The sequence below is a fragment of the Fulmarus glacialis genome, unplaced genomic scaffold (genome assembly GCF_000690835.1).
Source record: "Fulmarus glacialis isolate BGI_N327 unplaced genomic scaffold, ASM69083v1 scaffold42802, whole genome shotgun sequence".
NCBI lineage: Eukaryota > Metazoa > Chordata > Aves > Procellariiformes > Procellariidae > Fulmarus > Fulmarus glacialis.
Window position 1 is genome coordinate 1 of NW_009196713.1, and position 62746 is coordinate 62746.

Consider the following 62746-nt stretch of genomic DNA (forward strand, 5'->3'; position numbering starts at 1 on the left):
ATATATATAAAATTTTAAAAAATTGTTTTGTTTCATTTCTGCCTCAGAAGAGCCAAGGGAAGTTTAACTGGGGTCTGCAATAGGTTGGGCAGAAGGAGTGCTTTCTGCTCTGGGAGAATGCACATTGCATGCAACATAAGCTAGATTTAAAATAAAAAAACACTGAATCTGCTGTGCTGTTACTTGAAAAGAAGGAAGTGTTTGTGCAAATGGTGGGTGGGAGCAAACCTGGATGTGGAATGCAAACCCCAGTGCTGCCTGGCGCAGCCCTGGCCGATGGGACCGTGCTGGTCCTGTGCTATCGCAACAGCAGCTTGAGCTGGAGTGAGAGCGTGGAGCGAGTCCAGCACTTGCCTGCATGACAGGAAGGGTAGGGAGCAATACGGGGCTCTCGTTTTATGGGGAGCCTGGTGAATGGCTAGTGTGCTTTTCTGTGCAGCTTTACTGCGCATTGCTAAGCAGTGTGTATGGAAGCAGAAGGTACAGCGTTACCCTAAGAGGTGGACAGGTGCTCCCCTCCTGCTCGTATTTACTGCTGCCTGCTTCTTTCTTTGATGATGGTGACTAATACTTCATCAATGCCTGGGTTATACTGGCTCTATTTAGGACTTTCTGCCTGTTGAGTGACAGCAGGATGTGTGAGCAAGCTGAGACGCCCAGACCTTTTCTGGCAGGATTGTTAGGGCAAGAAAATACTCTGGAAACCACAATGTGAATCATTTGTCTATCCAAGTGGATGACACTATGCCCCAGCCACGCCGCTTTGCAGTCAGACCTGTGCAGTGGGGTCAGTATGTCCAGACCAGCTCCCTGGAGTCCTGAAAACCTACAGGACAGGCTTAATGTTAAAAACATGAAAACCCAAGCGTGCATGCCCTGCTGTGCACTCATCGACATGTTTGTGGAAAGGGACCCGTGAGTGCATGGTGCCTGGCTAGCAGAGAAGGGCTCAGACAGGGCTGGCACACCTCCTTTCTGGGGCACCCTCTCTTTCCTGGCGGTTTCTGCTCCCTGCCATGTTTCACAGGGCAACGATGTCCCTCCTCGGCACTTGTGCTATACCTTGCACCACTGGTGTGCTTAATCACTTGGGCTTGTGTGGACAAAGAGGGGCTTGGGGAGGAGATGGGAATTGTCAAGGTCATATGGCTAAAGCCAGCCAAGAAACCAAGAAGCAGCCCTGTCTTCTCAGCAAGCGTTGTTCCCCAGCCCAGCCCATCCCTGCTGCGCTGGCCTAGGAGGCCACAGATTCAAACAAAATGGCCTTTTTATTACAGTCTGCTCTGGGGAATCACCAAAGGCTTTGCAGAGTGAGCTGTGCCATGAAATGCTTCTCCAGAAAGTTTCATGGTGAAGCTTCATGAACAGCAGCAGGGCTGGGTCTTCCTCCTCTTTTCTGGCCAAGCTTTCTCCCTTCCACCTCCTCCAGCCCGTGCCTGTTGTCGTAACGCAAGCACACGTGCATTTGTGTGTGGGAAACATTTTGACGGCCGAGTGTCCATCCCTACTCTCCGCATGCCTCTGCAATACTGTCAAACCGCTGCTGAATTGCAGCCGCCTCTGGGGTGGGACGTGGCAGCTGCTGACATTGCACAGCAATGCTATTCCGCCTTTTAAGACAGGGAGCAAAGGTTACCGTTTCTAATTGAAATATGAGGGTATGCTGGGGGAAGTAGGAAATGACTGCCGGGTGGGAGGGTGCCAGCGCTTTGTGCAGGGAACTAGAAAGGAATGAGAATGGTTAATGGTGCAAACTCTACGTGCATTGCCAAAAATGAACTCATGACTGTAAATATTACACTGCGCGCAGCAAGATTAGCACAGGAAAATACCAGTTGTTAGGGTTCCTGTTACCATCTGAATTATGCAAACAATTTGCTTGAGTTTATAGATGAGCTGGGGCAGAATAACGTCGGGTTTTTCCTAGCCAAAGTGTTTCAGTGTGCTAGTATTTTAGCACATTTCCCAGCCTCAATCTGCTACATAAGTGGATCCATGCTGTGATCTTTTGGGACAGCATGCTGTCAAGTGTGGCCTTTTCCAGGCCACGTTAGAAACTCGGAGATGTCAGGATGCTGGTGAGATGCTGACCTTGCGCATGTGCTAACGCGGGGGCCCCGAGATGAGTGCAAAAGCCCAGGGAGTCACCGAGCCCGGTGCTGGGGCTGGAGGCTGTGCGTGCCCTGCCACGTGCGTGTGGTCAAGGAGCTCTCGGGACCTCTGCAAGTGGGAAGCAGAGATGTTCCCAGTTCCTGGCTGTAGCAGGGCCACTCAGGCTGAAGATGCCAGTTGCTGTTTGGAGGCCAGACGCCACCACGATGGGCTCTGTGAAGGAATGGTAAACATTGGCTCTTCCCAGTGGCTGTCAGGGAGGTTAACTGACTTTCCCACGGCCATGCAGTGAGTCAGTGTCAAGGCGGGATTAGCAGCGGGGTGTCCCTGGCCCCCGGCCCTGAGCCTGCGCCGCCGGTGGCTGCATAACCCGGAGCACGCGCGGCTGTGGAGCTGCCGCAGCCTGCGCAGCCCCGTGGGAGCAAGCCCTGAAACAGCGCTCCCTTTGCTCCCTGTCGTGACTTGGGTCGAAATAGGTCGGTTGGAGCTGCGGAGCTGGGGTCTTCCAGGGACCTTCATGAACACCTGAGTAAAATGGAGAGAGTCACCAGCCAGTGCTGGGGAATGAGCCCAGCCAGAGTGTTAGATGCTAGGGAAGCCCTGTCGTTATGAAACCTGGCTTTCCAAGTGCTGATGTTCAGGGACTTGCTCACTTTGGACTGTTAATGCTTTGAGCTTCCTTAGGGTAAAAGCTGGGGAAAGACCAGGTATGGTAGTTTTGCTGGCAGTAAAACTTCAGCATGACCCTCATGTTGAAAGCAAGTCTAACCCACCTGTGAACGTATCTTCTGGTACTTCTGTGGGCTCTCAGCTGGGTTCCTAGCGGTACAACCCACGTCCTTTCTGGGCCAGGAGACAGCTCCTTGCTGGTTCCTGGGACCGCAGCCCCCTCGTGGGGCTGTGATCCACCTCTTCCCTTCAGCAATGGCGGTGCAGAATTAACGTCGGGTCTGTAATTTAGCTCAGGACTGTTATGAGACACAATCTAGCTCTAAAGCCAAGGCCAAATAGTACTAGCATGGGGTCAAGTTCCTGAGGCACACTCTGCCTTTGGGACTAATTTGGGTGCTGAGTAGCCGGGCAGGTATTTACATGTTGCCTACAGAGACCTAGAGGTCTCTGGATCCTATTCTTCTCCCTCGGATCACCTAAAATGGTAAGAATTTTCAAGGGGGATTAAGGTTGTGATCTCTGGGGAGGGGAGTGGACATCTGGTAGGAGTCCGTCCATATTAATAGCCTCCGTTTAAATGTATGTTATCAAACGGGGCAGCTCCTAATCAGCCAAGAGACTGTGAACTCTGTTACCTAAGGGGCTGCTGGTGACTTTGGACTGCTAATCATGGCTTTCCACAGGCACACAGGTAAAGTGGATGTGCTGCGGGAGAAGCCCTGTGTGTGCAATGCCTGGTGAATGGGAAGGAAGGTTTTGCTAACAGGCTCCTGCACCAGCAAAATAACTCTCTTGAATGCAATCTTAAGCCTCGGCAATCTGCAGCTATAACTAATGATGGCAAACGGGCTTATAACCAGTGTGGGGGACTGGCGCTGGGAGCGCGGTGGTGGCGGCGACCTCATCTATTTTGTAAAATGCATTGGATGGTAAGTGCTTTTGTATCCGCTGCTGTGGGAAGGCTGGGGCTCAGCTGTTATTTGAGGAAGACTAAGTGAAAATGGGGGATGACGCTCCTCCTTGCAGCAATCTTGCTATGGCAGTATCGCTGTGAGCAGGGGAAACCCATAGCAGAGGGGGGCGTGCAGAAGCCCAGCGTGTAAACCCAGGTGGTTTGCTCTGCTCTGGTGGGAGGTTTGTGGTTATTCCCTCTTCTCTGTGTTTGTCTTGTAGATCAAATGGGCTGACCCTCACCAGTAATAGGAAAATGTTAACTTTTCCTTCCCATTAACACTGACAGGAATCTTAAGAGTGTGTTTTGCACGTCCCCCATGCATGATGTGTTGTGTCTTCCCATCGGTGACTAATCTCTTCTAGTCCTCCAATTACAGACAATTTAAAGCTCTTCGGGATTTTTAAAAGCTTATCCGATTCTTAGAAGCTAACCATTTTTGTGTGTGTCCAGCATGTATTTACAGCCCTAAATCACAATGTACAGTGGCAGGGCCATTGCATCTCTTGATGAGACATAGCCTCAACAAGAGGGGTGGACATGCCTGGGGAGGGTGTCAAGTTTGGGGCACAGCTCCCGCGGGCATCAAACCGAGCTGCCGTGCACCAGGAGCCAGGGGACAGTGGTGCTCATGAGACTTGATTGGGAACATACAGCCTCTTCAAAACCGGGGAGGAGAGTCGCAGCATGCTGTTCAACTCAGTCTCCCAGGACAAGGCATGAGCATGAGGCTTCTTGCATGGCATGTAACTACTTAGGATTTGCTTGTGTGACACAGATATACATTATGCAAGGTGCCTTTCTGAGTAAAATCTGACTTTTGTGGTATCATTTTTAAACATCTCAGAGGTCTTTAAAAAGAGCGATCCATGCAATTAAAATACAGGACGACATTTATTTTTTAATTTCAGCCCACAAGACTGACCGATGTTGTAGCATCCTTTCATTATACTCCCAGCTGTATCTTTGTTTTCTTTCTCATCTTCCTTGGGGGGGATGTTCTCTGGGGCAAGGACGCATGGATTTGATGTTGTGCCGTAACATAAAATGCTGAAGTGTCTTCCGAGCAAATGCTGCAGTTAGTGCTGCCACCAACAAGTTACAGTGCAGTATCCGTACCCCACATGGAGCCCCGCTCCCCGGGACAGCTGCAGTGGGGTACTGTAGTGCCTGCGCCGGGGAGGTGAATCCTCCGCAGCAGGAGAAAGCCTCATGTTTGGCTTTTGGGGGCACCTGGGCATGAGAAAGGCATCCAGGTACTGAGGTGGGGGCAGATCCATGCATAGCTGAATTGAGGAGTCCCAAAAGTCAAAGCTTAAGGCAGCCACAGAGTGAGTTAGCTACGGAACAGGAATTTTTTGCTTTAGTTGATTTGGTTTTTTTGAAAGCTTTGAACTTCACTGCTTAAACTCTGCCTAAGTGCTCAGACTTACTCTAGGCAGTGGTGCTTTGCACATTGGGAGTCTTATTAGTCTTAGCTGAGCTCTGTATTAAGTGCAAAAGCAAGCCCTGGGGGAAGTGTTTGCAGGGCTGGAGCAGTGTGTTTTTTAATAGCATGTCCCTACTTCCCTGGGGAACTGTGAAGATTTAATAATGATTGGGATGTACTCAGACATGGTGGCAATAGGACCGTAGGGAATGTTTTTGGCAACTGCCTGAGGAACTTGGAGCTGTTCTTGTTCTAAATAAAGAAGCTTCCATTTTATCAACAGACTAATTTTTGAATTATAGAGTATGAGACTCGCACGTGCCCCAGCCTGGCAATGGGAGAGCACAGCTCTCCACTCGTTACTGCCAGCTCTCCCAGCAAAAATGACCTGCAAGTGACTTCTTTCTTTCCTTGTTGTCCAGGGCAGCGTGCCAGTGACCTTGAGGTGCAGTCCTGAGCGTCGCTTTGCATTTCGGATTAACAGCACCCTTCTTTTAAGGGTATTCCCTGGTATTTATAGCAAACCACGCGATATTGCATAGAGAAATGCTGAGAATAGTAACTCAGGTGATAGAGCAGGGGATGCCAGGTTCTGAGCTGAAATAGGCAGGTGTAGCCAATGCCTTGGCAGTACAGGGGCTGTGCGTACTCGGTCGGCTGAGAAAAATGAAACTGATGGAGAGTCAAAAAGCAATTGCTCTTTTCCTTCCATATTGCCATAGTGTATGCAGCTGTGTGTAGGGCAGAGGGTTAACACCTTCAGCCCTGTCTTCTTTCCGAAGTGGCACAATGGTCTGTAAGGTTTAAGTACAGTTTTCCTGGTTGTTTTTAGAGACCACACTTCAAGTTCTTCCTTGGTGGTTTATCACATTTAAACATATTCCCCAGCGACATTAACACATATCCTGTGCTAAGTGCTTTGCTTATCAGCTCTGCTTCAGCTCCCTTTGCAGAGTGCTTCGGTTTCATTTGTTGTGCAAACCACTGGAATGCTGCGTTGTGGTCGCCTGAACTGGGAGGACCCAGCCCAGGGGCCATGGGAGGCAGGAACCAACAGGAGAGGCATGGAGTTGTGTTAATGCAATAGCTTTTGTGGGGTGGCACTTCTTAGGTCTGTACCCTCCTTTCCATCCCACAGCTTGCCATGCAGCAAGGTGCAGACATAGCCCTGATTGTGACCGCTAGCTGGGACAGCCCTGTGACTGCTCCACAGCATGGTGTCAGCATGACTTGAGGTGTGCGGAACCTGGCAGAGCCCAAACACTTGAGATCTTTATTTGAAAGATGGAAGACATGGTTGTCCAAGGGCTGAGGGGCTGCTTTTGAAAAGCAGCAGATGCTCTTTGGGGACAAGTAGCTAACTGGCACCTCTGTGGTCAGGTAAATGTTAGGGTTGAATTCCAGTGGGTCTTCGTGCCAAATACCCTGATACTCGAGAAGGCCACTGGTCTGGCCAGCCGCCCTTAAGCTGTAGCCAAATCCATCAGGGAGCTACATTTAGACAGCACCCTGCCAGGGTTGGTGGGAGAGGGACACCTTGCTTAAAGGGGGGTTAGTTTCTGGAAGTATTGCTGGATTTTTCTTGAGCTCTTAATTTATTGAGGGTTCTCTAGGCTATTTAAGGAGGGCATGCACTGCACTTACCCCTCTCCCCGGCAGCCTGCGCTCTCTCTTCTCACCTGCTTCTCTCCAGCAGAACATCTTCTGCGCATGGACGTCAGCCTGGGCTGGAGAATGGTTCCAGTCTGTCCGTACTTCTCCTCTGTCTTTTAAATCCCCCTCTGTGGCCCCAGAGTCAAGCTGGGGTTTGGATCAGTGCACATCCTCGGGGTACATGATTCTCCCGAGATCAAACGGGAGACACTTGACCAGGCTGTCAGCTCAAAGACACTGCAGTCTGTTGTAAACGTACAGCCAAAGAAACTGTGTTCAAATAACATCCAAGCTAAAACACCTGTGTGTACTGCTGTTGTTTTAAGCACACCACTGTGAAATGAAGCACAAAGGTGCAGCACTTAACAGTTTTAGTGGTTAGTTTGATGAGTGCTTACCCTGAGCACCCAGTTTTGCATCGCTGTAGCATGGTTATGCCACTGCTGTGAATCCCTACTGTGTGCTCAACAGCTGCTGCACAGCTTGCACAGGGAAGCTATGCAGCATGCACTAAAATAAAGGCCCCAAGGAAGAGCGAGGGCTATTCATGGTTCCAGTGTGACCTTAGTTTCATGACTTGCCTATTTTCCAGACAGCAAAGACAGGCCACGGTTAATACATCTGATAGCTCTGGAAAGTTAAGCTGTGGGGACATGGTGCAGCTGGAGGGTGAACAGGTTATTAAGGAGATAAACATCTCCAAAACTGTGATCTGCTGCCAACCAGGCTCTAGAAGATGTATTTTTTCTTTTTCAGAGAGAAGCAAGTATCTGTTCTGTCTACCTTCTGTGAGAGGGGACAGGACAGCTTAGGGCAGCAGTAGTAGGACACGAAATGCTTTTTCCCCAGGGCAACAGAGCTCTTAAGTCTCCATGGACATTTGCTCTGGGAAAATGATCTGGTGGTCCCAGCACAGCCACTACCGGCTACTTTCAGGGCTCTTGTGCACCAGCCCCTGGGTGGGCTGCTCCCGTGGAAGGGTTGTAGGAGGTGCTCTGGCTGACGTGGGCTCTCAGCATGGCATGGGTGAGCAGAGACCACGAGCAGCCAGCACATTTGCTGGGACAATGCGGTCAGTGCATCTTCATTGCAGGCAAGGGGATAGAGGTGCCTTTCCCGGGTCTAGATGAGGGATGATACTGGTGAGGGCAGAGAGCTCCTGGAAAAGCTGGAAGCAAATTCATGCCCTGGCCTATGTATGACAGGGTTTTTTTGGTCCATGAGATAGCACAAGGTAGGCAGAAGCTGGCACATCTGCGTGTACAGCCCAGCTCCTGGGGTTGCGAGGCCCAGTGTTAATTGTCCGCGGAGCTCCAAAGCTGCTGTGATAAATGTGTGTCTCATGTTAGTGCATGATGCATTACATGGGAACACAGGATTATATTACTCCTTGAGCCATATGTTCACGATTACGTGTTCTGGTTGAAAGCAACTCTAAACCTGAGATCAGGAACATTTTGATACCATTTGCCCTGGACTCTGTGTAATTGCATTTCTTCTAAATTAAACTCGCTTGATAAAGCTCTGCAGAGCTGGCCATGCCTCACATAGTTTCCACATTTCCCAGGTGTTTATTTGTTTCATTTACTTGAACCGGTACAAACACAACCCTTGGTGTAGTTGTCTGCAGGACATGGCCATCTCCTGACCTTGGCAAGGCAGCGTTTCCAGACCTCGGTCCCCATAGAGTGTAATTCCTGTCAGCTCGGCCTCCAGCCTGCTTCTGTAATTTTTAGGGGAAGGGGAAGGGTGTGAACCTGGTCCCCACCTCTGCTGCAGCCTCCCTGTGCGATGCTCCTCTCCAGGACTATCTGTCCTGCTTTCTGGAAGAGAAATGCTCCAACTTGTTCTGGCCTGATGTTATTGAAAGGGTGACAAAGAGGAAACAGTGAGATGACTCTTGGATTTTAAAATCTGCAAAGTAACAGTGTGAGTCCCATCTCCTGCTCCAGCATCTTCCACTGCCCGTCCAGCAGCTTCCTGAGCCCAGAGATGAGGCAGAAGAAGAGCTCTGAAATAACGGCAAAACGTTCATTTGCGGGCAGGCACCTCCCTGGGCTTTGCACCTGGCTGTGTCAGGGCTGCTCGTGGTGTGCTGCCAACAGCACGTTACTCTCAAAGAAAAAAAAAATTGGTTTGGCAAAGGAGATGGTGCGGTGCCTGGGCTTGCCGAGCAGGGCTGTGCCCTGGTCAGGACCTACCGGGTTTGATGTGTGCTCGTCTGGCGAGGTGCACTTGCACTTGTGCCTCTGCTGCACAGCTCTGCTCCTCACGAAGGCGGCAGCAATGATCCCTCGGCCCCGGGGGGCTCCTGTGCCAGTGTGGGGATTTCTGATGCTGACAGGTTGGGCCATGCAGTTGATGGTAAATCTAGAATTACTGGAGTGGGCAAGCATCCAAGAAAAAGCTGGGTAAACAGGTCCTCATGCCGTAACAACACAGCAGTCCTGACTGCGCAGCATCCTGCAGCCGAGGGTGAGCCCAGTGTGGTTCCACTGACCCTCCCTTGCCGTGAGGGCACAGCCAGGAATGAGATACCCTCTCTACACCCCAAAAACCCCAAGCCCTGTTTCAGTTTATAAAGGTTCTGTGCAGGGGCTTGGAGCAGCATGGCTGGAACGAGCGGCCGTTGTGCCGCTGAGCTCCATCAGGAGCAGGCAGCAAAGCAGCCCCTAAACTCCAGGGCTTGGTGGGGTGGTCTGAGGTGAGGCTATGTGATGGAGGTGCTAGCGGCCTCCCCCGCCTCGCAGCTGGAAGCAGCAGCCTGACCGCGTCATTCTCCCTTTCTTGCTCTGTGCTGGCGCTGCAGCTCCATCAGGAAAAGAATAATTAAATTTCCTCTTGGCAGCCCCGGTTGCCAGACGGCTGCCGCCGCTCCCAATGCTGATGGTGCAGAAAGTTCAAGGCTGCGTCCTGGGTTGTTGGCTGTGCAGGGGAAACGGGGCTCTGCCGTGCTGGGGGCTGCGGGGGCATGAGCGGCAGGGGCAGAGATGGAGCTGCGCTGCTGGGACTGCACGGGCTTGCATAACCCTGCCGGAGCCTTTGCAGCCCCCTCACAGGAGCGTTGCTGGCTTCCTCTGAGGAAGGGCGGAAGGAGCCATCAGAAGTGGTCTGAGAGGCCGAGACCGGGCACGTAGGCCGGGGTGGGTGTCTGGGGAGAAAGCGTGAGCGTGCAGCTCCGGCCAAAGTGGAAAATCCTCTGGTCAAGAGCCCCCACACCCGCTGATGTGCTGGCTCCCTGGCCATGGTGGAACATCATGCCTTGGCAGAGCCCTGCTGCCATGAACGGAAGAAGCATCTTTACATGCAGGGTGATCTTTTCTTGTTTTTTCCTTATGACTTTGTATGTGAAAGCCTGGTGAAAAGAGGCAGCTGGAAGCTGCACAACTATCTGGCACAAAAGGCCTCAGAGGGCTGCAGCTGGCTGCGGGCTTAGGCTGGAAACATGGAAACTATTCTGCTCTGCTAGTGGTTGGCGGTGATTTCTGCGCACAAATTATGCGGCGCCTCAGCCAGGACCTGCAGTGGGCCTGGCCGAAATGAACTAAGTGGCTCTCAGTGAGTGATTAGGTATCATTATCCTTGCTTGACGTGAAATATGTAAATAAAACAGTCTAGTATCCTTCCTCTTAAGAAGGTGAAGGAGAAAGGCTGGTGTGGGACTCTGCTCTCCTCGCCCGCAGCTGTGCTCCCAGGGCGAGCAAACTGCAGCGCTGCGCTCACGGCGGGTTGGAGCCCGGGAGGCAGAGAGCTGTGTTTTCGTGTCTGGCCAGAGCCCATCCTGCCTCTCTGTAGACAGAAATCTAGCATTTGTATCTTGGATGGGTGTTAAGGGAACTGAAAATATTTGTGTTACTAATGCATTGCTTATGCTAACTTAGGGGCAAGCACAGCGCTTCCAGGAGGCAGGGCGGCCCCTGCCCTTGCTGAGCTCCACGGCGCAGCCAGGAGTTGGTCCACACGGCCTTACTCTGTAGCCCGTGTTTTTCTGAGATTTCGTGGTATTTCTCTCTCTGTGTCCTAATGGCAATTCACGACCTGGGAGGGGACATCCAAGCTGCCTTCTTTAGCAGGTGTACAAGTTTGTGATTGCTGCGACCGAACCCAGGTTGTCTTCTGCACCAGCCTCCCTGAGCGTGATGGTTCATTAGCCTAACCTAGACCCTAAAGGCGAAGCTGGAGGCACCTGGAAAATGCCACTGCAGTTGGTAGAGAGCTGTCGTGTTTTATAAACCACTGAGCTGTCCGAGAGCAAAATTGCCCGAACAGTGCTGGCACAGAAGCTGCTTTCTCTACCAACAAGCCCTCGAGGAGTGCGACACCACCACATGCTCATTGCTGAGTCATCTTCCTGATACTTATTTGCACAGACTGAAGAAGCTGGAGCAGCTATCAGGGCTTCAGTGCTCTAACTTCACCCTCTTTCCTCTTGCAGGGCCTGGCAGTTACACTGTGGGCACCATGTCGGAGCGCTTTGACTGCCACTACTGCCGTGACCCTCTGCAAGGGAAGAAGTACGTGCAGAAGGAGGGCCGCCACTGCTGCGTCAAGTGCTTTGAGAAGTTCTGTGCCAACACCTGCACTGAGTGCAAGAAACCCATTGGAGCGGACTCCAAGGTGAGTGCTGAGCAGTTAAATGGATGATAAGAAGACAAGCAGATGCTGATAACCCTCCCATTTGTTTTCCTGCCTCTGGTCTGTTTGTGAGCTTCTGTGTGAAAACGAGTTCTCTTGTAAGTCCTCTGGCTGAAGGGCCATGTGCTCCTTGGGCAAAGAGCCAGAGGCCCTGGGGTACTGCAGTAGGGATGCTCATGATGGGCTGCTTTTGCACAGGAGCCAATTTCAGGATCTAGATTCAGCCACATGAACTGCTGCAAATGCTTAATTGTCCTGAAGAGAGTACCGCAAGTAATCCAGCCTGCACAGGGCTTGCAGAAAACTCATCTTCTGGGCAAAGCACTCAGGAACCTAGGGTCTGATTTTTGTCAGTTTATCAAATGTTTATTGTTTCATGTTTATGGCAATAATAACATACACCTGAACTAGAGTGAACTTGACAAGCAGAGAAGCCCACACTTACGGAAATTCAAATCTCGAAGTTGTTGATTTGAAGCATCTTCTGCTACCCTGAAAGTCCAAAGTGAATGTGATTGTGTCAGTGAGTTTGATTAAATGTCCTTCCCTCAACTGCTTGCAGATGAGCTGCACCTCCAACCACTGAGTGCAGACATGCTTAGGAATTAAGGAATCTATCCTTTACTGCCAAGGCTGATGAGACAGTAGCTTGGTTTTAGGGCTGCCCAGCAAGAGAGAAGGGCTTATTGCTCACTCCATTTCTGTTCGTTCCAGGAGTTGCATTTCAAGAACCGTTACTGGCATGACAACTGCTTCCGCTGCTTCAAGTGCTATACGTCCTTGGTCAATGAGCCCTTCATGCTAAGGGAGAACAACAAGGTTTGGTGTAGCAACTGCACTGCCACTGAGGATGCACCCAGGTGTAAGGGCTGCTTCAAGCCTATTGTTGCAGGTACTGGTGCCAGTGATAGTTGTAGATAGTACAACTGCCAAGTTCTGCTCTAAGGCAAAAACCACAGCGGTTTATCAAGCTGTGGAGGCTGCAGTTAGGGGCATAGGCATCACAGTGGAAGGCTGGAGCACCACAAAACGGTGCAGGTTTTGACTGTTGTTCTTACCTGTTCATTTTATTCAAGTGTTGAAAGGCTGCTTTGCAGTTAACCCTCATGCGGATAGTTCACCCTAGTAGTTAGTGTTAAACCATTTCTACCAAAAGCTTTGCTCTGTAAATCACGGTCCTCTTCTCAGAAAGGCTCAGGCACCTGTCCGACAAATATTTTAAGAAAATCTAGAAGGCCCTGGCTAAAGTCAGATACAGAAATTAACAGCTCATCCCTTGTCCATGTTACAATTGAATCCTGGGCATAGGTATGGACAGGTCTTGCCTAAAGGTATATTGCATTGCACAGGGTGGGGAATTTGTCACAAACCTGAAATCCCACATAACAAGTTATTTCTGTCTGTTGTAGGAGACCAAAATGTTGAGTACAAGAAGATGGTCTGGCATAAGGACTGTTTCACTTGCAGCCAGTGCAAGCAAGTGATTGGATCGGGAAGCTTTTTCCCCAAGGGTGATGACTTCTACTGTGTCTCCTGCCATGAGCATAAGTTTGCCAAGACCTGTGCTAAATGCAAGAATGTAAGTCCTTCCACTTTGCAAAGGCAGCTGCCAGAACTAGCCCTCACATGTCTTTTGGAAGCTAGGAGAGTAAACCAGTAGACAGATCACACTGAAGTTGTACCAATGCTTATGTTCTTTTCTTGAGATACTGGTGCAAGCAGCTGGTGGTTTAATAATGTGAGAGGTAATAGTTCTTGCACATTACAGTATCTGAGCAGGGGGTGTAGGGTTATCTGATGGCAACTCTGCTGAAACCAAGCAGGCACCAGCCTTGCACTTTGCTTTGGGGATGCTTTAAGCTCTCTAGTAGGTATTGTGTATTCAAGCAGTAAAACAATGTTTTATAAAACAGCTGTCATGCAACTTTTGCAACTGATTAGTGTAGGACAGCAGGTAAAATAAACTATTAGGAAAGCTGCAGGCATGCAGGATTTCAGGCTAGCGGAACTCAAGTGCTGCACCATTTTAATGAAAACTACACTGCATGCCTGCATCACCTCTCTTCCTCGCTACTGATCCTGAAACATCTCTGCTCTTTGCCTCCTAGCCCATCACTTCTGGAGGCCTCACTTACCAGGAACAGCCTTGGCATTCAGAGTGTTTCATTTGCTCCAACTGCAAGAAGCAACTGGGTGGGAAGCGCTTCACAGCTGTAGAGGATCAGTTTTACTGTGTTGAATGCTACAAGGAGTGTGTTGCCAAGAAGTGTGCTGGCTGCAAGAATCCTATTACAGGTATGTTGGATTAAATGCAGCTTGAGGGCAGTGGGTGCTTAAGGTCAGAACAGCGATCCCCAAAGACATGCAGCTCAGAGGCTGCTAACACCAGAAGCAGGTCTAGTATCCCAAGCCCAATCCCAGCAATATACATGTGGTCTAACTATAAGTGACATGCTTTTGCTGGATGGAGTCCGAGTTAGTAACACGGAGCTCTTTACCCTTTGCACGCCTCAAATTTACCTCCTTCAAAACTTCCCAACTAGAACTGTTCTTCACCTGTATCTTAGTCTGGGAACCTTAAGTCTAAAAACAGTCGTGTTTTATTGCCCCAAAGTGACAATTGCTTTGCTTCTGATGTATTTCACACGTCACAGTTACTGGATCACAAAGCTCAGCCCTGAAATGTGGGCACTATCCTGCCAGTCCCATGAGATGTGCATGCCATTCTGCATTTTAACGCATGGATCTAGGCCCATAACAACCAGGTAGGGTGTTTAGCCCAACCTGTCCTTGCTCTACATCTTGATCTTTCCTTCAGCTTGACTGTTTCCCAGAGAAAGGATCCAAGGGAAAAAGCTTATTGCACAGGCAAGCCACACAAGCCTACGCTAAGCTGCCTGTTCTCCAAAACCAGTAATACTGAGCAGCAAACAATGTGGTTCAGTTGCAATTTTGGCTAGTATTTTAGGCATACTAATATGGTCTGCCAGACTACAGAAGCACAGGAGGCAGTAAGAAGGGGATCTGCTGTTTGGTGGGCTAACCCAGCCAAAGGAAAAGCTACTATCGCCGTCCTATAATTGTTTTCTCTCCTAGCAGGATTTGGAAGAGGAACCAGTGTGGTTAACTACGAAGATGAATCCTGGCACGATTATTGTTTCAAATGCACAAAGTGTGCCCGTGGTCTGGCCAACAAGCGCTTTGTTTGCCATAATGGAAAAATTTACTGTGCTGAGTGTCCCAAACGACTGTAAGGAGCAGACAGCAACTGCTGTAAAATGGATTTTAGAGCCCTGCTTTCCAAAACAGTCCTGGTAAAGGAGCAGGTTTTTGCATGTTAAGAATTTTAACTCTTTCCATTTTAGTATAAAAACTAAAGTAGCCTCAGTGTACTGGGTTTGACTTTTGAAGCTCCTGCAGTACAAAAGCATGTGGTGTTGCAAAAATCTAACTTTGCTTCCAAGTAACTCTTAGTGTAAAGGCCTGAAATGCTGTTAGATTTAGCATTAGAGATCCATATATGACATAATCTGCGTGTGGCTTAAACTAAAACAAAACTAGTTTTAAACTTGTCTGGTATACATTTAAGCTTGGCACCTAAATGAAGTAGGTTTGACAATGCATGCACCTCTGAAACAGAGATGCAAAGATTGCACTCGGGATCAGAGAGATCCATTATTATGCTTTTACAAGTACAGGTACATTACATACATCACACCATTAATAGCAGCTCAATAATAAATACCCTATCTTACCCTTCCACACAAAATTGCAGCCAGCGTATGGAATGGCTTCATCTTACATATAACAATGTTTTGGCAGTATGATTTAGCTTTAGTTAAGTTTCCATAAACTTGTTTTAGTCTTGATTTCCGCATGGTTTGCCCAAAAGTTTTGCTCATCAGCTTTTTTTACATCATCATTTAAATGAGCCTGTCTATATAGAATTATTAATCCATTAACAAGAAGTAAATCTTTCAACTACAACAAAATGCACATGCATTTAGAAGTGCCTTAAAAATAGCTCAGACAACACTAGCTCTCCTATCATGTCAGTGTATGTTTTATGATTTAATAAAAATGAAACTAGTGCCTGCTTGGAGTCCTACATTCTGGAAAATTGTTTTTTCATTTTGCCATCTTACATGATTGACACCTCTTATGGCTGAGCTACTGAAATCAAGTCTGATACATTGATAGCGGCAAAGTAAAGAGTCAGCTGTTCTACCATAGCACCCTTAAGTATCTGAGGACCAAAGCAACAATTTCCATAAACTAATTCATTTTTTTAATGTATAACTGACACTGGACCATCTGCCAAGAACAGCCTGTGTGAAAAAGCCCTTTGGAGAACATATGTGTAGCCACTGTCCATACACAGATCTACTACTACCCTTCAGCAACCTGAATGCTGGTTTAAGTTTTTTTTCACAGCAGTGGTTGATACCATGCAGAAGTATTTACCAACTGGATGCTGCTCTAGTCATTCCCTTTTGTTCACAAGCACTCACCAGAAACAAAGAACCCTTGCAAGAAAAACAAAAGGCAGCATCTTGCTGTATTCTTGACGGTCACTGCTCCACTGTGCCATGGAGCACTGTTAGACTTGCTGTTAGAACATAAAGATGCTCGTGCTACAAGTAAAAAGCAAAGGCTTACAGTGAAAAGCAAGTTAAAGAATTCAACAGTTATGAACATGTCATCGGCATGTGCAAACACAGCAAGATCTGAAAGTGTTAGTTCAAATACCTTCCCAACCACGCAAATGCAATTGCCGAAGAGGCTCCTAGTTTTGGGAACCTGCAGTGGGGAGCAGTTAGAGCAGTACCAGAGCACATCTCAAACCAGGTCAGCATGGCAAGGGGCTGGAGACTCCTAGTAAGGTAATGTTAGCATTACAGAAATAAAGCATTGTTCAACTGCAAAGTTTATTTAACAGTGTGCACATATTTACATAAAGCTGTAACAGACCATTCAACAAATAATATCAGCACAGAAAAAATATCGGTATCTTTTTTGTTAGAATGATTGTCTCTGCCAGAAGGAAACAGCTATCATACAAAAATACATTTTTCTTTTTACCTAAGGCACTGCTCTAAAGTCTAAAACAGTTCTACCGTATTCTGAATAGCAAACGGTGAGAGCTAGAAGGCTGAGCGTTTCCTATTGTAACTGCGATGTTGAGGAAAGAACTCGTTTAGTTCCAACAAAACCATTTGCATTTAACCACTGAAAACACAGCTGCCATTTAGATGATTCCTTGGAATTGAAGTATCAGCCAATGGTTTATAGCAGGACTTGAGACAGCTATCCTTTACAGTAATCACTTATCCAGTATATGTTACAGGAGACATAAGAACAAGACTGCATTATTACTTTTAGTAGCAATTTTCAGAAGATGCTTAGTTAATCTCTTCATGCTGTAAAAAGCAGGCAAGTTTAGGTTAAATAGATTACTTAATGCAGGCTTTAGGGGAAGGGAAATATATAATGCAGCTTGCAGCCACGGTTATAAAGCTAGAACAGGAACACTTAGAATAATTAACATGAACAAAACATGACTTCAATGATCTAATACTGTTATGTACACAATAAAATAATACTTCCATGAGTGTAGATAAACTTAAATAAGTAATTCAAAAGGAAAACGTTTTTAAAAGCATGACATGTTAAACCGCACGACAGGCATATCTAGGTACTCAACGTTTTTGTAATATATTAGTGCATATGCTGTAAAACGTTTTGATGTTTTCCAACAGATTAAAACATATTAGCGATGGTACAATACCACATTTTGAAACTGCCAATATTTTCACGTTAGAAAATAAGAAATTTTTCTTCTCCATTCAAAATTGAAGATACTCAATTTTGCGTTTTTAAATAGTGTGTGAACCAACAAGTAACAGCGTTTTTCTAGAACATTACAAAGGGAGTTCAGCTTTAACACACACTGAATGAGTCTTTTATTTCATCAAGTGCCATTCTAGGAATATCAGAATCTGGCCAGTAGCTAACTGGGGACCCTCCAGTGGCACATTGCTGTACATGATACCGATATGAAAACAAAAGAAAAAAAAAAAAAGACTCAAACAGGTTCTGTAAAGTCTGTAAAAGGGAAACAAGTGATACTTAAACAAGGCAATCTTATCTAGCAATTAGCTAAACGAATGGAAAAGGAGCATCAGCACAATAGTTTCCCTGAAATGTTTCAAGGTGCAAATCTAGAAGTTTGTCATCCCTCTCCTGGTGTTTTTTGGTTTTTTTTGCAAACTTGAAGATGGATAAAGGTAAACAAGCAGCTTTTCAAAACAAGGCCTTCGGGTACTTGATAAAACACTGGATAACTGAAGTGCAATCAGATTATTTCCAGGTCTCTAGTGTTCACAGTTCTGTCCAAAGAGCAAAGAGAAGAAAACATTTAACCATCATAACTGTGTGTATGCCACATAAGTCTATCATCACTGTCAGAGCCTACATCCAGGGAGTGAGCACAGAACCACTTGGTTACTTACAGTCCAAAATCAGCGCAGTAGATTTTCTTTTTTTACATGTGAATATTGGTTTTCAAAGTTACGTACATAATTCTTAAACCATATTATGTCTAAACATTTTCAAGTTCAAAATTAAAAGGCAACCCTTTCTTCACTAAAAAGTTAATGATTTTGATCAAAACAAAATGTGATCAGCAGTATCACATTAAATCCATCTCTTCCCATGGCCCAGTTAGTCATGGCCTCAAGGAAAGTCTCAATAAGACTATGTCCATGGGACTAAAATTCACAAGACGCAGTGTGACAGAGGAGACTCAGGAAACAGTTCAGTCTAGAAAAGTGCTACACTTTAATCAAAAAAAGTGCTACACATCACTTAAAGAAAATGTGGATAGCAAGTCTTGTTTTTTCTACTACCATTCATTTCAACTGTTCACACAGTCATTTATCTCACGGAAAGAGATCTGCTGTGAGTGTGTCCATTTGGGGTTTAGCTCCAACACCAGAGAAGTTCAGTCTCACATAAACTAGCTTACTGAAGCCTCTCTGATACGCTATGCCGTACTGCATCAGGGTTTGGCTTCTCAAGTACATGTGGCTTCAGATGCAGCCCTGCTTCTTTCAGAAAATTCAGAATATTGTGTGTGCAGCTTTATTACTCCTCCCAAATGTGACACAACCACCTGTGGAATTTAACATTGGTTTTACCCCCCTCAGTGAAGTGAAAGACTATTCTACAGTAAGTAGAGAGGACAGCTAATACCTTGCTAGAGCCTGAGGAGACCTTTTAAGACCACGCAGGTCAGCATCAAAAAGTTACAGAACACGCCTAGGAGTGGAAAGGTCTTGTCTGTAGAGTTACATCAGACACCTTTAAAACTGTTAGTATCTTCAAAAGTAACATACGCCATTTAAGATATCTTAGAAGAAGCTTAAAGGAGCTTAAAATACAACATGGGCTTGAGTGCTGGTAGGAGCTCACAGGAGCTCAGCTGTGTCTTTGGAAAAGCCTTAATGTCGTGCCTTAGCTGCTGTCTAGAGCAAGTCCCTAAAAAGGCATCAGTTGATGACTCCTTTTGACAGAATGCAAGCTACAAGCACTAAAGAAAGAGCTTTCCCTCCGGTCTACACATTGGAAAAAGTGCCTTGAAAATAAGAAGCTGTAGTTAAGGCAAGGAGAGTAAAATGCAAGGAAGTCAACTGCCTAGCCAGAGGAAGAGACAGATAGGGAAATCAGCTTGGATTACCTGATGAAGCATCTATACGTTTGGTCAATGAATTCACTGCACCATCTTCCTCAAAAGCCAATTTGGGACTAGAAGGTGTTGTAGCAGCATCATTCAAGTTTTGATTACAGTTACCAGCAGAGATGCTGTCCGAGCTAAGTTTGGTTGACTTGGAATGTACTCCAATGTCAATAAACTCCTCAAAAGTCCACGAACCAGATTTTCCATTAAGATTCTGAGTAAGTCCAATTGTATGATCAGCTTCATTAACACCCAACTTCACTGAGTCATCAATAACCATTTCTTTTGCAGGATGGCTACAAAAAAGAGAATGGATACTTGTATTACAATTTCTGCATGTTTAACCTTCAGATTGATTACAGGCCAGCCAATTAGCAGTCTGCATACTTTGCAAAGCAGTGAATATCCTGAAGGGCTCTCCCAGACAAGCTCCTCCAGCTGCCACGCAGGATCTCCCCTCCAAGAGCCAATGGGGAAGAAGGACTCACCAACATATAGCCACTTTTTACTATACTAATAGCTCTCAGGTAAGGTCTGGCTCCAGATACAAGAAAGGAACAAGTTTAAAGCCCTGCACCATTAAACTCCTATTTTAATAGTGTGCATTTTTCCTTTTTTCTCCAGTTAAAACTTCTTAAACACAAAACTGAGCCTCAGAAGAGTAGCAATATTTAAAACAGATTTGAAATCTAAACCCAAGTCAGAGTGATCAATTTTCATTCATTCTTAAGAAAATCATGAAAGTGTCTTTATATTCCATCACTGGAGGAATGAGATTAATTTATCATCACTTTAAAAAAAGAGTTCACAATGTCATTTCTAAATGATTAGCATTTAGATGAGCAAATGGAACAAGCATCCGAGACAGATTTTCCAGTAGTAGATGGAAATGCTTTATGTTCAAAAAGATAAAATTTGAAATACTAAAAAAAATTCCCATTAGGGGAGGCTTTTGTGATGTATCTGGTGTTTCAGTGCAACTGAAACTGTTCTAGAGCTTTCTGTAGGTTAGTCTTCCTTTTCAGTGTTGTTCCCCTCCCTCCTGTTTAATGTTTTGTTACTGAAAAGAACTGCTAGCCATTTCAAGGGAAAAGATTTCAAGCCAATGCTGTTCTTTATAAGTAACACTGCCGCATTGTTGGCTATGTGTCTCACTTCTTAGCAAAGCCAGTACTGTTAACATGGTGCCATCTAAACAAACAATTATCCTGAACTAACTGCCTCTGCGTGAAGCAGTAAACTGACAGCATGCACACACCACATGCCTGCAGCAAGCCAGAGAAATACCACAAAGCCAGCGGGGTGCAAAATTTGAGGCAATGCTACATACAGGACTAAATTTAATTTAAACATAGAGAAAGATTTCTAGTGGGACGGATAACTGCTCTGACAGTAAAGCAGCCACTTACACAGACTCACCTGCAATCCTTTAATTCAGTTACAAGTAGAGACCCCTCATCACTTTTCAGATCTCCTCCATTCATAAACACTTCACTGGTCTTCAACTCTGACACATCTTGTTCCTCAGATTCTGTAGAGATCAAACTATGCACAGTCTCTAAACAACCCTCTGCCTCCCCCTTGACTTCCTGGGCTAAGTCAATGCCATTTAGGTTTCCTGAAAGTGGGAGGAAAAAAGAAAGGAAAAAAAGAAAGAAGAAAAAAACCACAAGTGCTTCAGTAACAGAATTGCTATTCTAAATGAATAAAATACAAGTGCCAAAATGACCTTTCCTAGACAAAATTCGATAGCTTCAATAGCTTCATTTCTCTATAGACAAGCTGCCTGTAACAACATGAAATTTGTTTTCCATCTTTGAAAATACACTTGTAAAATGAAAGCATGCTGCCTGCATTTCACTCTCAAATCATTTTTGCATTTAGTCATTTTGACTGTCCTCTTATGGTACAGAACAGGCAATGATCTGCTCTCTGTTCAAGCAGAGAGCCTCCCTGGCCTTCCTGGGACTTGTGTCTCAGACCATCACAATGCTATTATGCGAGTGACCTTTTTAACAATGCTTAAACATCACTGAGACACTGACTGCCACTGAGACCTGACTCATCAAGTTTCCTTACCTGGTTGATCAGTCTTCTCAAGACCCAACTCTTCCTCCTCTTCAATATCCTCTCCCTCCATAGCCTCAGAGGCAGACTTCCCTTCATTCTGCAACTGAATTGCCGGAGTGTTATTTGGAATAACGTGCTACCCTCCAGCATTTCACAAATGGTTCAATCACAGCTCCCATGCAGGACTATTCTGAGCCCAGCAGTAAGGCCACGCTAGTCCAAAGGCTAATAGACAATCAGATCACCCAGCAGCACACGCTCTGCTGAGCCAGGGCCTGTAAAGGAACATGTGGGACCCACTTCCATCTCCTACCTATGAACTAGTCCTGAGTTCCTTTTCCCCTCATTTCTCCAAGGTGTGTGCTAAATATTTATTGATTTTCAGCTATATGAAGACTGGGGTCTTTGAATGTTCAGAGAAGAACAACTACTCCTCAATGTAATATGCATAATTTACCACAAACCTTAGGTCACTACATTAACAAAAATACATCCAGATTACTGTAGCAATCCAAGGGGCAGCCAAGATTTGCTTTAAGCAAACAGATGAAGCCAGGAATTTAAGTTTTCTGGGGAAAAACAGCCCCAGCAGAATGCATACAGTTTTAAAAAGAAAATTCACTACTAATCAGTGTTTTTTTTAACCAATCTGCCAAGTGATAATGCCAGATCACATTGTTTCTATATGCCTTGAACAAAAAAGCATCAAAGACTTTTCATCAGAACAAGCAAAAGAGAAGAATGTGTGGAATAGAAAGCTGCTGAAAATTATTCTGGTGCACCAGAACTTTGCACTTCACATGGAAGCCAGTTTGTGTAAGGATAACAGAGGAAGATAGGACACAAGGAAAAACCCTCTCTGGGAAGGGCCTATTCGTCATTATACAGATCCAAACAAAAAAGTACCTTGGATTCATTTTGATCTGATTTTCGTGTTCTTTTCATTATTTCTTCGATTCTCTGTTAAAACAGGGAAAATATTTGCAATGACATACAGAGCTTTATATTTCAGCATTCGGGTTTAAATTTTCATCAATCATAATTTATTTTCATATTTCATAAATCTACTACTTTATTCACCATTTTTAAAGCTCACAAGCTAGAGTTGGCTTTTGTAAAAAACCACACTACTTCCATTTAAATGCATCTGAGACCATTTGCCTGTTCAGTTTAACACCTCAACCACTATTTTAGGCTGAGAAACCTCTCTGCTTTCAAAACAGTATACCTTTTTTCTTTCAAGCCTTTCCTGCATATTTTGCTGCATAATTCTCTCTCTTTCCAGCCGCTGCCTTTCAGCCTCTTCTTGAGCTTTTGCTTCAGCTTCTTCTCTCTGAAAATAAAACAAAAAGAAGAGAGCACCCAGTGCACAACTTATTCCCAACAATCACAAGCAGAGCTGTTACAGAGATTGTGGTTCAACACAGACAGGAACATCAGACAATTGCTATTTAGTATTACCATACATTGCAGCTAAATGCCAATTACCCAGCTACTGACATGAAATATATATTACTATGACATTCAGAAACTGATCTGAAAAGAAAAATGATGTGCATGGCTGTATTTTGATTATGCAAATGTTCTGACTGTTGTTGAGCTACTCAGGGTTCAAACTATACTTCAGGATAAAGACTTGTCAGAGAAGGATATTTATAAAGTAACAAGACAACAATTAAATTCTAAATGTGGCAAGGTTAACTTAAAAATCTTGGCAGTCAGGTATCACTACCAAGATACTTGGCTGAACATCTACTGTTCCTTCTACGCTGGAAAATCTTTTCCAGTATGACTGGAAAGAAGATAGAAGCATAGTTAACACTATAATTGAATACAATTGAATAATTGTTATAAACTTAAACAAGCTTTTAAAGAAATGTTCAGACACGTCAATGCTATCCATTAGATACAGCTCTTTAAACACAAAGAATTTAATTGTTAAACTGCTTTAATTTTCAAAATTAATCTCATTTAAAGAAAGTCCACTTTCTGCAAAACACCTTCCTTCAGCCTTTGTGAAGGTACACAGATACTAGCTGTGGAAGACTATTTAGCAACCAGAAAAACAGACTTGGAAACACTACCAATCTTTCTTTTAAAGGAATCAGAGCAAGCCAGATATCTTTCCAGGCAGATCACCTCCTTATAATCCATAGCAGTAAGCTGGTAAAGTGGGCTTAGCACAAATATTTTATGTATGCAAAATAGCAACCCAGATAGCTAAAAAAAAAATTCCAAAATATCTGCTTCTGCCCCACACCTGAATTTATCAAATGTTTTTTTAAAAAAAAAAAAAAAAAAAATCACATAGACTCGGGCTCCATCTCAGACAGGATGAACTCTGCTTTAGATCATTCCTGACAGAGATTTGTCAAAACTGCTCTGTGAAAGAAAATCAAAGACAAGTCCCTTGAAAACACATCAGCAGCTTGTATGAGGAACACAGTTGGAGCCTACAGATAAGCAGACCTGTTGTTGAAGCTCTGCAAGTTTTTCCTGCTCTTCCTGTTCTCGGCGAATCCTTTCCTCTTCAGCTTGTTTTTGTTGTTCTTCATAAGCCAGTCTCTTTTCTTCCTCCTGCTTGCGGAGCTCCTCCTCTCGTCGTGCTTTTTCCTCAGTTGCTCTCTTGGCCATTTCTTCTTCTCTGATTCTAGTGTTTCCAAGACACAGATTACCAGCTGGATATTTATTTCTTTAAAAGTGTGCATGCACATGAGACAGACTAGGAAAGCAAGAAAGTTCGAAGTTTTCCAATCACAAAATAACTGCGTGAAGTACTTTCTAGTATGGATTTACAAATGCCACCATCCAGACCAGTCAAAGGAAAAAGCAGAATAACTTGGAAGAAACTATCCAGTTCTTTGCTGATTAAGTCAAGGCCAAGGCAGGTTGCTCCAATCATGGCATGTTTGATTGAGAACTGGATTAAGCGACAACTATTTAATAAATACCACCTGCATCCACAACAAGAATGAAGCTTTTAATCACTGTCAAACATAGATTTAGTTGAATTTCCTAAAAGACTGCTTCTTATATAGTCCGAATTCCAGAGATATACTGGAGGTGTACACTGCCAGATCATGCAGACATACACAGCAGATCTGATGAACATTTCTGATAAAACATCTATAGCAGACTATATGCAAGTTTATGACAGCTTTATACCCATGAGTGGAAAACAGACAAAATCTGATGTTCCATCATGTTCACAGAAGCACAGGCAGGTGACCCCTGATCTGGAATAAAGTTAGTCAGCACCAAGTTAGTAATTTATTTTTAACAACTTCTATGCAGTTGAACCAAATGCACACCAATTATCACTTTGAATTACTTGGCTGCAACATTTCTGATCCAGATTTTGGATCACTAACATGACGTTTGATGTACCATCAAACCACTGCTTGAGTTCACCAAAGGAAAGCTTAATACAGAGAGGTTGGCTATTTCAAGACAAATACAAACAAAACAAATACAAGTGGTGTAAAAAGCACATTCTAGTTTTGAAATAAAAGCACCACTGGTGACTGGAAGGAAAAAGAAGCAGTGATTTGCACAGGGACTATACATTACATACGTACTGAGATACTGATTAATGATACACACAGCAACCTGCCGCACTGAGATACAGATTAATGATACACACAGCAACCTGTCCTGTCTCAAATGGTGCTGGCGCCTGTCTCGGCTTCAGGAACTGCATTAAGATTTACAGGAACTTAAATTAAAACTTAGGAAACATACACAGCCGGAGTGTCCACTCTGACCACACCCCACCACTGAAAGCATCCCTTACTTCTCCTGAATCGTTACCTTTCCTCTTCCTGTCTCTGAATTCTTTCTTGGTCTTCACGCTCTCTTTGCTCCCGTGCTAGACGTCGTTTCTCGGCCAAGATTTTAGCAGCTTCTTCAGCTGTGGTGGTCCCTGCTACTGTTTTGCTACCTGATTCTGCAAGGGTTAAAAAAACCTGCTGTTAAAAAGACTCAGTAACTTAAAATTAAGAAAGACATTATCACTGTGATGAGATTTTTCTTTTGGCCAACTGACCCACTAGCTTTTCGACCAGTGCTCATCACTCAGCAAGTATACCCTGTACCTAAAGGCCCACAAGAGCCAAAGGGGAGTCCTAAAGAGATGCAGAGCCACAGTATCTCACTGACACTGAAATAACAACTCATTTCAACTACACTGATACAGCCATATTCCAGACGATACAGTTAAAGATATTCTCCAGTTACCATAGTACTTAAAAGAACATGTTTCTGAAAAGACATGTTTATTCCATAACACTTACAAACATTTAAAAGAAAACTGAAAAAAATACTGCTTTAGGAAATACTCTTAACTTCCTTCTAAGAAAACTGAATGCACATGACCCTAAAGAGGAAATACTAATTTTTTTGATTTCTCTTGTTTCATAACATTAACATTCATGCCTTTATATTTATAGAGTATCTTGGGGTGCAAATAATCAGCATTTTATCTGGCCCTGAAGGCACATAGTAATGACTTCAGTAATACCATATTTCAACACATTTTAGCAACAAATCAATTCCCAATTTACATGGAGATCAAAACAGCTCCAACCACCAGGTTAGCAGATATTTGTACAGTCCTGCAGTTTATGTTTCTTCATGTCCTGCCTGGTGTTATGGTGTCTGAACATCAGAGATACTATTATAAATTAACATCAGGAAAAAACCCACCCTTGCCATCCAGTTGCTCTCAATATATATTGAAAGAACTCTGATTTTAATCAGTTATTCCCACTCTCTAGAAATATTACTGTTTGAATGTGACTTAAGAACTCATCATCTGAATATTCAGAGAATTAGCTCTTGGTGTCAGTAGAGCAATAGCATCATAATGTTGGTGAGGACCTGCCTTTCTTCTTTTTAATATTTCACAAATCAGCACATAGATGTTTGCTTAACATTTATAAAGCCTTCAAGTCAAGGTAATTTTAATGAACAATGACATCAGGGTTTGATCAGTTATTTTGCTTCTGACCTAAAGACAAATCATTCAAAACACAATGCCATCATTAGGAACTTTAATACCTGAAAAGCTGCTTAAGCCCTATGGACACGTAATCACTACCTGCAGCTGTAGGGCATAATTACACAGAGTAAACCCTCAGCAGCTGAATCATGGCAGTGTTTTGTGCATAAAAATTGTTCTTGCAGTCCTAGGAAAAGCATTCCAGCACTGATGGAGTGCAGTCACAGAGAAGTTTTCTAATATTTAGATTTATCCAAAGCTGAAAAAGAAGCACCTCCCCAGAACACACATTGCTTCTGATTTGGGCAAAAACGCAGCCATGTTGATACAAACAAGAATCAGCCACGACAGTTACAAATTTGAACTCTGTCAAAAGGGGTCCTCCTCATCCTCCCTGAGCAGGAAAGACCACTCCTTTGCAGTTTTAAGAACCATTAGCAGGATCTGCCTACTCAAGAGTTGCATATGCTTTTCTTCCTATGTTCTGCAACTTTCTTTTTTATTTAAAGAAAAGGAGGGAGGTTTCATTCGGTGTTGCCAGTATACAACCGTGAAGAAATCAAATGTCTCTCTTCTCCTCTACCACTTGAGTGTCTTGCCAGTTTAGACTAGTCACTTTTTAAAGCAGAGGCCATCTTCTATTGTGCACTTCCACAGCAAAAACCACAGAAGTCCTATCTTAACACTATCAGAATCTCAGCTGTATCAAAATTGGTTGACATTTAATGTCAGGTTTAACCTATTTCCCCCCCTCAAAATTGAACCTAAATGAGACAACTTAATCCTCAGCAAGAAGCCTAAAGGTTTTAGGCTTTTAGGGTATAGGGTTATAACATGATAATGATAGCTTGAAATACGATGAGTATCTGGTAATGAAAATGATAGAAGAAAATCAGTCGCAACGATTCAGAACACTGCAGATACGGAAAGAACAGGGGGCATAAAAACAAAAGAAAGGGTAGGAGACCTCAAGTCTATGGGCCACCTTCCCATTGCATTTTCACTTTTGAAGCTTTACTGATGTTTACCGTATGGTTACTTCAACAGTGCTTTCATGTCCATGCACCCCTTGTACAGTCTGTTTCCATAGGGCTGGACCTGGGACTTCCCAACATGATTGCTAACATGCCTTAAGAAGATTCTTCCAGCGTTTTATACTCAGCTCCATTTTCCTTGTACTCCCACTGTCATTCCTGATAAGAACTGTCTTTTTCTCAAAGGACTTTTTTGTGATGGAAGGGGAAAGAGAGAAACAGGCAAGAGAAATGTCTCAGAACAACTGTAAAATATACTATTAGTTGAATGGAGGGAAGATTCCAACACATTTCAAGGCAAGTAACTCATTCACAATTAATCTAAGAATCATATTCCAAAGCCTTCACTACCCAGATACAAAAAAGTGAGGCTCCATGATAGTTTATTACCTATCATCATGCATAAGGTGAGAGCTCATGAAGGAGCACTTCTTATGCTTTAAGTTGAAACAAGCCTTTTAACTCTCAGAGAAGCTGCGAAAGGCTGCTGCCAGAAATGACAACTGCTCCAAGTCACTGAAAAATAAAAAGTGTTTTACTGCAGAACAGTATATTTTAGTAGGAAGACACAAAAAACAAGACAAAAACTTGATTGCTGTCTGTCAGCAACGGGCAATCAAGTTTAGTTTGAAGGGAGATGGTATGAAGATACCAGTGCACAAAGCTGAAATTAGGTTGAACCTACAAGACCTAGAGACTGATTTGCCACATGCCATTCATTGGTGTGCTCTGACTTCAGAAGCTGTCTGGAATATGGTATTGCACCAACCCACAGGGTGAACTGCCTACACAGACGTGTAAAATGAAAATTGCCTTGAAAATTGAAAGCAACTTTTTCTTTTTAAGAACAAAGATTTTTGCCTCACTTAGCAATATTGCAGCGTTCATTCAAAGAGATAAATGAAATCATCTTTATGTTGAAGAACATGCCCACTATTTCCTTATCTTCGATGTGTCAAAGAAAAAAAGCTTCACCCAGCTCCAGTATGAATCACTACAAAGATGAGTGGTTTGGAGATTAGCAATAAAATAAAAGGGAAACAGATAAACTGGGTTAATACAGTTCCAGAAGTCAGTGTAGAGGAGACAGGTGGGGCATCCAAGGAACAAGGACAGGTGTTCTTGTTTCAGAACAACTGGAAGATAGATAAATAGGACACATTGTTATGGAGGTTTCAACCAACCGATGACATTGATCACAATTGATTATGCCCCCTCTGAGGCATGCAAGACATTTATCACAGTAACGTAGCACATCGAGGGATGGACATTCTGACTGCCAAGATAAATGATGTGACACCGAAGACGGATGCGCAACTTCATACAAACATCCACATTTGACTATGACATCCAGGCTTCCTTCTAGAGGAACACATGCTCAAAGAACTGTACCATAAATGAGTTCTTCAGCTGACTAACATTATTTCACATCCAACATTGAGCAGTGTCAGGAAGAGCCTCAGAAATAACAGACAACTGCAGCAGCTGAGGAACCGTACATGCAGTAACGTGCAGCAAGCATGTGTTCCCACTTACCTTGTGTGTCTGAAGGATTTTCACCCCCAGTACTGCCCACTGGCTGTAGCTTAAATTCCAGAGATCCCTCCTTCTCCTGTTAAGTCTCCCTAAGTCCTTCTCCACAGAGAAGTGCCTGCCAGACCTCATCAGAAGGCTCTCCCAGATTCTGTTCTGGAGATGGCAGACGGCGTTCTTCCGATAAGAGGACAGAGGCTGTGCTTACTTGGCACAATGAAGAGGACTAGGAGACTAATTGCTTATCCGGTATATGGCTTTCCTTAATCTACCAAGATAATTTTTCAGTGAGACCTGTGAACTGACCACTTTTTCCTGAGGCAGCAATGGTTATACATTCACTGGAATCAAGACTGAGGCAGCCTTCTAGCTTTGTGAAAACTGGCTCTCAGCCTCTAATGCACCAGTAGCTGATTTCTTCCTCCAAGCAGGTCTCTATACAAGCAATTTTAAGAACTACCAACTAGACTGAAAGACCTTTGCATAGTTTAACTATCGACATTGCAAACCTAAGCTAGCAGATCCCTCAGCTAGTGTGGTTGAAGTCCAAAAGCCAAACAGGATTTCTGCTTTTCTTAAAATTATAGTACAAGCAGTAATATTGAAAGCTCCTGACTTGAATCTCCAAATCAAATAAACCGACTACTGCGCTAAAATCCACACCCAAAAGCCATACCACGTAAAATGACTGTATAAATAATCAGCAATGAACAGCTTCTGCCTTAAAGCATCCTACCCTCCAGTGGTCTGCCTCACGAACGAATTATTTCACCAGTCCTAGCACACACTGGAGATGTCTTGAATAACAGTGCATCAGTCACTGAGAAACACTCACCTTCTTTGGTCTTTGTGCTAGCTGCTACTGCATCCCTGTCCAAGGCTGGTGAAGCACCTTGCTCTTGTCCTGTTCCTTCTGTGCTCTTATCCTTTGGTTTGCTCTCTGCTTCAATTTTCTTTTTGGTAATGTTTGTAACACCTGGTGTGAGAGGTGGACGTTGGATGGGTGCCGGTTTAGAGACTGGAGTAGGAGATGGTGGCCTTTGTTTTGACATGGCAGGCGAAGGTGGGCGAGCCCTTTGTCTGTTGAAATAAAGAATATTTTTCAGGGCTAACACTGAAAACCTCAAACACACAACTGAGGACAGCAGTCACTTTGGTTAGTTTACATTACGTACCTCACTTTTCAAACTAAATCCACCCACAAACTACTGGTGCCTTCCTCATAAAACTCAAATACAGGATTCCAAAATACCCTGGGCACCTGGAATCACTACTTGTGGGCTAACATCAAAATAGGTCTGCTACCCCAGACCTCCATTTACTCCACATCAAGGATGAACCCTGTGATTCCAATCCAAGAAACTTCCTACACTAATACAGGCAGATCAGCTTATTCAGAAGCTCACATGCTTCCTGTTGGTTTTAGTGCACAGACTGTACAGAAAACCAGGGTGTATTTTGTCTACACAAAAGAGACAAAGGTTCAAGTAAGAGCTGCACCCCTACTGTGGAAAAGAGAAATCGGACCAAAAAATGAAGTCCTTATGTGTATAAACATACCTACGCATAGCGTAGGTCATCCAAATTCTAACAGCACAGCTAAGGCAGAAAGCATCCTTTATTTTGTTCTGAATAAAAGAAGATATTTAACCTGGAGGCATACCTAACTGTAGAAGGTGATGGAGGACGCTTCACCAAATTAGCAGGAGAGGGGGATCTTCTACGGGCAGACACAGATGGCGAGGGAGGGCGTCTTAAACCAGAACCTGGGGACTGTTTTTCTGTCTCTGATTTCTACGAAGATACATAAAAACAAGATAATGCTCACTCCTAGAATACATTACAGACAGAGGAGCTGCTACCCTAACAAACATACAACTTCTCAACAAGATGTACTTTACATTTCCTTTATGTTCCAAAACACAGACCCAGTCGATATGTTACGTAAATTAAACTTTGGGATCCATAAGCAGCAAACAATATGCCTTTAACATACCACAGAGTTCAAGGACCATAAAATCCCAATTTAATTTCAATACTGTGTTTTTTAAGCAAATGCTACTGAACACTGAAATAAGCAAGCAAACTGTTGAAAGAGGATCCCATCCTGAGCTCCTCCAAACCCCCCGATTAATACAAACCTAATTCCTGTGGATTTTCAACAAACCTGGGTTGAATCTGGTGAACTTGCATCAGATGAAGATACAGAGGACTTCAATCTGTCGATGCTACGACTGCGCACGGGCACTTTAGGAGTTGGGACTGGGGAATTGATGGAACTGGCTGAAGCTGAACGAGGACAGAGGTGAGATTCTATAAAAGTTAGGAATTTGCCAAGACAAAACGAGAACCAAGTGCACAGCATAAGAACAGGAGAAAAGGAAGAGGGAGAAAGAGAAAAGAAAGATTGTGTGTGTTAGAAACCGTACAGAGAACACCAGAGGCAGTGCACATTGCAATGGGTCATGGACACAGACACCACCATCACACGATTAGTATTTTGGAAGCAACAGCACCAAGAATAAAACCATTCTGAAAGCAGCAGTCTGGAGTAGATAAAAATAAAATGCTTTTCCAAACAATGTCTAAATTTGCAATACACCAGCGTTACTTTAATTTTAGTCAAGTTTTATCTAATCACAAATACTTCGTTTTTAATGGCTTAGCATCTTTCTTTACAAGTTCTTGATGACAGGTTCCAATTTTAGGCACGTTTCCCCCATACTCAAGGAGAAAATCCTCTTTCTTTTCAAAGAGTATTTATAAAGCAGCATTACATTAGGAATCTGAGTGTTACTTTACAAACTTTTCTTGTGAAATAAGCATTTGCGCAACATTATGTTATTCTACTTTCCCTCTCTGACCCCTTTATTAATATATATGTGTGCCCTTTATCCACATTAACAAATCAAAATAGGTGGTGTAAAAGAAACCTATCAAGAGAAAAAGGTCAACTGTTAAACTAAAATACCTTTCCTACCTGAAGTGTCAATCTCTTCACACATAAGATATTGAAAGAAATTGCATCTTCTAATTACTTTTTTCACTAATATATTATAGATAGATAAGCATACATAGATGTAAAAATCTACTTCTGAAACTAGATAATGGATTTTTCTATAGTCTGAATAAATTGTGACAGATGCCAGCATTTAATTTTGTAACTTTATGGAAAATACATTTTATTTTTATATTTACAGCATTTGTGCAAGGAGAACTGCATTCTGTTTGTGCTAAAGCACAGGTACGTTTCTACTGAAATGAAGAAAGTACCTCTAAGCAAACTGATAAAAATGTAGAAGTTATCTTTAATTCAGCAGTACTGAATAAGTCACATGCTGTCAGTAACAGTGAAAAAGATGGTATTTCCCCACATGACATGAACTGAAATATTCATGGTAAAATAAAAGTGGCATATAGATAGGCGTGTAAAAATATGACCATTGACTACAAACCAAAAAAGTAAAAACTGATTATTACACAAGGGGAGCAGTGTAGAAATGTCACCATTACCAACAAGGACCAAGTTAAGTGGCATAAGATAAAAAATAAAGATGGAATAACATATTTAAGAGGAAACAAGCAAAACTGGGAACGCAAGTTGTAAGGTAAGAGAGGAGAAAGGACTCCACATTGGTTCCAGATAAGCATTTACTGGGGCATTATTATAACCAATAACAATTATACGACATGTGGGATGCAGCTAGGGCTTGCCCACAATGCAGAGATTCCTGCGCTAGTACTAAGTTGAGCCACAGTGTGGGCTTAACAGCTCAGTTTGGACCAATATAAAATTGCTTGAGCCAGACAGAGTTTCTCTACAGTATCTTCTCCTTCCAGTATGCCTCTACTTCTACAATCAGCCTGACTGAAGCCAGCTCAGGGCTCCCTGTACTTATGCTAAGATAACCCCTTTGTCATGTTCCTACAAGAGTTTCTCCCCCTACAGAAATTTAGGCTTTGCACTTAATTCCTTTCAGCCTCCTTTGAAATTATATGTTTGTTTGGGTTTTTTCCCTTTCATTTCCTAGCACTGTTCTCTGACCAGTATGTCAGAGATACATCCAAACGCAGACCTCTGTCAGTTGAAAAAAAAAAAAAACATTAACAAAACCCAAAATGAACACCAGCATCTGGTTCTCCGCAGAGCAAGTAAACTGGCACTGGAGTTTAAAAGCCAGTATTATTCTACGGTTTTGTAAAGTAAACATGTAACGTAGCATATGAATTGGTTATTACTGACCAAAGAAAATACTGGATAAGTAATATTATACATAACCATATATTAACTGTCAGATTCACACTGAAGTGTAGCACAGTTAGCAACTATCATGTAAGTGCTTGCTTGAAGAGCAACTGCATAAAACTTTCAGGCTTTGCTGCCCTCCTGTTACCTGAAGGATCTTGTCCATCAGCCGATAATGTAGCAGCACTTTTACTCCTAGCTAAGGAGGCCTGTGTGGGGGCGAGGAGGCGACTGATTACGCTACTGTCCAGAGGACTGAGCTGGGAGCGACGAGCTAAATGATGGGAACAAATCAAAAAGGATCCAACATGAAATCATATAATGAAAAAGACAAGCAGTACAAAGCAAAGGAAGACTGTGAGCACTGTTGCAAATCATAACAGTTTTGGAAGAAAAATACTGAAGTCATGGAGAGGGAAATCCAAACTAAAAGTACAGAGGGGTTAAACAATGCAATCTCTTATGTTGCATTTCTTGTCCTCGGCTTGCTTAACACGAATCATTTTAATGTGCAAAGACTGGCACGCGTACAACAGAGATGAATACTGAAGTCAGTCAAAGTATGAAAAGTTGTTGACCCAGCTCTTCAGAGCTGTATTTCTCTAGATTGCAGGAAAGGCTGTTCTGATATAACAAACAGAAGACTTGCAAGTCAAAGCAAACCGTTATCGTCAGGCATCATTTGCACACACAAATTCCCTTGGACAGCACCCATTATCCACCCATACAGGAAAGATTCTGAGGCAGAATATAATTTCCACTGTTGGCAATAGATGCTAAAAAGGGAAGTTTCAGAATTGTTAACTCAAAGGGAAAAACATGTTAGAAAAGTTGCTAGTCTTCAGCTTTAGGAAGAGTTCCTAAAAAAGAGGTTATGTGTAACCTAGTGGGGAATACACAGACTAGAAGAGACTGAAGTGAGAACAGGTTTCTTCCTTCATTGGCATGCACAAAGTTTAGGCCAGCAGCAGGAACAGAGAAGTTGCTTTTAAACTGAATAATGAAAGAGAGCTTAAAAAGCAAAGGTAAGATTTAACTAAGAAGTGAACATGTGAGTGACATTTTTACTATATCTTACATTTAAACCTAACAGCTTTCAATTACGTCTCTCTCAAGCAGAGACATTTTGCTGTCTACTTACAATGCCATTTAACAAAGTCAAAGTCCTTCTTACAGGATTTCTTTTTTGTCCAAAAGGAGGAATTTAACCTTTACCATTTACAATTTTATCTTTACCACTGGGTAACTAAAAAGCCATTAAAAAGTTCTAAAAATTTAAGAACCACGGAAACTGGTGAATGTAAACTTTACTATGAATGGCTTTAAAAAGAAATATTCAGCTTTATGAAACAACCACCTGTTTTTTCTTCCTTTTTCACTTTTTCTAGTTCTGGAGAGGATTGGGGTTTACTACTCATTCTATTCAAAGATGTGCTCCTCTTCTTTTCTGTTCCTCCTAGAGACCAAGCGTAAGGAAGATTATTTTCAGCAAGATATTTATATATATGATTTTCTAAACTGCCATTCCCATGCTTTGCTTTTGCCAGTCAGCTAAAACCACCGATCTATCATTATGAAGCACTATTTTCTCATGAGCTAAATGGTTTGGCTACCATTCATCTACTCTCCCCGCTGTTTCCACTTTTCAGAGGAATAAGGCTGGTTTATAGACACAGTTACCCAATATCTGGCACTGCAATGTGCATAACGATATTTATGCCACAGTGCACAGACCACATGCACAGCAGCGAAAGCCTGAGTAAAAACATTTATAATGAAACTGGGATATGGTTTAAAGTCAACTTCAAATATCCCATTTACTGCCTCCCAATTCTCAAAACAAACTGGTTTCTAGCACCTTTCTGTTCCACCTGCGAACCTTTAAGTGCTGACTGCTGAGAATGTAGAGGAACTTTGTTATTCAGTCTGTTTAATGAGGCACTTCTCTTTGTGGTACCTGGAAGTGAAAGCGCATGGATTAATTTTGTTGAAAAGCCTAAAAGTCCCCTCCAACACCTGCCCCACTTCCCCAAGATACAGGAGAGTAATTACGTCAGTTTATAGTATGAATCCTTCAGAAGCAGGAAAACTGGATCAGGGAAGAATTACGCTATATAAAGCGTGATTTCTTATATTCCTGTATGTTACTGATCATAGCAGCAGGATGCCAGTCTCAACAGACCTCCTGTTTGACCTACCAAGGCCATCCTTGTACACCTTTTTAAATAAATAATTGGAAAAGGGCTCATCACATTCTGTATGAGTAAGAGCAAGAAACAAAGTGCTCAGCTTAGAATGAACAAAGAGCACAGCTGATTAAATACTCCATTGATCCAGGGACAAGCATCTTCCTGTCAATTCTGCATTCTGTTCCTCCACCTTCGCAGGCACATACACACAGCAGAAGCAAACTGGTTAATTCTGCGCCTGTATTTTCTGTCATTTGAATTTAGCCATCATTTACCAAACAGCCATTTCTTCTTGAGTGCCAGATCACGAGCGTAGAATGGCTCTAACTTGCTGTGGTGATCTAAACCAGTCAGTTAGTCGACCCCTATATCGTTGGAGTCCTGTTGAAATTTCTTGTATTTCAGGCCGCCTGAGAATTCTTCCTCCAAAGCAAACAAGGATTCACAAAGGATTTCAAGGTATGACAGTAAGTTTGAAAGCAATCCCAATTAGTTGATAATTAGTGACTTCCTTTGTTAACAGCTTAATTTGTACTGTACAGCCCTGTTTCTGACTCATACCCAGAGCTGAACCCTGCAGTCACATTATATATAAATATAATTTTAAATCACAAGCAGTCTCCAGTGACTCAGAGCCCCTGCAGCTATGCCAGTATAGATATATTCACTGATTCCCCTACCAGGCATATAGTGTACGAGTACAAGTTTTGTTGCTGCATCACCTTCAAACATGAACCAGCAAAATAACTGTTAGCTGTGTCCATGTTAGGGATTCTTTTAGCACAGCTCATTTGATCAAAGGTTGTAGATTGACAGAACAGCGTAGACCTAGTTGAACTGGTTTTCGTATTAAACAGCTCTTAGTTTATTAACGCTTTTTGTCATTTTGGTAAAAAAATACAACATTTGGCATACAGTCAGGCTCCTATGAAACACTGGGAAGATTCCCCACAAGGAAATCGCAGGCTAAAACAAGCTGGTATGTGCTCATGCAAATAATTTTTATTTTTATTAACAAGCAGATTAGGACAATTCCTTGTGTTTCGTCTTTTTCTTTTTTTTTTTTTAATTTTTGATTTGGAGATGGCAGATTGCCGTGATTTGCAGAATGACCTTGACGTAACATTTTATAAGGTCTGTTTCGCATTTCCTCTCTGTAAGTAGCTTACGTGTATCGGGACGGGGCAGAGGGGAGGAGGCAGAGAGGACATTTGCATGTACAGGTTTACCAGAGAGTGGGAAAACCAGAGATCTATCCCATCCCCTGCATCCCTGTGAAGACCAGTTGGGTGGTGCACATTTTAAACATGACACACTGCAGTCAGGAGCTTCATCCACCCCAAAGTTGCAATTCAAAATGAGATTGGAAGCCGCAGAAATTGGTAGACGATCTCTAGAGAGCAAACACTCTCAGAAACCCTTAAAAAAATAAAATTAAAGAAATAGTTGGCTTCCAGGCCATTTCTATTCCTTGATAGTCATTGGCAAGTAAGTAACCCAGAATGCTTGTGCGCAGTGGTGTGCACTAACAATTTAAGAAATGTGTCATTTGAGTATCAGTATCAAGACTACACTAATTTATTGGGCTAGGAAATGGTGTCAGAGCTGCACGCTATGGCTCTAATCATGCTAGAACTCCAAGTCAAAACAAAACAATCTCCTCCCACCCAAAAAACTCCTACAGGTGTCAGAGTTTTTCAAGCATCCTTCTCTATTTGGTTAAAGCAGAATTCTAATACTAAAAAGAAAGTGTGTGTTTATAGAATACAGGACTGGCACAACAGAAAGATGTCAAAACTAAGTTGATTTTTTCCTTCCCACAGGCAATCAAATGGCTGAAGCTGTCTAACAGAACAAGGCAAACTTCACTGTTGTACTATTTCTATTTTGCTGAAATTTTAGGACATGATTTAAGGCATGCAAACCCCTAAAGATGATGTGAAATGATTTGTGAATCAATCATTCACCAAGATTTGACTTTAGTAAAACAATTACAGAAATAAAAAATAAAAAGCCAGCAATCTTTACCGTTACTCTTCTGCTCTAACAGAGATCACATCAACTGGGTCAAAGCCCTGAACAGTCAAGCTGGATTAACAAATTGCATGAAATGCATTTGAGATCAAAATATGAAATGAGTGACAGAGCAAGGGAGGAAGAGGAGTATCATTCCACCTCCTGTCTCCTCCCCAGTTAACAGTTAAGCAGTACACCTGCTACCAGCAGACACACAAACACTTACTTCGATCAGAAGCATTTAGAAGTGCTGCAGACGACGACAACCGTTTATTCATGACAGCTTCTGTCTGTTTGATGTTTGCTGTGGAAGTGGACCGCTTGCTGGCTGTGTAAAGAAGTGCTTACTTTAGAATTAATCTTCACACCTGAGGAAGAACCTTTCACACATTGCTGTGAGCTATGGAAGTATTACATCCTGAAAGCTATTTCGAGTTTTGCTTAATGAGAAAAAGAGATATTTCCCCCCACACCTTTGACCAGACTCGATACAATTAGCACCAGTTGTAACGTGGACAGAAAAGGCATCTAGTTTTAGTCGAGTGATGCCAAGATTTTAGGCATAGGTATGCAAACAGGTGATTTTTAAACCCTGTGCTCCTACCATGTAAAGACAAAAGCTACTGAGGTTGTGTGTTGTTAACAGACTGGCAAGACAAAGTAACAACAAAACATGAATAACAATAATTTCTTCCCATAGGTGTGTCAAAACAGTTTTTCAATCACTAGTTAACAAAAACAAAACAAATGCTTTTGGAGGGATAAAAGCAAGTCCAGAGGAAAGGCAAGAAAGCATTCCTATTTCCGATTACTTCCCAAGGGCTGCTCTGACTTTTTTAGAAATTTCCGATTTTTTTCAAAAAGCTAGTCTTTACGTTCATGTTTCCTATCAATTTCGCAACTCTTCTGACAAAAAATTGCCACAAGAGGCATTCTTTTTTTTTTTGTATGTGTACACACACACACACATATATATATACACATAAAAATCACATCTCACATGGCAAAAATTCAAGTTTACTAAAAGCCAGATAAATACCCACTTTTTAATTTCAAATAATGTACTTTCAGGATGAACACTACTCCAGTGTGTGTGAAGGCCTTGGAAAAGCATGTACCTGTTGGTATGGAAACTCAATAAGCAGAAAACAGCAATGCACACAAAGTAATGCGGACTAGCACAATAAACACAAGAAATTCTATACATCAAACACAAGTAATTGATTTTGCTGGCATACTGGACAGCAAAGATGATTAATGTGAACTCATTAGTGCATAAGCACCAAAGGAAAAAGCAGCTCTACTCACCACAGAGGCAGCATCTTTTCCCTTTGGCCAGCATGCTATAGCAGCTCCTTATAGCACGAGCCAGGACATAAGGATTCCTATGGACAGCCCTGCCTCTGCATTGTACTTTTGACAAATGTACCCAACCCAGGCTTCCTGAGCTAGGGGCCTCCCGCAAAACCATGTTAAGTGAAAACCAGATTTTGGAGCTGAAGCTACAAAAGTGGCAAGCTCTTGTCACAGTGAACAAGAACAAAGTCCCCACAGGGCAAGAGGAAGAAAGGGGGATCTATTGAGTCCAGTTAAGAAATGAAGATCTGAGCTTAGCAGATACTTTCCCAACATAACAAAAAAAAAAAAAGGCATTTTGTGAATGAAGCCAGAGTTCTGGGATAACTAAAACAGCCTTGAGAGGTTTTATATATGAAAATCGGGAAACTCATAATTCATGCATTTGGATGTTTTCAAAGGAAAAGACTACCCTCTAGCGTCTGCTCTTAAAAAGAAAGCCTGGCTCCTGCCAGAGCTCAAGCGTGCAAGTCAAAAGCCTCCGAACATCGTGGAGATGCTTCATACAAATTTCTCCTTGTTCAAATTAGCACCTGCATGAAAACTGATATTTGGTCCATCACCTACTAAGACCCAGAGAGCAGAAAATTAAATCTTGCCTTGAGGAAAACTACACTGAGCGAAGTAATTCTTTTCCAGCAAGTTTACAAGTTCTGGAGATGGGCTGTGCTGTTCAGTAAAGAGACAAGGGATGAAACCTCTACTAGAAGATTCCAAAGAAAAAATGACAGTCTATATATGACTGTTCAAACAAAAAACAAATATTAGGTTCTATTTTACAGGGAAACAGAGCAATGGCGAGGGCATGAGCTAATATCCCAATTGATGCCTTGACTGAAAAAATCTAATTGGTAAAGGGTATTCATACAAATATTTGAGTTTTCTTTTTCTAGAAAATTTTAAGGTCTTAAGAAGTCAATGTTTTTTGATCAATACATTTGCAAATATAGGATCAGATGGCCTCAATTTTTTCCCCTACCTCAACCACAAGGTAGCTTCTACAAATGTGAAAGCTTTGGACAATTCACTAGGAAAAAAGCTTTAGAAGACAGACAGGATATTCTCAAATAAGGTAGTCTGGTTATATAGGTAAATTACTCTTCTGTATTTTGGGAGGAAATTTAAATTACTTACATCAAGGGATTCTAAATGGAAGAAGCATAGAGCATAGTCCCATGCAATACTAAACGTCTGTATTATTTTTAATGGAAGGGGGAAAACAACTGTAGCAGCAAAGCCAAAAAAATCATATGACTGCCATGCAGCAAGGCTTGCAATTGGGTAAGGAGATGGGAAACACGGTATCTTAAAAAAATCGTTATTAGAGAGAACAGCTCTCAACCTAGCTTCTGAGTTTCACTGAGAGAGGGTGCTGGAGCACTGCCTATCTGAGGCTGGATAAAATTAGGTTAAATAAAATAAGATTATCTGTCTCTTAGTTCCTTCCAAATTTCTACTAGGACAAGGAAGCTCTTTATTTAGAAAGGAGAGACTCTGGCAGCCCAACTTCTATTCTAATAGCATGTCTCCACTACAGATGCACCTGAACATCTAGTTTTGCTCAGCAGTCATCACTAAGCCTCCCTCATTTACAAGGACTCTGTCATCAAGGATGCTTTATTACACAGCCTTGCCATTTCTCTTGGCAGACCCACACCCTGCATGTTTCATCTTAGCACTGACAGCAATGTCATTAATGTAACATTTGACGTTGGGGCTTTCATCAATTTTTAAATTTCAGGCCATCAGCGGGGTACTTGGTGCAGTCTCAATGAATCACATTCTGTACATAATGTAGAATGGCTGATGGTTGCTGAAATGTTCAATTACATGGGGTTCACTTTCCAGAACACACTACCTCTATTACCCACAAATACTGCTTTACCAGTCAATGTTCCTAAATATTACTGTTGACATGGCCAGCTCATGGAAGAACGTGTCTGATTTTTTTTTTTTTTTGCACAGCAATACAATAGACAAGAAAGCCTTTAGTCCTAAAACAATGTAAAGAGTATCTGAAATCCGTTCCCCCAATGGTTTTCATTTTAAGAAATGGAGCCTTTAATCCCAAATCTGCCACAGAAACTGATGGTGGAAAAATAATATTGTATTGAAACTTGCTCTAGATGTACTGTTAGAGAAGGTGCACTACTCTGCCACAATGACATAATGTAGCAGAGCTCATATGGTGTCATTTTTCAGAAATCCAAAAGTAATTGTTGCCTTTCCAACAATTATGCAAACATAAGGTGAAAGGGACCAAATAAGGATTTTTAGAAAGCTGTCTAGACTTATGAATCCTACATGGTTTGGGTAGATTTTAAATAACAATTAAGTGAGAAGCTTCCAGAAAGTCAAAAAGCTAAGGACGATCCTGAAATGGGAATAAATATGAGAAGCATGAATCCAATCATGATTCCACATTATCCAGCCCAGGTAAGACAGCTGTACGTTTGAAACCTCAATGTAAAGATGAACACAAATTTAAAACAGTGTGGACGTACAAGTGTCTTGGTCAAACACTGCATTATCTGTTTATTTCCACAGTCAATTTTTTCAAAATTGCTGCCAAGTTATTCAAATTGATCGACACTAGCTGAACTTATGTGCTCCTCCTGTTGTTACTTTATGATGTGTAAGACACAGCGTTAAGTGCCTATTTTTACATCAGGAGCATGTCTGTTGAAAGACACTTTATTTTCAATGTGCTTCAGCAGCACTGTGGTTCAAGTCTTCCTCCACGATCAAAAGGGCAGACAAGATTCATTTCCTCGCATAAATGAGGAGAGAGCAAAGGACATTATTTTATGTTTGTTACAAAGTTTAGCTTTAAAATTAGATAAGGTAGAAAAGAATAGTGCTTTCCTAAGCATTTAAGGCAAATGTGATTTCCTAGTTTCAAGGTTAAATGACATTTGGTAATGTGGAATACAGTAATTGGGATTTACATGTGTATCCAAGGAACACATGTTAAACAGGTAAACCAATCCAGTCAAACTGGCTAATTTTGGAGAAAATTAGGGATTCATGCTGTGCAGAGAAAGGGAAGAGAGAAGTTAAATAAAATACACATGCTTCTGCTGTGTTGCCAGAATAAGCCACAGTAGTTAAATCATACTCAGTCAGACTTTCATTGCATTTTCAAGTCTCATATTGTCAGCATTACGAGACAGCTGTATTGAATTAGTAATGCTGCGAGCATGCACAGATTTTCAGAATTCATATTTAGCTGGGTCTCAGCTGAGAGCTATGATCTTAAACTAGCTACAAGAAATAATTTTGCTTAATAAACATATAGCCTTGACAAATGTATCAGTGATCCAAAGCATTTCTATGAATGGCTAAGTCTGTGCACTGGAAAGTGCCAGAAATCCAATGAAAACACATTTAATATATAGAATTATGTTTAGATAATTGGACAGATCTGATTTTGCAAAACCCTTCATGGAAAAAGTACCCAACTGCACAAAGGACCCACTCCCTTTCACAAAGTTTCAGCAAAATATCATTTGATTTTGCCAATATTACTTTAATTGCTGGTAAAACAAAGCAAAAAGAAAACAAACCAAGCCCTACCATGTACTTTTTGCAAATTAGGAAACAAGGAAAGGCTTCGAAATTGCCCTTAAAAAAAAAAAGCTTAGACTACTGAATTAATTTATATTCAAATACATACCACTAAGAATTTCTCTTCTCCTCCCCCATGCTGTATCCAGTCATCTTTAAAAACCCAAATGCACATATCCTTTCCCTGAAAATTCCCTCAGGATGCCATGACTTAAACTATAGTTTAATTAGCTACGAGGGACAGTTAAAAACATAGGGGGCTGCTTTCTACTTAGGGATCACATTTGTTGCACAGCTGGCCAAGATCCAGGAAAAGATCTATAAGAAGATGGTTCTCCTTAGTTTCAGAGAAACAAGAACTCAAGTTTAAAAGGTTAGTAGTGAGTGTGAAACAACAGAAAAAGAACGTTTTAGAAATCAATACCACCAGTTCCACCTTCATCTGCGGTCTGCTGTTCTGTAGAAGAAGAAGGTTTGTAAGCTAAGTCACAAGGTCAAATAGCAAACAATGCAAGCTAACCAAAAAATGGGGAAGCTGAATATCATAATGATAATTTATACCAAAGCACTTTCAAACATGTTATATACAAACACTTAAAAGTCAACACTCAAGCTGACATAAGAAGACACTACTAAAACACAGTCAGTACAATTCCACCAATTCAGAAGATAGGCTGAATTGAAGCATTTTTTGTTTTATTTTATTCCTGAACAATAACTTATGTTAAATTACTTATTGGCAGGGTCTTCCAGTTAGGTAGTGCATGAAAGGATCCCTTCCACTGCAATCCTGATTTGCTGGTCTGATTTCAGAATGTTTACAAGTAGAAACAGTTAATTGTGTGAAATAGGAAACAATCTGAGCTCAAATTAAACAGCATTAAAATGTATCACCTAAGTTAGAATAGAACCTATTCTCCAAGAAGCTCAGACACTGCATCTCCTTACCCCATTCCTGGTCGTTCAAATAATCAGTTAGCATTCTGTAACTCTAAGGGTGCGTTTAAAACATTTTAGATGTAGTATTATAGTACAACTGGTTTTTTTGTTCTGTTTGTCATCAGTCTTAGCACACCATTACATGTACTGCATTTGAAGGACTCAGAATTATTTCAACGTTTTACATTCCCCTTATCTGATGGTTGGGGGCTGGCAATGCAATACTGCCAGGTGTGGTATTTCCCACGTGGCTTCTCTCTAGCTCTTCCCAAAGTCAAAAATAGCTTTAAGTCTGAGCAGCATTTCAGGGCAAGTACAGATATGATTCTTTCCCAAAGAGCTACCCATAGATCCTGTTGTCAGATCCAAGATAGGAAAGGATGCCCAGGTCCCTATGAATAGTGCTGCACCTGCCAGTGTTTACACATAATATTCTGTGATTTTAGCCATGCTAGAAAAGGTGCTACTTACCTGTTTTGCTCTCTGAATCTGGAGTTACAGATCCTCCCCATGACCACCTCTTCTGTCGTGTCTCCAGTCGCTGATTCCTTTCCAAGGTACGATGCATAACTGCTTCATATCGCTCCTATCATCAAACAACATCTTTATGAAGCTTATAACTATAAAGCACAGCTATGCCAGAAGACAAAATATAGATTCCACCCCTCCCCACCCCCCCCAATCTGATTTAAAATCTATTTTACCTATACTGCCTGATAACAAGCTCTTGTTACAAAAACTATCATGCAAAGAATGTTAAGGGCAATTAATGGTTTCAAAACACCGCAAACATGATTAGGTTGAGCTAAAGCACAGATAACCTATTTTGCTCTACTTAAAATAGCCACCAAACAGACTTCCTATTCAGTAAACAGCACTACTTATTTTCTAAATAGGGATGAACCCCAAACTGAGCAAAACTAATTGCTTACCCTTTAAACTATTTATATTCTGAAGTTATTTCTAAAAGGTGACAAAAATTCTCCATTATAAAATACCAAGTATGAGGTTATTTGTATTTTCAGAGAACTATACAAACACTGACCCTAGTCTTAACAGATACTGGCATTAATAGGATATGATGAAACCAGAAATCGCAAGACATGAAGGCAAAACTGCAAAAAAGACCAATCAACTCCAGACCTCAGCAACCACTGCTGACAGGACAAAGAGGACTGAAAGAAGCTTTTGCTTCTGCCTCCAGGACTAGTAACCGCTAATGGGGGAAATTTAGTTCTTGTGCATGAACATGAACTGTAACCATACTAGACTGTTTCTTCTCAGCCAGGTTTCCATACATGTGTCAACAACAGATTTCTCTCCTGGAATAGTCAATCCCAAGTGATCTTTTGAAGCAGTATTTACTGCTGATACATTGCAGTAAGATGCCAAGGGGGCTCATTATCCAAACATTTCTCCCTCTTGAGGACACAAGACTTTCACCTTCTTTCAACACCATTTCACAACACAAACTAAAAAAGCCGCAGTGTATAACAGACAAAGTAAACTTGGAAGGAAGGGAGGAAGGATTCCATTCACTGACAAAAGATAAAATTAAAAGTTTTTGTTTGAAATATAAAGCTTAGCTTCCCCTCTGTTAAAGAAACCTGAACTAGAGTCTACCTAAGGTGCCAAAGTACCCAGACATTATGTAATCTGTAGATGATATTTCCATGGAGGTATCTGCAGTGAGGTAATTCTTCAAAGTCATAGTTAAAGACATAGGCTTCGCTTTACAAACAACAGAAAATCAGTTATCAGCTCAAGACATCAACACAGTAAGTTGCACAGCTGTACAGAATAATTGAGTAACTGTGAGAAGACAGCTATCTCAATCCTAGCCATGGTTAGTTGTCTTCAAGACTCTCTTAGGCAGAGAACCATTTCTTTTTCCACAGTATTTGCTACTGTGCTGCTGCTTCTACTTTATCTAAGGAAGATGATTAACTAAATGAGACTTGGCTGAAGTACCAAACATGAAGGTTGGAGACTATGTATTTTTTAATGCACTTCTACCTACTAAATTTACAATTGTAGATGGTATCTTGCTGGCAAATGTTGCCCTAAGATAGCTTATCTTCTTTAAAAGTGATTATTTTCTAATGTCAGAGTACCAAAGTCAAGATCTGTTTTCACCTTCTGGTTGAAAGCAAGGTTTACAGGTCAAGTGCACACTATTTTCCCACCTCCCAGATTCCTCTTGCATAACTCTCTACATACAAGGTCATCTTCCTCCAGGGACTAAGTAAAAGACAAGGTTAACACCAATCAAAACACTCATGGGCTAGTCCTTGTCTTCCTTGATTATCCACCCTGGTAGCCACTCAAAACATATCCACCATCCTCAAAATTAGATGAATAAATGTACTATAGGCTTAGGGGTAACACCTCTTGAAGCATAAGGGATGCTTTTTGCTTAAAGTAGTTGCTTAAAGAGATGATACTGCACTGGACTGCAGTCAAGGCCCACCCAAACATTTCTGCTTGTTCTCCAGCAATGTAAACTATTCCATGAAGTTCAAATGGAATATCAATCTGAACACACCCAGAAGCTGATTACAGATGACCAAACACCAGTGTAGAACACTGCCAGTCAAAAAGGGTAAAAAAGATGTATTGCTAGAACAATGAAACAATGGCTGGACTCCAAGGGAACAGCCCGGCCTACAGGCTCTTCATCAATGACCGACAGCAAGTTCTTACAAACAGCTTATGAAAGCACATGTGCCTGTCATGCCTTTACTGCTGACACCCTGGAAATGAACCCTTTCAGAACTTTCTTCGTGTTTAATATGCACTAGCAGACCTACTCTTCAAAAGGGATGGCATAACTTCATGTATTTATTTCTACTTTCAGCTTCTATCAATTTGCAACGAGCTCCACAACTCAAATACTGCTCTGCTGGTCCCTGTGCAGTCAAAGCAAAGGCAAAGACTCAAGTAAGACCAGACAATACACAGTTCAAAGCAGAAAATGGTAACTACACAGATAACATTATCAACCGCTCAACATACAGTAACAAACTGTATTTTAGAAGAACTGAAAGAATGTGAGCCTCAGTGGGGCTCCCAGGAAGCAAGACACAGAATTAAGAAAAGTCTAAGACTTGTCATGCATGCTGATTTACAAACAGAATCTACAAAGTGCACCAAAAGGAATCTAGAAATCTAGGAATATGGGGTGGGGTTTTTGCTCATGTGAAAAATAACCAGTGGCCAAACAGCAGCCACAGCACCTGAAGTCCTGAGTGCCTCAGGTATAGCTAAAGCTAGGCCTGGGAAGGGGAAGGAGGATATGTGCCTATATAGCCCACTGTACAGATGTGAAAAATATTTTTATGTTCTAATACATTCACCATTTCCATAACTTTCTATTTCACACCACTTCAGAGCATGGTAATGTAGGAAAACAACGTAGAAGTTTCTTTAAAACTATAGAACTTTGACACGCGGTACCTTTTCCTCCTCTATTTTTTGTTTTCTCTTTTCTTCTACTGCTGCCCTCCGTTGCTCTTCTTTCTGCTTCTGTTCTTTTAGCTTTCTCTGCCTTTCTTCTAACTGTTTTTCATACTGGAGTTTTGCTTTTCTCTCCTTTTCAAGGATTTGTGTCTCTTTGGCAGCTGTAAATTTTTAAGAAAAAATTAAAATTAAACTTAACTATTCATTGATATTACAACGCAATTTACAGGCAAGAGACTACCAAGCAAAATTGTCACCACTTAAAGCTAAAACATACAGCAAGATTAGCTTGCAGAGCTGGATGACACTGCACATGACGACAGAGGAGTCTTTAATTCTGTCCCCAGGTTAGACTGGAATTAGAACCTTTCCTGCCATTAGACTTTACTGTCTAGACAGGAATGTCAGGATATGCATATATCCTATGTTAAGCATATACTTTTCTTGCCATCATAATAGTGAATAGTGAAGTCTTTATAAGTAAGTAGTAAATTGAGTATCAAAAGGCGGAATTTTCTATGTTGCGATTTTCATTTTTTTTAGAACAAGATATAATGAAAAGATTTAAAGCACCGAGTGACAAGATGGGAAAACCCCACAGCTACTGCATCTGAGTTCAAAATAGTTATCTCACTATTCTCCGCAGTCTCCACCTAGGAACAGCTGTGCACAGTTTAACAGGAAGCTTCAAGTCCTGTGACAAAAAGCTAGTGGTTGAATACACAGTGGAAGTATTTTCCGCAACTAAACGAAATGAACCAAGAGACCAGATAATTACACCAACAATGCATAGGCAGTATCTACATATAAGGCCCCCAAAATACTTCTGAATTTATATGCGTCCTAGTCCTACCCTCCCTCCATGTTAGAGTAGCACAATCATTTCCGTTGCTGTGTGTCTTTGCTTTTATGTTAAGAAACAAACATACAGGCCAGAGAGACACCACTCCTCACAAGCTGGGAGACCAAGAACCAGGACTGCAGGACATACTGTGACCCCTTCATCTCTTGCTGCGCATGCACTGATTCACGTCACAAACAGCATAAAGCTGGGCAAGAGTTTTATGCTCTTCTCTAGATCTCAGATTCTTTGCTAAGATAAAGCAAATACTGCTGACACTTCAATCCAGGAGTCATTTCGGTGTGCTAGGAAACAAGGGAAGCAGTGTTCAAGGCAACCAAGCCATTCAACTAGCTATATCTTTTTTGGTTTTCTCTGAATCAGTGTTCCCCAAACCTCAGTCTTCAGGACTACAGGAAGCAGTTCTAAGCTAAAAGTTTTACTTTCAAAAGTGTTTTTGTTAAGGCTGTCAATAAGAAATTGGCTAAATTTGCTTGGTGGTCACTAAGAAATGGAAGGTCAGAAGTGACATAGAGCTTCAAGAAGCTAAAAATCTCTGGAATGTTTTCCTCTCAAATCTAATACTTCTCCATTCAGGTTCACAGATGGTCACTGATGGGGGACCAAGAGCAGACTTTGTCTCTTCTCCCCAGCAAGCTCAAAAAAGTGACTGAACAAGGAGTAAGAGAGTAAGTTATTCCTTTACCACAAACATGTTAGGAAATTATATTTCAAATGAAACATGAAAATACCATGTTGCTTTTCCCGCTCTTCTCGACGCTCCCTGGCCAGTCTTTGTCTTTCTTCTGTTCTTAGAGTGGAACCATCTATCACTGTCAAAAGAAAAAACGAAGACACATAATTGTCAGTTATTTTGAACATTCAAATTCAAATAAAAAAGTCTAAAGTCTTTACCATCAAAAGGATAATGGAACTTCCTGAGAGATACACACACCACCAAAGCACTGCACACTCTATACAGAGGTTAAAGATGTCATCTGAAAAATTCATAGGAAGCTGAATACCCTCCTTTTTCCCCTTTCCACTCCCTCAAAACAACCAATCCGCTATTTTTAACAGGTGCAGCAGAAAGCAGACACAATACTAAAAGGCCCAATGCGTACAGTCAAAAGAAAGCCTGAGCAGAAGTCAGGTGTGTGAGAACATACCCTCATTCCAAATTCACCTCTGATCCTCATTCTTGGACATATTAATTCCTATGATCAAGAATTACAGGAATCTAGGAAAACTCAATCTGAGAACAGAAATAGTTCACCCATCATGACAAATTCAAAGAGCTGTAGAATGGCTAGTTTGCAGCCTAAGCAGAACCAAGACTACTTAAGTCTTTGCAGGTATAAAAACTTAAATTTCAGAAAGAAGTGAACTGGTAACCTGACCAGAGCACAAAAAAATCATTTATATCTTTGTTGTTATGCCCCGCTGAAAAGATAGACAACTTCACCAACTGAACTCTGAGCGAGTCAAGAGCATCAAAACCTGTCATCAAAACCAGACCTTCAATGAATCTACGAACCATCTACCAGGTGCTTTATGCTCTGACGCCTCCTGAAGAAAGAGCATCAAACTTCTTTTTAAAAGATGTTTTAATCATTCCCTACTAACTCTCCCTTGTGAACCCAGTACTTCATTAAGAACAATGACCAACAATTATACCTGGTTTAGTTGCTGTCTTTATATTTATTGAGGTCTGGACTGCAATAGGGCTAACGCCACTTTGGCTTCTTCTTTCTTCTGCTATGGCTTGCGCTGCAGCAACTGTGAGAAAGAATCATTCCATATTAAGAAAAGCTCTACAACCAAAACTCATTAAATAAATATCTAAAATAAATACATAAAATTCTATTTGAGGTTGCAGATCCTTTTATTAAATAACTAACTTGGAACTGCTCAACTTGTAAGAAGAAAAAACTTGTCAAATGAGAGTTCAGACCTGGCACAGATTTTTTTTATAAAAACAACAGTTACAAACCCTTATGTTTTAAAATGTGTAGCAAAGGACTACAGAGTTTCAAAAAAATTGAACTTATTAAAGAACTTTTCTAAGAAGAAAACCAATATTTAGCAAAGTTATGAGTCTGATTTACATTTAATAATAAAAACTCTTTGCTACCGCACATGTATTTGCAGGCTGAACACATATATGTAGTAGTCGATTAGCACTGGTAGAATCATATTCTGACGAGACCCGAGCAGGGAAAGGTTTATGAAGACCTTTCATTATTTCATAACATGAAACAGAAAGTGGATTAGCTGCATAAAGTAAACCATTAAGGGATGCTTACAATGTACTTCTAAAACTGGATCTTCAAAAATAAATTTTAATTATAAATTAGACTTCAAAACAGCAATTTGAGCATTTTTGCAGAGACCCATTCACCTTACTCAAGTTTCACCAAGGTGAGTACAGTGAACTGCAGGGCTATGACTTCCAGTTAATCACAAAGAAATGAAATGCTAGCAATATTAATTTCGCTAAATAACGAAACCCATTAAGAAGTCAAGGAGACTAATTTACTGTATCACCTTCCACAGATTTTCTTTATTTTGATATCAACTTTCACTTTAACTAATCACCTTTTAGGGTGTGAAGGTGAAGCATTACAGGGAAAGCAGGCAGGGCAACCTGTAAGACAGCATTACCCCATTTTCCTGCACAGCTTTGAAAAGGAGTGTCCTTACAGCAGTGACACCTTGTTCTCACCTTGGCTGACAGATTCGGGGAGATCAACTTGGTTCTTACAGAAAAGCCCAACTTGGGGGGAAGCAAGAGAACACACCACGCAATCAACCAAACACGAGAAAGCAAAAGTCAACGCCTGTTTTAAACAGAAAAGGCAACCCACAAAAGTAACGCATAACATGCCATGATTTCAACCATAATTGAAGGATGAATAGTAGAATTTGGTGCTACATTTTAAAAAAGAAGACAACAGCTTTGCCAATGATCTCAGGCTTCCCTTTAATAGAGTAGTGCAGAATGCAAAGGAGGAAGGAAGAGTCTCCCTCTTCTCCATGCATTGCCATGACAACTAGTTGTGTCATGGTAATAACCCTCCCTAAGGCTGTGCCCAAGAACAATCACCTCAAAGTGTTTAATCCCATGTGATGTCAGTGATAAATGCCGATTACAATACTTATTCAGCAACTCTAAATTGTCACCCGCAGCTGTTGCCATGTCTTGCATTATTTTTCATTGCAGCACCAAACAAAAGTCTTCCTCAGTCCCATCCCATACATCTCTGAGGCTCTTTTCAAGAAAGTCAGAGACCAGATATACTGCGACACGGTAAGATTACCAATTGGCAAAGAAAACAGTTAAAAAAGGGCTCACTGTAATTTCACTATGTAGACCAACAGTCAGTCAAAAAGCTAATTTTGTACACTGTTGCACGTCACGTGGATGGGAATATAGCCCAAAAATTCACCAAGCGGAGAACAACAAAATTATATATTCTCAACACAATTAGATGTGAAAACAGCCTGAGGAAAACCAGCCTACTGCAGGTTTTTCTGAGAGCAAAAATATACAGCCAGGGCATTTATATCCAATGACACCTTTATAGATCCCAAAGGCTGAAAGAACATAAGCGGCTTCAAATCCCATTTAAAGTTAGACAAATACAGAAACACAGTTGCATCTTTCCTTCAGTGCCCACCAACAAGGGAGGAGAGACAGGAGGTGTACAGGCAGACTGAGCCAATTCAGCCCAGCCCAGCTGGGAAATGAGCCCAACAGAGTAAATTCACCCTACACCAGGTTTAGGTAAGACCAACACTGGAATTTTGCCTCAATTCTCAAAGTTTAAACATCCAAATTTCTGTAACAAAGTCAAAGCAAGAAGCAAGCTGCAATTTAAACAGGTACAATATTAATCTTATTTTACTTGCAGAAGCATTTTATTATTAGAAATCTTGCTGAACAAACCAGTCATAATGGATGTAGGGGATGATGTATTTATTTATTAATTTTTAAAAATAAACAAACACTTGAATCATGTTCATGATTAGAAGGCACTCATTTAAAAAAATGTGTCATATCTGCAAAGCAATTAGTCAGTTCATCTTAATTAATTAAGGTTGCAAAAAATTACTTGAGGTTCTATAGAACAGGAAAGTGGGTTACAGAAACAGTACAGCTTGCAAAGGACACAGAGGTGAAAAAAGTCTAGAAATACTTAGCCAAAGGATTTTGTATGCCAGGTTTTTTGTATGTCAGTTAAAATATTTATGTTCATTGCTTCAATGCTTCATTATTTGCATAGAAACAATGTGCTTACAAGTTTGAAAGTAGCAGATTTAAAGGCACTAGGAGTGCATCTTTGTGTTACACAGAATCCATTTAACTAACAGAAAGTTAGAGTTGAAAGTGAACTAGAGATTTGAACAAAATACTATTAAAAGGGGAACAGCCATCACATTAGATACATCCCCAAGATGTGTGAGCTCAATTTCACCAAGTCTCAGGTCAACAGACAGGTTTTACAGCCCTTGTCAATTTTATGGTAAATTTACAATATGAAACTGTGATTTTCAAAACCCACATTCTACCACAGTAAGAGAAAATGAATTGCATACTATTGTACTCTGCAACCTTTAAAAAAATACAGATTTTATTCTGCTTTAATATGATAAAAGAAATCTTAATTTTTAATAATTTAAATATTCTTTGGCACAGAGGCCTATAATTTTTTTGCCTAGTTTTCCATAATAGCAGTCTGCTATGGAGCAAACCTTCACTGAAAAGAATTTTCCACAAAATCTAACTATCTCTGTAAAGTAAGCCTAATACTTATGTAATTAATCAGGATACCCCAGAACGGGGAATCAGTTAACAACCATTTCACTACAACCTGTGTCACATGCTGTGTTACTGGGTGGTGCTTTCATGGACATCTTCTGCAAACTTCCTGGAGAAGAAAAATTCTCTTAGAGGCAAATTAAATCACATTTCTATTCTCAGCTTCCCCTCCCACAGCAGTCACTAAAGACTTTCACAGCTATAATTTGTGATCAGCATAATGTGTGTGCTTATTTTACAGTAGCCTACCTTTAAATACTGCAGCTAAAATTAATAAAAGTACAAGCCAGATATGTGGCCAATAATACTACTTGCATTCATGCATAATAAAATAGGGCTATTTGGAACACAAAATGTTTAGGTAATTTGGGAAGCAGTTTTCCTTCTGCACCCTCATCACCGTTTAGCACTATGTGTCTGGCCAAGCGTATCATGGATAAACCAAACCAACGGAAGCACCAGGAACCGGCTGCTGCGGGAGGCAACGTGCCAGATAAAGCCGACTCTCCCAATTTCACCTTCCAGCTCATTATAATGCTAACTGCGCAGATACGGTGGCACCTCCCTTGCACTGAGCGTGACAGCACTTCCCTTCACTGATCAGGTTTCCAATATGCCCTGAAGAGACCGGTGCTAAAAATAAAACTTTATTTCTATTTCAATCCTTGCACTGAGTTAATACCCTTGGCCCTTGCCAAGACTGTCAAAGGACCCACATAGTTGCTCTTCTTAGTAAACCTCATTAGGAACCAGCTCTATCCCTTTACCTAGCGAAGTTTAGGGTTTCCATCCCATTGTCTCTCCCACTATCTTTGACCCAGCCGGACACTGCCCCACTTGCTCTTCCCTTCCCATGCCAAACCAGAAAAGAGAGCAGAAAGTGCCAACTTTCACAGAAATCCTCCTGGTTCTTATGACTTAATGACTCATTATGCAAAACAAACAAAAAAATCTGAGACTAAGCCTTTGAAATGAAAGTTAGGAGGTCTCCTGAATGTTAAGCATTGTTATAAATGGAAGTGTTTTCAAATAAGTTTAAAGCAGGTAACAAGAAGCCAATAAGCAATCCATAAAACAAAACAAATTTGAACTTCCCAGCAAATATCTCTGATTTTATAGCAAACTGTGTCAAATCTGCAAGATGCCATTTCTGTCTTGCTCCACCACAGGCAGCTACTGTTTGTCTAGCTGCTAGTAATCCTTTCCAGTAACAGTGTTCAGATGCTATTTCTTTTAATAATTTTTGTACATGTTTCCAGGAAAGCAGGGGGAAGTCAGCATTCAAGTTTGAGATTTCTGTGTATTGTCTTTAAGCTGATTTCCACTCATTAACTAACACAGGTTAAGACAAATGGATGCAAGATCATATAGTTAGATATTTCAAAATCAGGTATTGGTTTCCTACTATTACTCCTTATTTAAAGGAGAAGGATGCTCCCTCACACAAACAGGCGGACAACACAGAAAGCTTCCAACGAGGAACAGAAGAGCCCTCTCTGTATGCATTCCTCTCTTCCCTTCTCTCCCCATTCTTTCTGTCTTTCCCCGTTGATCCTCACGTCCCATCTTTGGGCTGCAAGGACTGACAGGCTCCACACCAAACACGTGAGCCTCCCAGTAGGCACCTTCTGACGGACCAGCTGGAAGGCAGATGGTTCTCCTGTTTTGTCTGGGCAGTCACCAGATGGGAAGCATGCAGATCTCCAGAAAGCAGTGCACACTGTCTCTCAGCTTCAGCAGCCCAGAAGAGCTTCCTGTTGTCTTATCTTTATTCCAGACTCTATTTGCACACTTTCATTGTATATTTATTCCCTGCATGGGATACCTATTTTATTACCTTTATGTGCTCTCCTCCCCTTAAGCCCATTTCTGCAGCTAATTCTGTACAACAATCTGGTTTTCTTCCCAATGTTCAAGGCAGTTTAGGATGATTTCTTCAGTTCATCACAAGTATCGATCCCACTGGAAACCTGCTTGACACAAGCATTCTTTGTAGTATAAGAATTAGCAGCTCCACAAGCAAGTATTTGAGACATATTTGCAGGCATGTAAGTTTTTACTTATCCTTAAACATTCACACTCAGATTAAGAGCTAGAAACATAAAAGAAAAAATTCACATCATTAACAAAACACTACTTATTTCTTCTAAGGAAACCTGCAAAGATAATGGCTGAAGCAATCTCAGACATGTTATCATATTTGTTCAGCCTAGGGCACGCTCAGAGAGGTATCAGAAAGGTTGCTAGAGTAATTTGTGGGTTGATCTCTGTACACTTTTCCCTAGGGGAAGTACACAATCTAAATCAAACTTGAATGTAATATGAGCACAGACCAAGGAATCAAAATTTGTCCTTAAAAGAATTGGCAACCATGTCCCAAAACTTTCTACTGTCAGAGATGCTACACCATGGTCTGACAGCCACATCAGATGACTACCATCCTTAGTCCAAACACTAGTGATATTTACTGTGACCGTATCTCCTATGGAGGCCTTACTGATTCTTGCTGTTGCTCATATTCTCTTATTTTAACCTTGCTCACACTGCTCAGCCAAGAGTTATGCTTCTCTCTACCTAACGGGAAAAGCAACTGCCAGCAAAACGCTTAAAGAGGACAAAGAGATGTCACCAACTCTTACAGAAGCCATCATAAGGTTGGCAAGAAGCACTGCCTGTACTGTGTGCACAGGGCTGACAAGCTAAATCCACCCCCTTCTTTGGAACAGAGACCCAGCTTCACAATTTGAGGTTCTTTATTAGTAAGGTATGTTATTACTCACCACTTGAAAGAAATGAAACTGAACCACGACAGATACTCTACTCTCACTCACTGACTGGCTTTCTGTTGCCCTCACTTTCCCCTTTGCCACTCTCTTCTTCCCCAAGGGTCTTTCTCATCCTCCCAAAGCAACGTCAAAAGGCTTTGCATTCAGCATGATCCACTTGTCACTTTTTTTTTTTTTAAATGAACACAATCTTTCACCATCTCTTTTGATACGATAACATCATTTGTACAAAAAGGCTCTCCAAAGGGGACACTTCTCCAATTCACACATTTCCAACTCTCTGCAAGCTTTAATGCAAATCAGATCACTTCCCTGCTCTACTTGGCATTAGTTATTAATCAGTTTATTGCATTGTGCTTACCAAGCTTATCTGTACAATGACCTCTCTTTAGAGCTGATGCTTCCTACATAAAGGATATACAAGTCTTATAGTCCAAATTGTGTTCTTTAGCAAACAGCCATGCATTGCTGCTGTTTCTTTGCTGTCTAGAAGCACAGTCTTAAGACACAGCCACAGGGAAGCCAGAAGTTTGGAAAGGCTGGAACGCTCATTATGTTTCTTAGTGAAAGAGTAAAGCACTAAGGTATTTATACTCTCTGTAAAATTCTCCACCAGAATACATTAAGGTTGCATTTTAGATGTAAAGAGAATATTTCTGCACAAAGTTTCTGTGGGTTGGCAACTACAAACTCTTCTAGCCAACTGCAAAACAAACAGAAATTGCTTTCATCCACCTTGAGTGATTTCTTTTAAGGATATATTAGGCACTGACTGCAATGCTGATGCAATGAACTATGACTAAAAGTCCCTTGTGAATCTTCCCAAGTGTAACAGAAATCAGTATTTACCTGTTTCTGCACAGTGGAAATTTCAAAATATCCTAATACACTGGACTAAAATGAAAGCAGTTTATATAATAAATATGCCCTTACATCATTTCAAGTGGATTCACTGTGAAACGTAGTAGTTACATGACATGACATAAATGCTTACATATAGGTGTATACAGATTAAACACTCCAAACCTGACAGAATATGACAAAGGTTTTACAGCTACAGGATGAAAAAGGTAAAATGGTGGAGTTTTAAACACAGAGTAGAAGATTATTATTACCCACTCTGCTGTACAGATAATTTTCTTTCTTTACTAACACTTTCCAATGTCTCAGGCTCCTGGAGTACACTAGGAAAAAAAAAAAAAAAACCCAAACATGTTTTTTCCCTCACATTGGACTGGCTTAACAGATGTCAGAGCAGTCCCACTTCTAACATGCACTGAGCAGTTTAGTTCCTACTGTAATTCTAGCTCCAGCGTCGGCAAAAGCTAGACTGACAGAAATCAGCTAGCTCTGCTTTACTCCTCCAACTCTGGAGCCTGCTTAAACAGACTCCTGTCCACAGTCCTGCATAGCCACTGCAAAGAGTAACTTCAAGACAAACTTTTGCTCTCTTCTCCTCTTTCACATCTGTTTTCCCCATTGTAATATTTCTTTCTTTTATATTGTACTATCCCTAACACTGGAAATCAGCTAACTTCTACTCCCTACTTCCTCCTTTCCTGAGCAGTCTGGTTTCTTTTGCTTGCTCGAAGCATGTTCTTCTAAATGCTTTTGTCCTCTTGTTTGCAGGCTGGCTATTGTTTAATACACCCAGCCCAAACAATGCCAGCGAAGAACACAGCCTAGCACCACAAGTCACAACTAACTTGAGACAAATCCTGCGAAAACACCATTTTGAGCTTTCTTTAGATAGAAGGATAATCACTCCTTTACATGATAGTAGTGAAAACTACTGCTTTTGCCTTTTATTCTTGATGAATTTCTTATGGCAACTTTAGAGCTCATTCAAACACTGCCTCTGCTTCAGAAGAAGAGGGACTGTGTTGGCATTTACCATCAAGAGACCAGCCTCCAGACTCAAACCAAATCACTCAACACAGCCATGCACCAGAGCAGTGCTACAAGACACTTAGAGGTCTACAGTGTGTTTAATACAGCAAACCCACTGGCTAAAACAGAACACAGTGGTATAAAATTTAAAAGGAATTAAACTGCAACTTTTCTTAAAACTGTACGCTTAACCTAACTAATTAAAAAATGAAAGCTCTGAGGCATTCCACGACAAGTAATGTAAGACCCCAGCAAAGTAATCACGAATCAGTCCCTGCCCCAAAGAGCTTGAAGAATGAGCAAGTGAAAAATGACAAATAGGTGTAAAAAACCCAAGAAGGATAAAAGGGCAAAAGAGACCAATAAAAAGACTATATTTTCGCTTAACTCATTAGCTAGTGACAGAAAGTCTTTCAGAGAAATCTGGAAGTGAGTAAGATGACACTCACTGATCTGGTCCAGAGACAACCACCCTCAGTTTTGAACGTCCAGAACACAACTTGCGTATCATTGATCAACACTGTGCCGCAAAATTATGTTCCTTTAAGAAATTCTCTTGGCAAAACTAAGCAGAGGATAAACTTTCAAATGAATAAATGTGTTCTATTAAATTATGTTCTTTAAGTATAAATATCTCTACAGGATTTCTATATTCTTGTAGCCAATCCCTCTTGGACTTGGGAGAGGAATTTTAACACTTGGAAACTATAAAACACCTGCCCAGAGAAGGCGATTCACAGGCCACTACAGCATCTTTGCTCCCTTTCAAGATTCAGGTCAGTGCATTTAAACAGCAGAGGGTGTCTGCAAATTAAGAGCCAGTTAACTACTCATAAAACAGTATTTTAAAAGTTCCCTGTGAATTATGAAGGCAAAAAACACTATGAGGAAAGACAGAGGTATTCTGAGCACAGCTAGTGGTAACTGTTTTCTTCAAAGGCAACTTCAGCTATGGATCCTTTGCCTAGAAAGCAGAAGTTCAAAACTGACTGGAAAATGAAAATAATTTAGAAGAAAACAAACGTCAAGCAACCTGGCCAGCCTTGGTAAAAGCAAATGCTTGTGTCCATTTAAGTACACTGTGAACACCACAGGCTTATAGGGTGGATGAGGCGTTATGCAGGGCAGCTCAGGCTTCTCTTTCAAACAAAAACACATCAAGCAACATTTGATTTTTCTTCCATGAATCCCACACTCCAAACAAGTTAATCACCAGCATTTAGAACAGTTTTAATTATTGGACAGGCATGTGCAAACACATCGAAAGCATATCATCAATTAAGAATTACCTGGTTGTAAGCTGCGTAATTGGAAGCTAAATGGTGCTAATTTATTTGTGGTAGACCAGGAATGTGAAGTCCCTTGTTTGTTTTTAAAGTATCGCAAGTCATCTGATAAGTCATATTCAGAGAAGTCATTAAAATTGCATGCTCAGAATTTTATTTGTCAGGAAATCCTTTCACAACAGGACTGCAAGCATCTCCAATTATTTAATCAAGTTTAGAGACAGACAGCAGCATTTGATACCCCTACGATTATGACTAACCCAGAGTATTTCTTCCATTTATCTCATAGGAACCCAGTGCTTTTCTTCTTAACTCTCTTATCACTTTTAAGAACTGAGAATTAATAATAGCGTATCAGTACTTTAAATATTCCTACCTGTTTTTGTTTTGAAAAACACAAGTGTATAAAGAAGCAGTAGTCCTTAATTCTAGTCACATTTTAAGACTGTGCACAGTTAGGGATAGTACAAGCCACAGTATCTCCGGGCTCTCCCCACTAGAGTTGTGATACTTGCAAGTCATTATTTGTTTAATACTTCCATCTGAACTGAAGCATGGAATCCAAATTTGTATTTTGTAATTTTAACACATGAAGAAATACATAGAGAATGGAACATTCTGTATAAGAAATTTCCAAAAATATGCTGTACACGCATGCAGGTTTGAGGTTTTTTTTGGGTTGTTTGGGTTTTTTTTGTGGTTTTTGTTTTTTGTTTTTTGTTTTGTTTTTTTTTTTTCTTTACAGCAAGGAGGGTATCTTTCTTGAATACATTTGGAGAAATCTCAAGAATTTAAAGTTTTAAATTAGAATAAAACCTTTTTTATAAACCACTTACAACTGGAAGTAATCTTCAAAATGTTAATCACCTAATACACAGCATACATCTTTATGAATCAGCATGAAATTATCCCTACTCCATACTATTGCATTTCCATGAACAAGAAGAAAATGAAATGGCTCATAGCCATTACAATTACATTAAGTTCTCAGCCTGACTTGAGAGTGTTCTCTCTCACCACTGGGATCTACGTGAAATCCAATTTCTGTGCAGTTCTTTGCATTTATCACCTTGGCACTCTGTAAAGCAGTGTAAATACTACTTCCATGCAGGGAAAAAAGACAAAGCATAGAAAAACCTTAAAGACCTTCTCCAAAGTTATTAGGAGTTTGACAAAACAAGAAACTGAAGCCAGATCTAGTGAATGCCAGCTGAATGCCCCAGTCACTGGGCCACCTTTGCTCCACAGATGGAACATGCACGAGTCATTCATACAAACACCACCAAGTAAGACAACAACTGAATGCTGAAGATGCTTTCACTGTAGCACCCCCATGCTATCAGAAACCTGGCAAAGGAACAGTTTCCTTGTCTTGCAGCTTCCCAGACAAGTTTTGAAGCCCACTCCTACTCACAACCACTCTGTAAAACCCAAAGGCTTTTAAGGATCCAAATTCGAAAGTAAATTCTTTCTCTCTTCCAGCAAGAAGCTCTGATGCAGAGGTCAATTCATCGGTTGTCTGACTGACAGACAACTTCTGGATCCCAAATAATTTTCTCTAGACAGCACTCACCAGCTTCTGTTGTGGGACTTTGCCATCAAGACTCTGCCAAGGAGTTCTCTAGTACTTTGATAGGTGTTGGTACAAACTTGTGTTCTTAAGTTCCGTTGTGTAACTATTACCTAGAGACCAGACAAATCTGTGCGTGTTCCTGACCACTTGCTTGAGCAATGAAGTTTCACTATTAGTTATCCACCCAGCCTTCTTTTCATGCCAATTCTGTGTACATGCGTTTGGTAAAGACGTTACCAGCAACTGTGCTCCAGGCAAGACGGACAAAGCCAGACAATGTCACTTATACAGGGAGAAACAACTGATCAGACGGAATGAAGCTGTTATTTTACTAGACAACTTCCGACCAAACTGGGCTTGGCCATGCAGGTCATGGGAAATATGCCTGCAGCTAGATTTGTTGAAAAAGGCACTTTATTTTTGCCCCATGTCCTTAGACAAGTTTCCCAAAAGATTATGTAGGTCTTGGAAAGGAAAATATACATATAGCATTTTAATATACTGTTTTGAATAACCTTTACAACAGTGATTCAATACACTAGTGGAAATCCTAGTAACAGCGCAGCCAAGCTCTGGCAAAAACAAATACACATTCTCTACCACTGACACTACAAAAGACAGGATAGGGGATTTTAGTATTTCAGTGAAAATGAAGAAAAAACAATAAATGTAGGCTACAACAGCTTAAATTACACGCATTTTTATTCTGATTACCCACACCACTCAAGAAAAACCTCTCTTACTGGGTAAACCACAAGTAACTGACTATTCTCCTCTTCTCAAATCTTAACAAGCTCAGCAGTGCTTATGGTATTAGAATAGGAGCAAAAATGCCTCTTCATCCCTGAAGGATGACAGCAGCAAGCATGGATCACAAGAATGGAGCAAGCAACTGCCATTTATGCACCGCTGTTTCACAGTGTACAACCACAATTCATTTCTAATGTTAAGTGATGTTCATGCATCACTGACAGAAATGTTAACTGGCTTCTAGTTGTAGTAGCAAATTCTGCTTTTTGTCATCTACCTAAAGGAAATAAGATTGGACAGGTGTGTAAGGGCAGAAAATTATTGCAAAGGAGTCGTAGAACTGACACAGCAGGCATGATTTGGCCCGCAGAATCTTAATTACACTTAATACTCAAAGAAAGAGAAACACCTTTTCCTTACCTCAATACTAGCTTGAATTGACAAGAAAAAGATTCTCTTTAAACTTACCACATTGGTACAGAAGTTAGTAACAAGTGGCACCATGGGATTCTACACTTTCAAGGCCTAAAATAATTAACAAGCACGAATCAGCCACAGATCAAACGAGTATCAAGAGGCTGGTAACAGAGAGCGGAAGCAGGGAATAAGAACCCAGCAGTGTCTTGTAATAAGGACCCACAAAAGGAACCTATGCAAAAGGTAACTATACAAAAGGTATACGTACACCGCCTAGTCAGGCTACCAGAAAGAGCCGTGGTTTCTCAGCAAGATGCTGCAAATTCGTATTTATTGTCTTTTAAGCATGAGATTCCCGACCAGAAGTTCACTGGCAAATGACTGAAGGTGCACAGCACTATATTTGTTTTGCATAGATGTTTGTTCTCCAGATTAAGATGGCGATGTAGATACTTGCCCACAGACAAGCAGAAACTGGGTGCAAGTATTCTAGTTAGCCGATATTTTGGAACTGAGAAGCTCCCCACGCAGCCAACTGAGCTTAGAAAGGCAGAAAGTTATGTCCCTCTCCAATCCTGCTTAACAGTAGCGTGGGACTGAACCAGGTTCCTCCTGTCTTTTTTTCCTACATCTTCTCCAAACAGCTGCAGTATCAGACTTTTCCAAACAAGCAGCAAATACAGTGGCAATTATCTTGCAAATTCCACTGTTAACCACTGGATTGCGAGGATGATTTCTAAACATCATTTGCTTTCCCCGGAGAGTGAGGGAGTGCTACTGACAAGAAGTCAGGAGCAGAACTGCAGTGCCCTGTACATTCACAGACAGTATTGCTTCAATTCACATTAGCAATGAGTTCATCTTCTAGCATGTAACTGCCAGAAATGCATTCTATGTAAACTGAAGTTTAGATTCTGGTTCAGTGACTCCCACCCCCTCAGGGAAAAAAAATTCAAGGTCTAGCCTTTCCAGGATCTAGTGAGGGGTTTTGGTTTTGTTTTTGTTTTTTTTAACATGATGTGCATATTAGAACATGTGCATATCTAAAGGTAAATGGAGCTGCCTGGTTCAAGGAACGTTTCACCTCTGGTTTTGGGACTAAATCTAGGTCATGACAGCTGTCAGCAAATGTCTTTAGAAAAACTTAGGAGTCACATAAGTGCATCCTTTTTGTATCCTTTTGTATACTATACAAAAGAAAATTCAGCAGTTCTAGCAGGGAGGATAAGGATCAAATAGACATGGTGAGAAGTGCAGGTGAGAAGTGCTATCTTTTGGCAGACCGTTATCCTTCTGGAGCACTAGATTGTCTTAATTTTGAAAGAGAAAGAAAAAGTAATTAAATAATATTTCTGACACAGAACACACTGCAGAAGAAAGACTGTCAGATGAGAGTTGTGCATTCAGGACCTTTTGCCAGCACTCTTCTTTATGTAATTACACAGGTACATCGAAAACAATCAAACGAGAGGCTGTCAGAGTAGTTTTTGTACATAGGCCAGGTTAGTTTAGATCAAACCACGATTCTCTTTCCTTATTTTTTTTTTTTTTCCAGACTGGGATAAGAAAATGTTTACCTTTTCTAATGGCTCACCCACAAAGCTAACATGTGGAGATGTGCCATGAAATTATGCTTGGAACATACATCATGCACGCACAATACTCATTTCAGAGTATGATATTATTAAGGACCTTCACTATAACTAGGCACATAAACACACTCGAGGACAAAACCAAAGCAGAGTTTCTTTAGCGCTCTTGAGACGCAAGTTCAAAAAAGTA

General features: G+C 41.4%; 2 protein-coding genes across 4 annotated transcripts; one reads left to right on the forward strand and one right to left on the reverse strand.

Moving 5' to 3' along the window:
* Window positions 1-3159: 3159 nt before the first annotated feature.
* On the forward strand, window positions 3160-14738 carry FHL1 (four and a half LIM domains 1). Of its 3 annotated transcripts, none has more exons than XM_009572295.1 (6): window positions 3160-3196; window positions 11254-11435; window positions 12168-12345; window positions 12863-13032; window positions 13562-13748; window positions 14553-14738. In XM_009572295.1, the coding sequence occupies exons 2-6, from the start codon at window positions 11280-11282 to the stop codon at window positions 14705-14707; spliced, it is 846 nt and encodes a 281-aa protein (XP_009570590.1). In that variant the 5' UTR covers window positions 3160-3196; window positions 11254-11279; the 3' UTR covers window positions 14708-14738. The 3 variants fall into 3 exon arrangements, with proteins under 3 accessions (XP_009570590.1, XP_009570589.1, XP_009570588.1); XM_009572294.1 differs by lacking the exon at window positions 3160-3196 and adding an exon at window positions 3368-3475; XM_009572293.1 differs by lacking the exon at window positions 3160-3196 and adding an exon at window positions 3368-3475 and having other exon boundaries at window positions 14550-14707.
* A 4242-nt stretch (window positions 14739-18980) lies between these two features.
* MAP7D3 (MAP7 domain containing 3) lies at window positions 18981-48273 on the reverse strand (the record flags this gene model as incomplete). The annotated part of the gene is made up of 18 exons (XM_009572296.1): window positions 18981-19487; window positions 20611-20809; window positions 21271-21364; window positions 22168-22221; window positions 22490-22594; window positions 23731-23911; window positions 25072-25207; window positions 29663-29907; window positions 30491-30621; window positions 30995-31140; window positions 33222-33347; window positions 34431-34529; window positions 34932-35030; window positions 37505-37606; window positions 42626-42658; window positions 43612-43726; window positions 46597-46760; window positions 48193-48273. Coding segments are annotated over 18 exons (2420 nt in total), but the record flags the coding sequence as incomplete, so codon positions are not given.
* Between the last annotated feature and the right edge of the window lie 14473 nt (window positions 48274-62746).

Bases quoted from the DNA above. Each gene is read 5' to 3' on its own strand.
- FHL1 (XM_009572293.1), top strand. From the start codon at position 3,454: ATGGCTTTCCACAGGCACACAG. The intron at 11,436-12,167 runs GTGAGTGCTGAG...TGTTCGTTCCAG, and splicing joins CCATTGGAGCGGACTCCAAG to GAGTTGCATTTCAAGAACCG. The intron at 12,346-12,862 runs GTACTGGTGCCA...TGTCTGTTGTAG, and splicing joins CTTCAAGCCTATTGTTGCAG to GAGACCAAAATGTTGAGTAC.